The sequence below is a fragment of the Schistocerca serialis genome, chromosome 9 (assembly GCF_023864345.2).
Source record: "Schistocerca serialis cubense isolate TAMUIC-IGC-003099 chromosome 9, iqSchSeri2.2, whole genome shotgun sequence".
NCBI classification, from domain to species: Eukaryota; Metazoa; Arthropoda; class Insecta; order Orthoptera; family Acrididae; genus Schistocerca; species Schistocerca serialis.
The window spans coordinates 390,709,862-390,781,950 of record NC_064646.1 but is presented as its reverse complement, the minus strand read 5'-3'; the positions used below and the strand labels follow the sequence as shown (position 1 = coordinate 390,781,950).

Sequence of the window (72,089 nt, the reverse complement as noted above, 5' to 3'; positions counted from 1 at the left end):
ATGTGTTCATCAACTCAGCACCTATACAGTGACGTATTACTGACTAGCATCAAGTAGTGAAGGTGTGGACAAAAGCACTAGTGATTATTTGTGAAATCTGCGTAAATAATTCCAAGTTTCTCTTACATCAGAGTGTAATAGGGAGGTCAAATACAGAGAGCCTCCATTTATGCGCACAAATGTTTTGATTGTTAGTTATAGACACGCGCGCTGCAGTTGACAGCGTTGAAGACCACTGGTCTGGTAAACAGAGTCCAGCACTGAGGTAGTAGTTAGGAGACTAAGCTGGGATTGTTGTCGTTCCTTGTTGGAGTCTGGGAAGACAACTTACCGGCTAACGGAAAATTGTTCCAGAACTTACAGCAGGCCATGACACACCTGAGCATTCTCTGAAACGTATGTAGAACGTGACACATGGGAGCGTTCTTGTTGAAACAGCTAGATTACACATAAACCAAACAGAATATTACATAGTAACTCTTCTGCCGGTGAGGTGGTGGGGGTGAGAGCGGCATGAAATGCTTGTCCCAAGAGCACAGTATATTCCAATACATTGGGAATGTCAGTTAAGGAAAAGATGTGTCTTTAATTTATGGTGTGGCTAAATTTGGAATTTAGCGAACGGGACACTTTCAGAAAGGCACATGTTCCAAGTATCGGTGGACATGCAGGCAGGAATGTAAGAGAGCACGTGATAGATTCGGTGAGTCTTGTGATTGGTTCAAAACGACTCCTGGAGTAAGACGTTTTTAGGATATAGGTGATGTCCATAAGCCGATGCGAGCCAGGAGTTGTCCAGCAAAAGCACCAGGAAAGCAAAAAAATTGTTCAAATGGCTCTGAGCACTATGGGACTTAACATCTGTGGTCATCAGTCCCCTAGAACTTAGAACTAATTAAACCTAACTAACCTAAGGACATCACACACATCCATGCCCGAGGCAGGATGCGAACCTGCGACCGTAGCCCAGGAAAGCAGAATTGCGGCGAGGCAGAGGCTTTTACCAGGGAACAATTCTTTAATTCGATTATCTTCCGACGCCGTCTTTATCATATCGTTGAAAATTTCAAGAATGATCGTTCAGATGATTTCACTTCTATAGCTCTGATCCAGTTTGTTGATTCAGTAATTATAACGTCACTGTGTTGTGATTACACCATTGTACTTAGTGTCCGTCATTACTCTAACGGTATTATAAGGTTTGATATGGCAATTTATCTATTAGTAATATAATTATAATTTGCACGCACATTGTAGACTCAGCAATTACGGTAGATATAACAGCATATCTTATAATTTTTGTGCTGTCTGCTGTGTGATCCCTATTGTCACAAGACAGCTGTCTTCGAACAAAGCTCGGCCTGCGAATTAGTTAATCTTCCGGTATGTGGAGATATGATTGAACTGATGTACACATATGCCGTCCTCGACTATAAGTATATGACGCAATTATCGACTATGAAGTTGTCTTAAACTCCAATGACTATTAAGTTTTCGATGAAGTTGTTGTCCAAGTTGTTGTCCTTCCAGACTTGAGACTGATAGAATACTTTCCCCACGTGATCCATAGACTGTATTCTTGTTATGTATATTTCGTGAGATAATCTACATAAATTTTATTTCTTCACTTATGAAGGAATGAAAAAGACACAACTACTTTTCGTGAAATGAGCAGACTATCTAAAAGAAGAAAACTTTCTACTACGAAGTATTGTTAGTATATATTTATGGCCATAAAGTACGGACTTTTCATGCGGAAACCATCATCAAACTAAAGTCTCATCACTGAGAAATGGAGATATGTGTGTAGGGATCAATAGGAACGACACCAAAACTAAAAAATTTTCTAACGGGCATATTGTATAGGTGTGGAGGGCGTGCTTAACATGCATAAGAAACATGAATCTTGGAAGCTGCAGCTAATGTTTCGAGGTGAAATGTTTCGAGCAGTAAATGTTACATGGCTTATAATGATCTAAGGCAATTGTTTTTAACTATCGTAGCATTTATTGCTGAAATCAAGGTTTTTATCATGTTAACGTGTACAACATCTCGAAACTTCAGACCTTCCTATGATGTCGAGGGGACTGTTTGATGAATTACGACACACATCGACCGATGTCGGTGACTGTCCTGCACAGTTTTATATTTCAGAGGTTTTACACAGCTTCAGGAAGAAATGTTATCGGGTATTCCATTTGACTCTCCAATCTCGGCAGCTGTCTTAAAATAAGAGCACGGTATTCTTAATAATGTTATCCTACTATAAGACAGATTTCATTATCGTAATATCGGAAATTGTTGTCCACGCTGACGATCCAGTTGCTGGTGGTATGTGAGTCTTCTGTGTCCCCTCTTCCCTTATTTACCACCTCAATTGCAGCTTCGAATTATCGTAGCTGTTACTGTGTAGTAAATAATTACGGTAAGAAGCTAAGCCTTGTTTGACGAAGTAATTCGCACGAACGGCGGTACTTAGGGACTGGGGTTGGGGATATAGTCTCAAAGAATAAATGCACACAAAATTCAGTGGAAGGAGTTTTCAAGAAGTCTCCCAAGAGGTTAGGTGAGTTTTGTGGAATTATTCTGGGAAAATAATGCAAATTGTTTCTTTTCAGTTTCATTCATAGCGGAATAGCGTTGATATTTATAGCGATTGATTTACATTACTTGTTTAGTTTCTATGATGGCTGTTTCGAAGGACTTAGTATGTGGGGAGAAGAAAAAGGTTAATTCTGGAGGAACCAAAACCAATCATTGGAAATCATTCTCTTGATAAACATTTAATAGGTGGAAATATTAGTGGAGTGGAATAAAATGTATGGGTGTTGTGCTTGCTAGAAAAGTGTGCATCCAATCAAAGTGTATGGAAAACTTAAGAAAACTGTATCATACAGAAAACGTTGTTCCACTCCCATATGCTTCCTATGAAGACATGGTTATTTTTATCTGTGACAATTTCCGTTCATATGACCACACGGGATACATAAATTACATGCAGTCTATACTTACTATTCTTTATCGTCATATGGGCAGTACAATGCAAGTTATACTTGCACAAAGAATGAAAAGCACATTAAAAGCACTCTTAGTGAGATACTGAAAATTTCATCACATCTAACATACAAGACCCACTGTTTGGAATTGTCCGCACAATTTGCTGTATGTGTCGACATTGAAGTATGTGAGAATAGCCTATGGCGCAATTTGGGAACAAAACGACATGTTTCTTGTTAATATAGCAATATATTCACTACTATAAAGTCAACAATGTACTTCTGCTATTAGTAGGTAGTACGTCTAACTACAGAAAATTATAATAAATCCTAAAGTAATATTTTCGGCATCGACTTCAGTACGTCTACAAAGCAGAATCCATTTACACGTTGATGTACTTCTTACATGTAAAAGTACAATGATGGTATTATTCCCTTCGTTTCAGCGTGGTGCGCGTCTTCTATATTACATTACGTAAGTTATTGTTTACGAGAAAGAGGCGCCTAGAGCATGTTGCTTTGTTATACTTATGTTTATGCGCTTATTTTACGAGCAACATCTTTATCTATTTTAACCTAATGCTTTGGAATTAATTTATTTTCTTTCGAAAACTATGTACGAAAAGTACGAAAATAAGCGTCATTTGTTGTAAGCACATGTGATTTTAGGAGAATGCATGGTCTGTCATTGCTTACAGCATCAAATTCCATGTTTAACATGGTATTGTCCACGCAGTGGATAGACAGGAGAGAGAGGTAAAATAATGATTAACAGAGGATTCTAAGAAGGTAATCGGTGAGGATTAAAAGCAACTGTGATTTGCCTAATGAAGTCACCAGCGTCCCTGGTTCCACTGCTAACTAGCGTATCTTTCGTTTACAACCGAGTCCCATTCATAAAAGCGTCTCCGGCATATGAGGTTCTCTAAGCTCTAAGACATTTAGTGGTAGCTAACCACGTCTTCTTTTGTTCTACTGCATATTTATTTATTTACACGTCAAGTTACTTAGAACAATATTGAGGTGAAAATGTCCAAGATCATGGAACATGATAGTACATGAAATTACAACATAAAAGTAATAACAGATAAAAATAAAATGTTTACGAACCCGAAAAACGTCAATCATTAAGATTAAGTAAAAGCGATCAACAATACAACAACTATAAGCTTACTTTTTCAAGGAACTCCTACACACAATAGAAGGAGTGACCCACGAGCAAACTCTTCAGTTTAGATTACAAAGCTTGTGGATTACTGCCAAGAATTTTGCATTAGAGAGGTAGCTTACAGAAAAGGGATACAGCAAAATATTGCACACCTCTCTGCACAAGAGTTACGTAAGTGCGATCCAAACGCAGATTTGACTTCTGCCGAGTATTAATTAAGTAAAAGCTGCTTATTTTTGGAAATTATCTAATATTGTTAACAAGAAATGACAGTAAGAAATTTGTGTACTGGGACGCCAATGTCAAAATAAGCAGTCTCAAGAACAAGGGTCGACAGGAGGTTCGTAGACTTACACCACTTACTGCACGCACCGACAGTTTCTGAGCAAAAACATATCCTTTTAGAATGGGAAGAGTTACCCCCGAATATAATACCATACGACAGAAGCGAGTAAATTAAGCAAAGTAGATTAATTTTCGTGTCGAACGATGATTCACTTCAGATACCGTTAGAATATTAAAAATGGAAGCATTAAGACTTTGAACAAGATCCTGAACGTGGATTTCCACGACAGTTTTCTATCTATCTGAAGACCTAGAAATTTTAACTGTTCAGTTTCACTAATCATATGCCCATTCTGTGAAATTAAAACGTCAGGTTTTGTCGAATTGTGTGTTACAAACTGTAAAAACAGAGTCTTACTGTGATGTAGCGCTAGTATATTTTGTACAAACCATGAACTTAGGTTCTGAACTCCACTATTTGAAACCGAGCCAAAACGTGTGTACAAAGTAATCGATTACCCTTATATACACAGCGTTTCCAGTTACTTTAATAAACACTGATGGGATAGAAATAGGTCAAAAATTGTCTACATTATTCATTTCTCTGTTTTTATAAAGCGGCTTTACTACTGATTGCTGAAATCGTTTACAAAACTGACCATTCCTGAAAGAAAAATTACAAATATGGGTATATACAGTAATAACATGTGCAACAAAGTACTTTAATATTCTGCTAAGCGCTTTATCATAACCATGAGAGTCCTTAGTCTTTAGTGATTTAATTATTGACTCTTTCTCACACTTGTCTGTATCACAGAGGAGCGTTTCATGCATCAATGTCGAAAACGCATTTGCCAAGATAGTGATACGATCCATTTTAGAGGCTAAATTTTAATTTAATTCAAAAGAAACGCTCAGAAAATGATTGTTAAATACTGTACATATATCTGATTTATCAGTAATAGACATATTTTTACTGTAAACTGACTTTATATCGTCGATCTTGTTCTGCTGACCAGATACTTCCTTCACAACTGTACATATGGTTTTAAATTTAACCTATGAATTAGCTATTCTATTTCTATACCACATACTCCTTGTCTTCCTAATAACATTTTTAAGCACCTTACAATACTGTTAGTAATGGGCTAGTGCAGCTTGATTGTGACTGCTTCTAACATTTGATGTAATCATCACTTTTTTCTACGAGATATCCTTATCCTACTAGTCAGCCACCTGGCCTGCCTAATACTACTAGTACCCGTTTAGAGCGTTATAATGGAAAGCAACCCTCAAAGGGCATGAGAAATGTGTTAAGGAAAGCATTATACTTATCATCTATGTTATCAGCACTGTAAACATCTTGAAACCGTTGTTCCTTGACAAGGATTAACAAACTCTGTATTGCTCTTGGCTGAAGTTTCCTACATATTTTGCAATTATATGCGACATTTGTTTGAGTACAAAAGACTTTATAGGTTAAATTTTGTGCATCGTGGTCTGAAAGGCCTCTCACTCTTTTAATAACAGAATACCCATCTAATAATAAAGAATGAACAAAAATATTGTCTGTGGCTGTGCTAATTTTCCCCTACACGGTAGGAAAAAAAAACAGTCTGCATCAGATCATATGAATTTAGGAGATATACCAACATAATTTTTCTTGCACAACATTCAAATATCTGTTTAGTGGAGTGTAATGATGTTTCTATGTACTAAATTGGAATACTGTTATTTCATGCATACCCACACCCCCACTCTGCAAGGAAGACCTTTAATAATACCCAAATTATCTGTATCCTTGTAAAGGAATCATCTCAACTCTCAAATTAATTAACGGGTGCTCCAACATACCGATAATTACAGAGTAAACTTCTGTAAGCAATTTTCTAACTTTATCTCTAATACTTCTTATATTTTGATGACATTTGCTAATTCCTATTCTGCTTGGAAATATGACATCCTCTGAGGGTGAGCCCTGAGACAGAGGGACTTCCATTAAGCAGGTATACCGATCATCTGACTTCAATCTGAAAAAGGTGCACTTCTAACACCAACTACTACAGGAATTTTTCCATGAGTGATCCGACCACCATACACTACACTGTCACCTATGAGTTTTGCCGTCCTCACCTTGCCATACCTACTCAGGTGCAGGTCATGCCTAGTGAGACCTGATCTGCCGATAGACCGAACTGGCACCACTGAAATGTGACCCACGCCCTCTGCCATCAGCACCCTCTCCAGCACCATGTTAACGCACCTAACAGCCGCATTAAGATGAGGCCGATCATGAAGCTGAAACACTTCCACGAAATGCACATTAGTGCCAGCAGATTGAGTAGCCATCTTTATCATCTTTACCTACATCATATTCCCCGCCTCTGTCAAGACCGTTTCATGCTCCACCCACTATCGCTACCTGATCCTCCTTTGTAAAATTCCTACGTAACTCCCCTATGCTGTCAGTCACCTGAACCAACCTTGTACTAGGCTTCACAACGCTTGTGACCTGCTACTCACTCCCCAACACTTCCTGCAACTTCTAGCCCACCTATCTAACGTGCGAACAACCTAACAGGAGAACCTTCTTCCTTCTTTTTAACTTTACAGTTAACCTAGGCCCTTTAACTGCTGAGGACTGCTGCATGTTCCCTACATCTAAAACTACAAGAGCCTCCTTTCCACTCTACTCTGACAGTGGGTCAAATCTATTGCATATACGCAAAGAATAACTGACTGAATACCTCCTCCTCCTAGCTGCCTTCTTGCCAACTGCCAATTGCCATTCCCCACAACCCCTCACCCTCGTCAACCTATCTAGTTCCTCCTTTGCGTGTTGTAACTGCACCTGAAGGGCATAGATCTTATGCTCCTGCTTCTCTATCAACTTATTTCTACTACAGATTCTACACTCCCAGGACAGGATCTCGCTAGAATTCCCGCTAGCTTCCCCACTGCATTCCCCCCAGTGAAAATACTTTGAACACACCGTAATCCACTACTCACAAACCTATGACAGAGCCCACACTTCTCATTCATGGTAAAACTTTACACTTATTGAAAAAAACTAAGTTCATTTACACCAGTAGAACTATTTAAATTACTAACTATAGCAGTCTCGAAAGTCTGTGTCTGCTAAGAAAGAAGTTACTTGTATTAATACTACTACACCACAGATAATACCAATACCATCAAAACTTCACAATATTTTTAGCTGAAACCAAAAGTTCAAACGGCCACTGGAACACTCAACGAAGTTAAGAAACTGAATGAAAATTTTACTTAAATATTTCACTAGAAGCAATAAGAAAGTTCAGCTAAAAACTAAAGAATGAGGTTTACGAAGAGAAAACTCAAAACACAGCGAGCAAACGTGACCTAGAAATGTATTAAATTGTTATTTCACCACAAACAGTACGAAACATCGTAGAAAACTATTAAATTTAATAAATGTATAACAGTGCACAAATAACTTTGTCCATTCTTAGCTTTATACCCGCTACAGCTGCAACTGCACGCCGCAGAATGTAAACACTGCATTAGGTATGGATGTTCTAAACTTTGTTGTATGCTAATTGTTTCACCACAGTTCATTCAAGTCTGACGATGATCGGATGTTGTATCAGAAGTTTCACTCGCTTTCTATACAATTGCTTCCATATGTCTAATTGTCCAAACCGAAGTGGATAGAAAAATTTGTCTGTGTCATTTGTTTTGCTTCTCATGTGTACTATGTAAGATGTCAGGTGTCGCTAATATATAATTGTCTAATGTATTACATTATATGTTTTATTATATATTATATACTATATATCATATGGTGTAAGAGAGTTTTGAACGCCAGATAGAATCACAACATGAAACTTTTGTGCTGCTGATTAAAAGATGTGATTTCACTTTTTGCAAAATGTTGCAATTATTTTAATCATTGAGCAGACATTTGGAATTACTTGACGGCAAGTATTTGAACCTGTGACATATAAGAGTATCAGACCATCACAACATCACACATTCCCTCCTACACTTAACCTTTTCCCCTTCTCCCTCGCCGCCATCACCCCATACATTGCCTTCCATTTCTTGTAAACTGTGATACTTGACTCTATCTGAATGTGCTTCTCTGCTTTATGTAAGCCCCCTTCGTCAATAGATTTAGCAAAAAATCTTACCACGGCAAGAGAACTGTAAGACACCAACCATTGGAGTGTTCCTTGTGTTCCAAAACATTCACAAAGGCTTGAGGCTGGTCTCGGACACGTCCACTTTTCTCCCGACATTGTTTCACTGCAGCACTTGTTTAAATGAAATATTTGTTGCCGGACAAACAGAGAGCAAGAAATAAAAAAGAAGAAAAGCGATCTTTCTTCGCATAAGTTTTCCCACCTGTCTGGTGCCTAGATTTCACACTTACCGCTACAGCGTGTCACTGACGTCCTCGTCGATATTTACTTTAGTAGCTCAGTGTCCCGGCACAAGCGCCAGTTTCGGTCTTGTGCATAACAGTGTGATACCTCACAACACGATGCACAGATGGCGAAGATTTAGACGGGGACGAGGTGTTGGAGAGTGTGGACAGTATCCAAGTGTCCCTTATTTGTGCAGTCAAAGTACCACAATTTTTAACAGGCATACGTACTGATATGTCTCAGCTGACCTTTCGGTTGAAATAATTATTTATTGTATAGTATACTTAAGAATTACAGGTTTATGAGTGCCTTCTTGTCGCTTATTGCCATTATTTTCTTCAGTTCAGTAGGAATGGTAAAAGCTTCACTTGTTCTTCTTATCCAGTATCCGCATTTATCTTAGCTGCTAAGTTGATCGCCAGAACAAAAGCGAACATCAAGTCAGAGTAGCTGGTACAGGAAACTGAGAGTGCAGTTCTCAGTCAAAAACCAGTTCAGACAATTAATCGCAATGACAGCATATCAGATTCCTTTGCTGCACTTAATCCAGCTACTGAATGTGTAGTAGACACTACAGCTACCAGAAAACAATGACTGCACCGTCTTGAAGGGTCTAGAATGGTTTACTGAATTAACTGAAAATGGTGGACAACGCTTCATGACTCTCGGAATTTGCTGCTTTTCGAGAAGAAAAGAAATGATCTAGCCAGAAGTAGCGGGAGGCGAAACTTCTTATTAGGCTCTGGGAGACAACACTACACTTCAGGTCTGTGGTGCCACTCTCACACATGATGAGACACGACCAGATTTTCAACACCACAGTCATACTCTGTCTAAGATTGTGCAAAGTGTGGTAAGTACGTGTGGTAAGTATGTGTATCATTGGAAAACGATATTTCCTGGGGAACGCCAATTCCATTGGTTAGAGATAGGTGTTCGAGTTCTAAATTCATTCACGCACTCGGGAAGTTTAACTCAGTATGCGCTTAAGCAAGGGAACTAATGGATGCATGTTCTTTTCTAGGTTTGATCCTTCTCGCATGCCGCTATTTATTTGACAGATTTCGTGCCCAAATACTGTCACCTGTTGACTGTCACAGAGTTCTTGAGAATATGGAAATTGATCAGGAAAAACCAATATTTCAGACACACTGAAGATATTTCAGTGTTTTCTCCTTCGATATATATATATATATATACATATATATATATATATATATATATATATATATATATATATATATATATATATATATATATCCCTGAGTAATACATGTGTTTTAGATGAGAAAGCATTCTCATCTGATATGGAACAATTTTTGTTAGAACATGTGTAGGACAACACTGCAACGAATGGAGTGGGAGGTGTTCACAAGTGTGTTGTTTGTAGAGCCCTGCATGAACACTAGGTCTGTCCCTAACATTCGGAGCGTGAGCAAGCTCCGCTGCCAAACGAGCGGCATGCCAGATAGGAGGTGAGCCAGTCATTTCTCCAAAGGAATGGTGATGATCTGTAGTTCACAGCGCAAGAGATGTCTGCTGATCAGGTGAGCTTCCAGAGAGACAGTATCCTATTTACCGCAATATGCATATATGGGCCGACGGTTCTACATCGATGGAGATAATACTAGCACACATGTAGCATTAATATTTGAACAGGTGCCAAAAGGGAAAAGTCATGTTCTACAGAACAGTTTGAATGATGCTGAATCTCGTCACTTCCATCAAATCCTGTTACCTGTGTTCCTGCTGAATTTACCATTGATTGAAACACTGAGAGCGAACTATATCCATGACAGGGCAGCTGCCTATTTGCAACTTTGAGTGAGGTGACACATAGTCCTTTAGGAGTAATGCACTGGTCTGCGGTAGCCAATATCTTGGCTGGCCCATTCTCCTGAACTTAACTCTGTGGACATTGGCTTTAGAGACAAGTAAAGACCTTGGTGTATACAATCTTCATAATGATGTGTGTACACTATGACAATGCGTGTTTACTGCCTGTGTTATAATACCAGAACAACTAGGGGTGTTGCAACCAATGCGTTATTCCATGATACATACGCCGGAGGGCAGCGTATCAGTGGCTACCAGTAGTGTTGGGCACATGTTGTGAAGACTAGCACATGAACATGATGATCATTGACAGTAGTAGTAGTAAACCATAAATCCAAAGATTTGAGGAATTACGAGGATTGTTTATAGGAAGTCTTTTTCTTCCCTTGCTGTATACTACATCCTCTATAACTATAGAAACCTTTTAGCAGACACTGTGTAGATTGAAGTCGTTTGCCAGTACGATTTTTCCAGCGACAGGAGATTTGTTTATAGGAAATACTGCAGAGGCATCCAACTGTAAATGTGAAAAACGTATGGTAAGAAATTCACTCAGAGGTGCTGTGTAATGCATTCAAATACATGAAATTTCAAGTCATCCACTTCCTCCTGATTGCACTTTTCAGAAAACAGCAAGGATGCGAAAACTTCTCCACAAAAAATGAAACATGGAATTTCAAGCATTAGTGAAGGACTCATCTGCACGACTAAACTACACAACAGGTGGCTCTGAAGTGGGTTGAAGTTTTATTTGCTATTTACTCATTGTTAATCTATTCAGTTTCCTACTCACGTCGTCTGCATAAACAGCATTCATTGACCCATAGACTCACAGTAAGGGAGAAAACGTATATGCAGCGAGGTTGCATCTCACCATACACAGAAGCACTGCAGGAGGGAGTGGGGAGGAAGAAAGGGAAAACAGCCACGCAGAAAAGAATCCCTGAACAGTGGTCTATCTTAAGTTCAGTGCTTCCTTCTTTCTCCGTCCAAATTTTCGTAACAGTGATTATAATAAGATGGGGCAGTATTAAAATTACGTGTTGTCTTATTTGATTTAAGTAACGGATTCAAATGTTGTGGACTGACAAACTACAATACATTTTTCTGTCCAAGATAGAAATAAGAGGGAACACAGAAAGCGATCAGATATTTGTAGAAATGAGGATGTACATTACACTATTTAAACGAATATTTCAGAAAGCATTTCATGAAATAGTGTGTCAGACGTTCTGGGTGTGGTGTGACTAGACAACTCCTAATTATCCAGCGATCTTTCTTAAGTATTAGTAAGCGGGTGAGTGAAGTAAAATGTGATACTTCTATTTGTTATCAATACACATCACTGCCACTACCTGCAAAGTTAAGGTTTAATGAGTTTCACAAAGAAAAAGCACATACAGATCTTTACACGTATGAGTTAATTAAGAGTGTGTAATATTATCCAAAAGGATACTCGTGACATGAAACCAAAGATTGCTGAAAAAGATCAGGAAGAAATATGGTGTAACACTTAATCCTCAGAACTAAGCGTAATATGTAAACAAATCTTTTACGAATGCTAAAATTTATCCGTCACACTATTTCACAAAGGTACAAAGTTAGTACCGCAGGCCACTGTATGCTGTGTAACTGTGTGCTAGCACTTGTGCCTATGCTACTTACTAATAGCAGTAGGAAGCCAGAGATATAGACGAGGGATTTTTGTTAAAGAAACTTGATGTGCATTGAATAGTGTATATGTTGTTGTTGTTGTGGTCTTCAGTCCTTAGACTGGTTTGATGCAGCTCTCCATGCTACTCTATCCTGTGCAAGCTTTTTCATCTCCCTGTACCTACTGCAACCTACATCCTTCTGAATCTGCTTAGTGTATTCATCTCTTGGTCTCCCTCTACGATTTTTACCCTCCACGCTGCCCTCCAATACTAAATTGGTGATCCCTTGATGCCTCAGAACATGTCCTACCAACCGATCCCTTCTTCTGGTCAAGTTGTGCCACAAACTTCTCTTCTCCCCAATCCTATTCAATACTTCCTCATTAGTTATGTGATCTACCCATCTAATCTTCAGCACTCTTCTGTAGCACCACATTTCGAAAGCTTCTATTCTCTTCTTGTCCAAACTATTTATCGTCCATGTTTCACTTCCATACATGGCAACACTCCATACGAATACTTTCAGAAATGACTTCCTGACACCTAAATCAATACTGGATGTTAACAAATTTCTCTTCTTCAGAAACGCTTTCCTTGCCATTGCCAGCCTACATTTTATATCCTCTCTACTTCGACCATCATAAGTTATTTTGCTCCCCAAATAGCAAAACTCCTTTACTACTTTAAGTGCCTCATTTCCTAATCTAATTCCCTCAGCATCACCCGACTTAATTAGACTACAATCCATTATCCTTGTTTTGCTTTTGTTGATGTTCATCTTATATCCTCCTTTCAAGACACTGTCCATTCCATTCAACTGCTCTTCCAAGTCCTTTGCTGTCTCTGACAGAATTACAATGTCATCGGCGAACCTCAAAGTTTTTATTTCTTCTCCATGAATTTTAATACCTACTCCGAATTTTTCTTTTGTTTCCTTTACTGCTTGCTCAATATACAGATTGAACAACATCGGGGACAGGCTACAACCCTGTCTTACTCCCTTCCCAACCACCGCTTCCCTTTCATGTCCCTCGACTCTTATAACTGCCATCTGGTTACTGTACAAATTGTAAATAGCCTTTCGCTCCCTATATTTTACCCCTGCCACCTTTAGAATTTGAAAGAGAGTATTCCAGTCTCTAAGTCTACAAATGCTAGAAACGTAGGTTTGCCTTTCCTTAATCTTTCTTCTAAGATAAGTCGGAAGGTCAGTATTGCCTCACGTGTTCCAGTGTTTCTACGGAATCCAAACTGATCTTCCCCGAGGTTGGCGTCTACTAGTTTTTCCATTCGTCTGTAAAGAACTCGCGTTAGTATTTTGCAGCTGTGACTTATTAAGCTGATAGTTCGGTAATTTTCACATCTGTCAACACCTGCTTTCTTTGGGATTGGAATTATTATATTCTTCTTGAAGTCCGAGGGTATTTCGCCTGTTTCATACATCTTGCTCACCAGATGGAAGAGTTTCGTCAGGACTGGCTCTCCCACGGCCGTCAGTAGTTCCAATGGAATATTGTCTACTCCGGGGGCCTTGGTTCGACTCAGGTCTTTCAGTGCTCTGTCAAACTCTTCACGCAGTATCGTATCTCCCATTTCATCTTCATCTACATCCTCTTCCATTTCCATAATATTGTCCTCAAGTACATCGCCCTTGTATAGACCCTCTATATACTCCTTCCACCTTTCTGCTTTCCCTTCTTTGCTTAGAATTGGGTTTCCATCTGAGCTCTTGATATTCATACAAGTGGTTCTCTTATCTCCAAAGGTCTCTTTAATTTTCCTGTAGGCGGTATCTATCTTACCCCTAGCGAGATAGGCCTCTACATCCTCACATTTGTCCTGTAGCCATCCCTGCTTAGCCATTTTGCACTTCCTGTCGATCTCATTTTTGAGACGTTTGTATTCCTTTTTGCCTGTTTCACTTACTGCATTTTTATATTTTCTCCTTTCATCAATTAAATTCAATATTTCTTCTGTTACCCAAGGATTTCTACTAGCCCTCGTCTTTTTACCTACTTGATCCTCTGCTGCCTTCACTACCTCATCCCTCAAAGCTACCCATTCTTCTTCTACTGTATTTATTTCCCCCATTCCTGTCAATTGCTCCCTTATGCTCTCCCTGAATCTCTGTACAACCTCTGGTTCCTTTAGTTTATCCAGGTCCCATCTCCTTAAATTCCCGCCTTTTTGCAGTTTCTTCAGTTTTAATCTACAGGTCATAACCAATAGATTGTGGTCAGAGTCCACATCTGCCCCTGGAAATGTCTTACAATTTAAAACCTGGTTCCTAAATCTCTGTCTTACCATTATATAATCTATCTGATACCTTTTAGTATCTCCAGGGTTCTTCCATGTATACAACCTTCTATCATGATTCTTAAACCAAGTGTTAGTTATGATTATGTTGTGCTCTGTGCAAAATTCTACCAGGCGGCTTCCTCTTTCATTTCTGTCCCCCAATCCATATTCACCTACTATGTTTCCTTCTCTCCCTTTTCCTACACTCGAATTCCAGTCACCCATGACTATTAAATTTTCGTCTCCCTTCACAATCTGAATAATTTCTTTTATTTCATCATACATTTCTTCAATTTCTTCGTCATCTGCAGAGCTAGTTGGCATATAAACTTGTACTACTGTAGTAGGTGTGGACTTCGTATCTATCTTGGCCACAATAATGCGTTCACTATGCTGTTTGTAGTAGCTTACCCGCATTCCTATTTTCCTATTCATTATTAAACCTACTCCTGCATTACCCCTATTTGATTTTGTGTTTATAACCCTGTAGTCACCTGACCAGAAGTCTTGTTCCTCCTGCCACCGAACTTCACTAATTCCGACTAAATCTCACTTCAACCTATCCATTTACCTTTTTAAATTTTCTAACCTACCTGCCCGATTAAGGGATCTGACATTCCACGCTCCGATCCGTAGAACGCCAGTTTTCTTTCTCCTGATAACGACATCCTCTTGAGTAGTCCCCGCCCGGAGATCCGAATGGGGGACTATTTTACCTCCGGAATATTTTACCCAAGAGGACGCCATCATCATGTAATCATATAGTAAAGCTGCATGCCCTCGGGAAAAATTACGGCTGTAGTTTCCCCTTGCTTTCAGCCGTTCGCAGTACCAGCACAGCAAGGCCGTTTTGGTTATTGTTACAAGGCCAGATCAGTCAATCATCCAGACTGTTGCCCTTGCAACTACTGAAAAGGCTGCTGCCCCTCTTCAGGAACCACACGTTTGTCTGGCCTCTCAACAGATACCCCTCCATTGTGGTTGCACCTACGGTACGGCTATCTGTATCGCTGAGGCACGCAAGCCTCCCCACCAACGGCAAGGTCCATGGTTCATGGGGGGGATAGTGTATATAGTATAAAGAAATATTTATATCCTGTCTAGAAAACTGAATGGGGAGCATTGAGGAACATATAGCTAGTAGAGAAACCCCTGTCAGATGTAGAAACTGTGAACACTGCAGTTGCAAAGCACTGTATAACATACTGTTACATGGTTACATTAACAATAGCACAGAATATAACACGTAAGTTAATACAAATATGTTCACAAAAGACAGCTACATTTTTGTTCCTGCTGATTCGCCAGATACAGAGATATAATACTTGTGTGTATGGTAGTACAAACATTGGCAACTATTAGCACAGCTACATAGAGGAATGGAGATATATCAACTTCTGCATAACAACGAAACATAAATTTTGAAACTCTACACAATTCAGACTTTCGTAAAATATGTTCCAAATATAAGTTTTTCTGCTGTGTATGTTGATGCAATTCATCAGTCTACAAAAGTATAAAACATACAAGCACTGGAAAAAATTATGTCACATAATATAACACTAATTCACATTAATGCTAAAAATTTTGAGACAGTGCATGCAAAGCAGAAGTTTACTGGCTATAATCTGGCCAAATACAAAACATATTCTCAGACAGAAACTCCATATTCTCCATACTGCTGTTTTCTGCAGCTGTCTCTGCGCTGAGGTGTTACTGCATTCAGTTTCTTTTGCCCTTGTAGCTAATTGAAAAATATTACTGGTGTAGCACTGGGCTTCAGTTCCATCTTTAAGTCGACCCTCACCTTCTCCACCTGGTTATCAGCGAAATCATTATACAATAAAGAAGTGAAAGAAAAGTTTTGTAACATAATATCATAACAACATGTATAGGCACAACAACACTGAAGACAGAAAGAAAGAGCAAGACAAAATCTGTAAATACAGTAATGATAAACTGATGAATGCCATGTCAAATCAACTGTGATCACTAACTCCATGTCAGTCAAGGAGGTTTGCAGCTGACAAGAGTCTGTCCACATTTGATACATTGGCCTATTTTTATTCTATGTTTACAAGAACGTGCTGTGCTGTAAAACATTGCACATAGTCAATATACATGCCAAATGTCGTATCTCACAGTGACACATATAATGAAATTTGTGTTATAAGCTCTTGGAAAACAAAAATCACTTACTTCGCATATATAGGATTACCTCGTCCGTTTCATAAGGCTGCTCAGTGTCTTATATCACCTCTGTTCAATGAAATCATCAACTGCTTTCTTCTTTCCTCATTCCGCAAATATATGAGCATACAAACTCCACCTTTCTACAAGTGGAAAATACGAAAGCAGCACTAAATGGCGCAGTTTCAGCATGTCTGCAGAATGAATTACAAATCGTCAGATACATATGGCACAACTAGTAAATGCGGTTACTTCAAAACAGTACCGAATTCATAACAAAATTCGTTCATGTTTGCCGTGTTGAAGCTCGCAGATGTAACATCTGTGCGAAAAGGCGTCTGAACTAAGTTCAAACAAATACACAGAGAATAACAACGTTTATAATTCTGATCGTTTCCGTTAGTCTCCAAAACAATAATCCAGCTTCGGAAAGCGAAATGACTTGAGAGAGAGACCGGTGGCAGAAAAAGGTGTCGCAGCTGATCAGCCAATCACACGCGATTTCACCTATGACCACTCTGTCTCTGCATACAGACTCTCTAGGCCACCTCTGTTGAAATTCAGATGGCTCACATAATTACGCTATACGCACGTTCCCTTCAGTAGTTCATATGAGCTTGTGGGGCTACAGCGATATGCTCCAAGCTCACCTGTAACCTGACGCATAACAGCGATCTTCTCAACAGTAACTGTTATTTACGTATTCAGATTTATCTCCATGAGCATTCTTCTTAAACAGCTTCAGTATTAAGGAATGCACATGAAGCACTTTTGCAAGATAACAGCTCCCACCAACAACTCTCACTGGCCAGAATGTTTCTGGCTGACCAGTAGAGGTTACCTCGTGAAGTGACTAGATGATAGAGTTACAAGCGCGAAGACACAAAATACCAAAAGAAGTGTACTGTTTTTTATGGAGACTATTTAATTCCTTAAATTTCCAAATGACTCGAGGTAAATCTGTCAGGAAGGTTCATATGCTACTGCACATGGCTGGACCTTCTTTCTTCTGATAAACTTTCCCATTAAAAGTAAGCTGATTGTGCTACTACATCATTTGAAAATGCCGGTAACTTCTAATTTTCTGAGACAGATACCCTTTTATATTTTACTAAATTTTTGAAAAAGATAGCAGAGTCTCCTAGTATTTCTCCGTTTTCATTACAGGCGTTTATACATATATGCCTGCTACTATTGGGGTTGGTACATTTTCTGTTCTAACACTTAGGTCTCCTATAAAGAACATGTGGTTTTTATTCAAACTATTAATCATCACATGTAATCTTTTGTAAAAAGACCTAGAGGAGTCAATATTTCCTTATTGTGGAGCATTAGTTCCTATTGTTATTTGGATTTCACTTGTACCTATAATTCGTATTAGTACAATACGTTCATTTGCATTTCATTGCAAAGTATTTTATTATAATAGTTTCTAGGATGTAGATCGCAACATTTTCACAGCCTCTTTGTTCCTGTTTTCCCCGTTGCAGATCAAAGTATAGTTTTCAACGTATTCATTTCTAGATGTTTTGTTCCTTGTTTCTGTAACTGATGGAAAATCTGTTTTACATTCTTTCAAATGTTTCAACCACCCCTTCGTACACCCTACTGTCCACTGTCTATTCTGTGTATCGCTCATTTTCACAAAGAATGTTCTTAACTTATAATTGTTTCTGTTTTACGATGAAGTCATTGTTCACTCCTTCATAATACCTGAAACAAGTAAAGTTTCCTGTCACCAGAAGACAATTAGAGACCACTCGTACATTCTAAATGTGGTCCATCGCAAAAGACCACTCATGGTGGGAACGTCGCTTTTGAGAACTGCACATAATACTTTGAAGGTCGTGTCCACGCTAACATACGTGTCAGAGCGGGGTTTTCCCGAATTGATCGTAATTACCTTAGCCCATAGGTAAAATACGCACTTCTGATGCCAATTAGTGGATGATTCTCCATTGTTTTGGGTAAGAAGGCAATCTTGCGTACTTGGAAACAGATTTGGAAACTTTGGCCTGAGTGGGCGGTAAAGTGGAGCTTGATAGCTTATAAATCTCCATGTTGAATTTTAGGGAATCTGTCTTTGTGCTATGGGCTAATAGGTACCGTAACTCAATCACAGTGGAGAAGTAAAACGTTATTTTTTAAAAATAGCATGGCAATTATTAGTGATATTTGACCCAGATATCTGATGCCTGATTCAGTGAAAGCCTTCTCATTTCGTTTCTTTTTTTTCTTACCTTTGTGGAAAGTATGTTATTTTCTGAGCAAGTCTTCAACTTCGTCTCTTGCGCCACTATGTAGTAGCAAGACCTTCCTTCTTCTGGTAGTCTTTCCCATTGAAAGTAAGGCAATTACGATACAATATTACCTGCATAATGTCGGTAATTTCTGATATTTCGTAGGAACAATCTTTTTAATACTGTTCTAAGTTTTGAAAAAGGCCAACGAAATTGCTGTGTACTTTTACGTTATCATCACATACATTTCTTCAAATGTGCTCATTATTATTGGAATTGGTATTTTTCACTTCTGGCATTTTGATTTCCCATGATGGAACTCTGATTTTTATTCAAGGTGACCAATATGATCAACACTAGGTTGTAAAACGCTTTCTAGTAGTAAACAATTCATTCATCTGGAGCATTAGCTGCTATTATTCTTGGGATTGATCTTGTACCTTTAATCCCTAATAATATAGTGCATCCTTTTTCATTTTATGGTCAGGTGTTTTATCTTACTTTTTTATTGCGACGTGGAGGCAACACCTTCACCTTACTTTTGTTCCTCCTTTACACCGCTGTAAACCATAGTACAGCCGTCAACATATTTAGGTAAGGATGTTTTTTTGGTTTCTCTGTAATTTTTGAAAAATCTATTTCGTTTTCTTTCAAATGTTTAGCTAATTCGAGTTCCTTGAGATCAATTCCCTAACGTACCAGGAGGAAGCTTACCTAGATTCATTAAATCATTGTCTCTTGCTCCTATTTCTCACCCATGCGTATCCCAGTAATCCGTCATGTTCCCGAGACTAGTGCGGATGCTCCAAGTACGTTTATTATGTCTCTGAGTGGGGTACTGGCGCACCGCTACTACGGGAAGTTTCCTATTAACGATAGTATCACCCACTACACTGTCACCTGTCAGCGGATTTAGCGTCTAATTTTATTTTTTTTTGTGGGTAGCAAACAAATTCGTTGTGATATTGTAGCGATCAATGATTAAACTCATAAAATTTCTTCTGCTTCATGGCGAGCCAGTGCGACGAGTTGTCAAACAAATTTATGAACGTATCAGATTTATGAATCGAATATTCTATATATCTATAAATACGGGTAAGCTGTGGAACTAATACTTACGCAAGATTTCCAGAAGTTCATGATTATTGAAATATCAGGATTTAAAGTGGAATTGATCATCTATGGATAACAGGTACAGCAAGAGAAATTTTCATATTGAGATCGGTCGAGAACAGTGTGGAAAGGCCAAAGTAACATGTCTGGTCATTTCATGATACTAATTTAACTAACTGTAAATGCGTATTTACTCTGTGTTACTGGATAATGTGAAGATTAGGTAAAAATTAGTGAATTCATAGATTATTGTGCAAGATTTTTTCCAGAAGTTACTTGTCGCACGTGCAGTCACAAACGACGACAAAGGGGATAGCTGCCTTCTGTCATTCTGTGAAGAACCCTGTCTCTATATCCACACATCTTTCTGCACCGATTCCGACATAAAATACTATAGCTGTAGTGGTACCGCAGTCACAGTTTGTGAATACATTTGATGATCAATAGGAAGTGTTGCATACCACGTGAGCCATAATTGTGCTGCATGTGTTCATCAGTTCGCGGTAAATGTGACGTAGTGTGAACAGAAGGCTGTGATATGGAAGCCACCCATTACTCAAATTTTTAAACCGCATTTCGTCCATCTGCTAAGAGGGCCATTATTATGCAAGTCATAAAACCTTTCCGTGAAATAACTCGCTGCTTCATGCCAACATCAGCCAATCTGTGCTCGAGAATGCCGCCCCAGTGCAGCGGACACTGGCCACCGATTACTGACCGCCCCATCCTGAGCATAACGTGTGCGGTTTTGCACTCAAATTAGCATATAATTACTGAATATCGCATACTATTTAGTACTATAGATATCAGCGTGAAGTATCTTCGATAAAACGAGTGATCACAGTGCCGTTAGGCCTTTGGTCACGTAACATATGACGTGAAGATTGTTGTAGTATGTAATTTATCACCACAGGCGAAATATACGTGAAAAAGTAGGATCATGGGTGTGTTCGCGTCAATTTGTCTGCGTGTGTTGCCACTCAGTTGCTCCTGTTGCGACAAGTGTACATATTTATTGCGTTTTTTTGACGTTTTCTCATTGCTTTTCGCATGACAAAAAATTCGGTATTCGAAGCTTATGTGCTGCTTTGCTTAAGCGACAGAAGACGGTGTGGAGAACGGAAAAAAAAACTGACGTGGAAACTTTGCTTATTTTAGACAGACTTTCGTCGTGAGCTTAGCAGGATACATTGAGACTTTACTGAGTTTATTGCTCATGGAAACCTACTGGTTCCCTGTTAGCAATGTCATAAAGTCAGTTATACAAGCCGTTTTCATCAGTAAAGAATTTTGCTTAATGGTTGTTGCAGAAGAAGGGTTGAGGTAAAAGCTCGGGTATTTCTTCTGAAAGCGAAGAGCCTACTTCATTGCCTATCCGTCACGTTTTGATCAGTAACCAGCTACTTTGTAATGTTGCGTGGGTGTGGTGGAAAAGAAAAGTTGTGGAAATAGGAGTAAGTTTCACTGGAAAGTTAATGTAAGTGATATCAGAGGTTTTCTTTATTTTAAAATACGTCCTTAGCAACGTGTTCATTTAAAAATAGATGTGTGCGGTTGCAAACCATAAGCACATGTGAATAATTGCTTCATTATAAGCACCCCACAAATGCTAACTTGCTAAACCACTATTGAATGTATTAATGTTATGGCCAATGTATGGCTACTGAAAGAACTAATAAAATACACATTACTGAGAACAGAGCTAACTTCCACGTAAAGGGATATGAAATAAATTTTCCTTGGATAAACTACTTTCTGAGGATATTAGTTCAAAGTGTTGCGTACACAAGCAGTAATGCAGCCCTCATTACAAGAAATCTCTTGAATGAATGTAATGGAGTGAGATCCAACTGTGATTTCAAAATCGCTAAGGTGTAGGTAGTTCGGAGCCTAGTGTAATATTACTTTCTCATTGTCTGTGACGTAAGAAATACTGAACTGAACAAAACGCCAATGTGAAATATAACGCTACAAGCTGCAGTAAGTTAATTATTGATGAAGGTATTTGTTGGCAAAAAAACTGAGACAAGCGTTAGTATAACAGTTCAGCTTTCGTGTGAGTATGAAATTGCAAGTTTTGTTAAGTAGTGGAGAAGGAGTTGACACTAAAGTTGGAAATAATAAACGTGAAGGTGTGATACTCGTAGGAACGTCAACTCAGCTTATTTCAGCAAAAAAGCGGCTAGTCAAACTTTCAATAGGATCTTGCATATTTTACGATGCTTCGTAAACGATTTCACGGTAAAGCTATGTACATTATGCTTCCCTGAGTAAGAAAGGTATAAAGAAGTCTGTGGGATGGCTGACAAACAATACTGTTTTGCCGAAATCCGGAAGAGCTTGTAAAATGTGTTGGGGAACACTAGTGGGTTTGCTTCAGTGATCAAAAAATTCCGGACACCCCCAAAAATATATGTTTTTCGTATTAGGTGAATTGTGATGCCACCTACTGCCAGGTACTCCTTATCAGATACCTCAGTAGTCGTTAGACATAATGAGAGAGCAGAATGGGGCGCTCTGTGGAACTCATGGACTTCGAAGGTGGTCAGGTGATTGGGATTGGGTGTCACTTGTGTCGTACGTCTGTACGCGTGCTTTCCACACTCCTAAACATCCCTAGGTCCACTGTTTCCAGTGTGATGGTGAACTGGAAACATGAAGGGACACGCACGGCACAAAAGAGTGCAGGTCGATCTCGTCTGCTGACTGACAAAGACCGCCGACAGTTAAACAGGTTCGTAAAGTGTAATAGGCAGACATATACACAGACCATCAAACAGGAATTCCATATTGCATCAGGATGCACTGAAAGTACGAGTACTATTTGTTTGGCGAGGGTTGAGAAAAACGTGGATTCCATGGTCGAGCGGCTGCTCATAAGCCACACGTCACGCTGATAAATGCAAACGAACCTCGCTTGATGTAACGAGCGTAAACACTCGACGATTGAACAGTGGAAAAATGTTGTGTGGGGTGACGAATCACGGTACACAATGTGGCTCTCTGATGGCACGGTGTGAGTATGGCGAATGCCCGGTGAACGTCATTTGCCAGTGTGTGTAGCGTCAACAGTAAAGTTCGTAGGCGGTGAGGTTATGACGTGGTCGTGTATTTCATGGAGGGCGCTTGCAGCCCTTTGTTGTTTTGCATGGCACTATGACAACACAGGCCTACATTGATTCGTTAAGCATCTTCTTCCTTTTCCCTGTTGAAGAACAATTCGGGGATGGCGATTGCATCTTTCAACACGATCGAGTACCCGTTCATAAGGAACTACCTGTGGCGGAGTAGTTACACCACAATAGCATCCCCGTAGAGAAGTGGCCTGTACAGAATCCTGACCTGAATTCTAGAGAACAACTTTGGGATGTTTTAGAACACCAACTTCGAGACAGGCCTCACCGATCCGATCCCGTGGCGAAGCGTGCCACTCTTCGTTGGGTCATCTCTGTCTCCTCTATTCGTCCTACGTCATAGGAATCCCAGATAGATGAGCAATACTCAAGAATCAACAAGCGCCTTTTAAACCACTTGTTTTGTGGATGATTTAGATTTGCTTAAGATTCTTCCGATAAATCAGAGTTTGCTATCTGCTTTTAGAACTGTCTGTTTTACATGGTCATTCCACGTAAGGTGGCTCTGGATAGTTACGCCTAGATACTTTACGGCAGACGCTGTTTCCAGCTGTTGGTCAATAATAGTGTAGCTGTTAATTACGTATAAAGACAGTTTGTCCACTGGGGGAATAGCGAATGTCGAAGATTTTTGGCTGTTACCGACACTGATACTGGCACAATATCAGCTCCTGGGATTCCAAGGTCTTTGAGATTGTTTTAAGTGTCAAGTCAGAGAGCAAATGACAAAGAACTATTTTTCTCATGCAACTTAATTACAAACTAACAGTCGTCGCATTTTTTCCTTTAATTTTACATACAAGTGTTTCTTCTTGTCAAATTTCATGATTCTATGTGGAGGGGAATCACCCGATAAGTTTTAATGAGTGAATTTGCATGTATCAAAGTATTTAACATAAATGGCCGTACTTTTTTATTGCACTGACCAAGAAGCTAAATATGTTTGCGCCTCAAAAGGACTGTAGACCTCAGTCCGTGACACAAATTTTTACTTGAGACGTCAAACGTTCCTCAGAAAAGAAGGACTTAACCGACCGACGGACTGTTAACAAACAACTCTGTTTCGCGTGATGTGTTGCAAATTAACAATTTATGAGTTATTTCTATCGTTATAGTGGGAGAGCTTGATACTTCGAAAAAGCATGATTATTTGTCAATAAGGAGTATCAAGGAGGCTGGGTTGTGTCAGTTTGCGAGTATCAAAATACGTGAGGTAAATGACAGTATGTTGTGACTGCATTCACTTTGAAGCTAATGTCTACTACAGCGCAGGAAGCACAGACAGTAATATGTAACATAAACTTACTCTTGATGTATCTACCTGATCCTGAGAAAAAGGGGACTTCACAGGCAGAGGGGCAGCCAGACAGTCTGATAACAAATGAATAATATTTTTCTTTGTATAATATATATACAAAACAAATATTTTGGGACTTTTTACATTGGCTGTAGTATCTAACGTTGCTTCTTGCCGAATTACATACTATATGTTAGGTCAACGGGAGATACTCTGTGCGTTTTGGTTAGTAAGTTTACCAGTAAGAAAATATATTGCATAAATGTCGATGCTTCTCGTTGTCATTGACTTTAGATGCCTCACGATTCTACATACACAGGGGAACGTAGATCTTAATATGTTAATATGTGACACCCGTTTCAACATCACAGCTCTACACATTGCAGACAAAAAGGATCATGAACAGGCAGACAAACAGGAAGGGAGCAGCAGGACAACAGAGCGATGCTATAAGGGTTCCGTTTTTACCGACTGAAGTAGGGAACCATAAAAGCAACACTGATGGATGGCTGCTCCTGTTCATCGATGTCATGAGTTTCCTTGGGGGTCTGTAATGGTTCGAACTACGACGACAACGAGTTCTTCAATATAATGAAAATATTGAAATCTTGTTTCTTGCGCTAGTGGCTTTGAGACCCATATTACACGAGATACAACTTCCGGAAGACGAAAACTGAATTTCGAAAACCAGACATTGCTGACGTGTTTTCATGTTAACGTGGGCAGGGTGTTTGCTCAACTAGCCGAACATCGGTTTACAGATCATTAGATGTTTCATGCTAATAGCCTCAGGAAATTATGTGTTTCAGGTAATGATTTAATCGTCACAATGGCTATTTCCCTTCACGTATATGTAGTAAAACATTTTTACTTCTCCTTTTCTGTACAAACGCTACACCGAAAATTTTTAAAAAGCTGTGGTAACCTGACAACCCAAATGAGTTTCATAAATGGTTAGTGCATTTATACGGGAGCGACAATCGACTGTGGAAAAGGAAATCAGGCAAAAGAACCCCATTTCCAGAATCGGTATTGATGTGTTTACGTAGTCAAACATAAGCGGTATTGGAAAACCGGTGTACGAAATCCGGTTTAGAATGCCTCATGGAAATGGTGTGCCTGCCATACTCAGCTGACTAATAAACAAGCATCAGTAGTTTGAGTGTCGGTGACCTGACTCCTGCTGGAACGACCGACATTTCTCACCTCAATTGAGGACCGCTGACGTCACTATATCCACCAACTGGCTGCCGCATCGTGAGCGTGTGGAAGAGGAATGAGCGCAGCAGGTGATGTGCTGCACCCCCAGCTGCGCTGGTCCTCCCTTCGGCAGACAGTTGGCGACCGTCGTTGGCCGCTGCCCTGAAACATTGAGAGAAGTTAACACCAAGTGTCCTTTCTCCTACATGACGCTTTGGGAAAGTCACTCCTTACAGAAAGCCACTTTGACTAACTTGGTTTCAGATGATGACGAAAAACGATAGAACGCTTGTGAAAAATGACAGTCAACTAACTGCAGTTTAACTTGCATTGCCTCTCATCAGTTGAAGCTAATAGCCAACTACTGTCTGAGAGGTAACTTTCCCAGTGATACCAGTGCACACTTTTCTTAAACTAAACAGGCAAAGTTACATAACGAGAAATTTAACAAGCCTATCACACTCGGCAAGGATATACATACAGCTCGGAAACCAGTAACATTTACAGCACTTGGGGCTGAAAGCATTCTCCTCCAAGTTTCATTTTGTAATTGAGGATGAAATTTGCAGCCGTAGGTGACGTAAATTTTTTTCATTTATTTACAGTTCTAGAGTATGAAATTCAAATTTTACTGACAGCCAATATCGAGTATGAAATTCAAATTTTAGAGTCAGTCATATGTTACGGATCAACTTTGCCCACAATCCATTCCGTACCCTAATTTATAAGCCATTTATTCCCATAGGACGACCAAAATGAAGCTAACCACTAGTGCCGCAAAAAAATATGAAGATAATTCAAGCAAATACGAGTTATATCCAAAACTTAGTAGTTCTTGTTAACTTTTATTATATTTAGATGGTGAATTTGTAGTTTTTGAGTCGTCCGTCACAGCCTGCGAGAGACCAGACATTCATAATGGCAGCGGAAGGAATGCTTTCCGCATAATAATATCTGCTTTGGGCAGACGCGACGCGTCATGCTCCGAGGAGCTCACTTGTGCCTCAAATTCCCTCCAAGCATTTAATTAATGCCTAACAATTTGTAAGAGGAGAGACGATTTGTCCACAAAATCAGAAAATAGTCTGAGAACGAGATTCCTATTTAGCTGCCTGCACAAGTACTCATTGATAGACACACAAGAAGAGATAAAGAGTGGAAGTAATTTTCTTGCTGTTTCTCAACTGCAGCGGTCAATTGTTTAGCAATCAATAAGTAGTGTAGAGAATGCTGGTTCGCTACGAGACATCGACTTGGTCGGTGCACGCAAGATCTACTGTCATTTGGCATTCTAAATCATACACAGCTAAACGTGACATAATGAGGACAAAAGAGATGTTCAAGCGAAGAGCGGTTACAGGGAAGGTTTGTTTATACCTTTCGCGAGAGTCCACTTCGTTCCAGCTGCACAACCCTGTTGTCACATTTGATACGTAACACACACGTATTAAAACTGCAGTCATTATCTGCCTCTAATTGTGAAAAGTATTGTAGGCAAATGTAGCATCGGTGAGCGATGTTTCGATGTCGCTGATAGGTCTATGGGTTCGAGTTAGGTTTTAGTATTCTAATTTCAGTCATAATCTCAGCACGTTCAACTTAATGTGCACTTATTCAAGCAAACTGATGGATGTGTGCCCTTCTGTGCGTCAGAATCCTTATTCTTATTGTCAGCTCAGCAGTCACTTGGTTTATGTGGACGTTATTAATTTCCTCATCACCACTTCCATTCGGGGTCTATGCACCTTTGCCAAAATATTGTTATGTATATTAACATAATTCACTTGTATCGTCATAAACGCAACCGTAACTTCCTTTACACATTTCTCGATTAAAAGCGATCTCCGTGCACATTTTCAATATATGTGACTTTATTCTGTCCTCTTGTTTCTCTCCATAACTAAATGAAACCCTACTCAGTCTATCGTTGTAAGGTACAGGGCCCTTATTTCGCATACGACTTGGTCACCCCAGCTTGAATATAGACGTCCCATATAAATATCCGTTTCGCAAATGTTTGTTGAATACTTCACATGATTTTATGAGGAGGTATCTGTTCACCGTAAACGTCTCCGGGTTCAGGACATAACAGCATTACTATGACATTCTTAAAACTCGGCCGTAACCTCACACACAGCAGCGCTCCTCTCAACAGTAAGCTGTCATACGCTTATTCAGAATCCTTTCCCTTACAATTCATCTTCAACACCTTCGAAATTAAGAAATAGAGACGAAACACTTAATCTCCTTCAGCTCGCACCAGCTACACGCAACGAGCAAAGTGTTTCGGGCTCAATAGTGGGTCGCGGAGAGAGAAAGGAGCGTGCTGGAGTAGAACAGCTCGACAGTGAGGTTGTAGGTGGCAGGTCACACGTTTACCATCTTAGATGCACCCCACATATACAACTGTTTTAAAGAATCGCACCTCTTAGAAATGTGCAGTCCATAGTTTATATAGGAAGTTAATTTTACTATGTGTTATTGTAATTTATGTATATTATTCTATTAAAGAACCTTCTGATTCTTACGATATTAAATTCTGTAATGAGTGTTGTTTTAGATGTAATTTTATTGTATCTTTATATGTGGAAATTATAAAACATGCCCGATTTTGTTGCGTTGAGAGCTGTAAATTAGAGTGTTTCCTACAGTCTCACCTCAAGAAATACTAATCTACCATCGTAGCGCTACTTCTTTGCACGGTCATCTATAGACCACATCAGGTGGGTGGAAAATTAGAGACTGTGTACTCAGTCTAGATGCAGCACAGGACAACGAGGCTTCTACCACGTTCAGATTTCGCATTACAATTATGGAGGCGTACGCTTAATCTGCAGTAATACAGATCTGTAGTACACAGGACGCTTGTTGCTCCGCAAGTTGGATCATACTTCTTCTCAGTTGCAAAGGTAATTTATTTCTAAACTGCGTGTACTGTTGGTATTCTACTGCCGTAGACTCACAAGTACGTTTACACAAAACTATCACAAATACATGAAAAGAAAACCATGAAAACATACAATTCAACTACTGTTTTCGAGGAAACTGAAGAGGTTCATAACTTACCTCCCTTACAAAAGAGTATGACTTTAGGCCCTTTATATATTGGAACCTTCTCAGTGTCTGAACATTCTGTGTCGCAGAAAGACTAAAATTTTTCCTCACATTAACCTTTTATCGAGAAGAGCGTAATTGACACTCCTGTGCATTCTGAGACGCCGTTAACAAAGAGAGAGACGCAAAAATCATTGCATGTTCCGGACACTTTTCTAACGACTACCTAATTACTTGCAAAGTTTCAGGAAATGCCTTTAAGTGATGATTCTGGGAATATACTGGAATCCTCTCCGTATCGTTTCCATAGGAATCGTGAATACGCCGTCACATCAATCACAATTCGAAGAAAGGTATTGAAACAGACATTCCTCCTGCACTCCACGTTTGAATTCAGTAAGAAGAAGTACTAATAACGGGTCCAATCAGATGTATCTTTGGTGTGCACTTCACTGTTATTTGCAGGGTAGACATGTAGATGTGAGCTGGTGTATTTGTTATCACTTTATCACTTTTAATACTAAAAACAAATTTATAGTGAAAATAGATCGTAACGTGGATGTATGACATATCGAGGAACACAATGAGGAGACTACAAATTCAGCTGAGATCAGTCTGAGGTGATCTGTGTACTCTGCAGGATACGGAACACCAAGAATCAAATGGTGGTGCTTCAAGGAGGAGAAGGCTGACATAGAACAACATATTACAGTGCATCAATTCAGACAGACAAAGACAGCTGGAATAAATTGATGATCTCTGTTCATGAAACGACACGCTTTACTGTCGGATCTACGAAACAAGGACGACGAAAGTGCAACACAGACACATGGTTTTGAAATGTGGATGTTAAAGATACCTACGCAAGAAAAAAAATGTTGTACCATGACTTTCTTTCAGATAAAACACTATTCTGTAGGACTGTCTACAAGGAAGCACGTACAGAGGTGAAGAATGGCATAGTAACCAAAACTTGTGATTATTCATATCTCTACTTTCTTTCAATTTCACATCAATTATTGATTTTCCTACTCGGGAGGTACAGGAAAGCAGCACACTGATCGACAACGTTTTGATAGACCAAGATAAATTTAGTCAAATAAAAACGTTTCCTGTTAAAGAGTGGTTTGTCTGATCATAACTACTTACAGTATATGATATAGCTCCATATACTGATGCAAAACAGTCCTCCATAAACAGTGCGTTCCATTATCGATTTAACAATTCAAAATCTTAGGGAAAGTTTGCAACAGTTAGACTGGAATGAGGTGTACAGGGAACATGACGCTAATTTAAAATTTTACCTATTCCATGATACCTTTGTATGTATATTTGAAAACAGTTTCCCTAAGAAAACAGTGAAATATAAATTTAAGAAACCTTGTAAAAAGCCATGGCTTACTAAAGGGATAAAAACTATTGTAAATTGGAAAGGGAAAGGTATCTTATAGCTAGGAGGTGTTATGATTCTGAAATAGTGAAATATTATAAAAACTACTGCACTCTTTTAAGAAAAGTTATTAAAAATCGAAAAGTATGTGTATTATGTCTGAGATTAGCACATCTGACGATAAAATTAAAACAATTTGGAATATTATCAAAAGAGCCACAGGGTAACCGAGAGCCCAGGGAGACTGTATTTCTATGAAACACAATGAAAATTTTACTAACAAGAAGTCAGAAGTAGAAAACATTTTTAATAATCGTTACTTAAGTGTTGTAGAGAAAATAGGATCCAGCTATTCATTAGAAAATGCAAGGCAGTATATGGAAGATGCAGTACCTATGCAATTTGATAAAACTGAAATTCAACCCACCTCTCCAACTGAAATTAGGAAAATAATAAATTTACACAAAAGTTACAGCTCACATGGAATTGATGGGATTTCCAACAGAGTACTAAAAGCTTTTTCCCAATAAATAAGTTGGATTCTCAGCCACGTATGTAGTATCTCACTGAAACAGGGCATTTTTCCAGATAGACTAAAATACGCTATTGTTTAGCCATTGCAAAAAAAGCGGGATAGATCTACTGATAACAATTCCTCCCAATCTGACTTCTCATAGCCTTATCCAAAATTCTTGAAAAAGTATTGTATTCAAGAGTAGCACCACATATTTGTAAAAATGAAGTACTAACAAAATTTCAGTTTGGTTTTCAGAAACGCTTTTCAATAGAAAATGCTATATACGCTTTCACTGATCTACCGAACACCACCCTTCGAGATATTTTGTGATCTCTCATAGGTTTTTGATTGTGTGAATCATGAAATTCCTCTAGATAAGCTAAAGTATTGTGGTATGAGTGGGACAACACACAAATGTTTTAATTCATACTTAACTGGAAGAATGCAGAAGGTTGAAATTAACAGTACAGATAGTGTGCAAAAACCAGCAGAGTATTTTAACTGGGGACGTACCAATAATGGTGTCCCACATGGTTCAGTATTGGGTCTGTAATTGTTCTTAATATATATTAACGACTTACCGTATTCATGAACATGCAAAGTTTGATCTTTTTGCTGATGATACAATTATAGTAATCACACCCAAGAAGCAAGTATCACCTGAGGAAATTGCAAACAATGTCTTCCAGAAAATTATTAAGTGGTCACTGCAAATGGACTGTCACTAAATTTTGAGAAAACACAGTTTATGCAAATCTGTACACTAAATGGAATAACAGCATTAATAAATATAGACTATGAGTGGAAGTCTGTTTCTAAGGCAGGATACTCTAGATTTATGGCTGTGTGCATTGATGAGAAATTGAATTGGAAGAAACACATCGATGATCTGCTGAAACATTTAGGTACAGCTACTTATGCTGTTAAGGTTATTACAAATTTTTGTGATAAACATATCAGTAAATTTGCCTACTATGCCTATTTTTATTCATTGCTATCATATGGTATCATATTTTGGGGTAATTCGTCAATAAGTGAGACAGTATTCATTGCACAAAAGCGAGTAATCAGGATAATAGGTGGAGCCCACCGAAGATCACCTTGCACACATTTATTTAAGGAACTCGCAATATTCACAGTACCTTTGCAATACATATATTCACTTATGAAATTTGTGGTTAATAACCCATCCCAATTCAAGTATAACAGCGAAGTCCATAGCTACAACGATGGAAGAAGAGATGATATTCACTATTCTGGATTAAATCATAGTTTGGCACAGATAGGGGTTAATTATAGTGCCACAAAAATCTTTTGTCATTTGCCAAATAGTATTAAAAGTCTGACAGATAGCCAACATACAGTTAAAAGCAATTTAAACGGATTTATGAATGACGACTCCTTCTACTCAATAGATGAATTCTTTGATATGAAGTAGTAACTCTAAATAAAATTATTAATTATTTAGCGCAAAGAAAACTTGTGTTAAATTGACACATTCCACATCATTACGAAATGTCATATTGATTATCTATGGAACAAGCATTAATGTATGTATGTATGTATGTATGTATGTACACGAAGCTTCAAGTACACGAAAGAGGAAGTTACATATATCGACTAATCAAATCAAAACAACGAAAAACTGAAATCTTCAAACAGTTTTACGGCATTAGTGACGAACTGGGTGAACTTCTGATCGACCATAAGACACAAAGGGAACTCTCACGTAGCTAATTTGTAACAATTTCGACCAAGGAACTTACCCATTCTCCAGTATTAACAATGTGAGATGTTGAGGGACCAGTCAACGAAATTTATATCGCAGAAGTCGCTGCTGTTCTGAAAGGAATGAAAAGAAGAAAAGCCAGTGCCCCCGAAAACATTCCATCACATTTATGGTGTTCTTAACACTGGAGTGCAGTATTCACAAATCTTTTCAACCAAATCACCAAAGAAGGTAATATACTAACGAATTTCCAGCAAAGAGTCAGTATTCCAAAACGAAGCCCTCCTGAGGGTTCATAACACAAAATAATATTATTTAGCGACGCTCTTTCAAACTCATTCTCGACAAAGGGATTCAAGAGGTAGCCAAATCGCATTTAATATAACCAGATTTGTGAAAAATTGCAGAGCAACTGACGTAATAGGTTCTGCATGGCTGCTGACTCAAAAATACTGCGGAAAGAACGAAAGATACCGATATCACTTTTCCACATTTAGAAAAGCCTTTCCATCGGGTAGTGCATTACATAATCTGCCTAGTGATTAGAGAACGTGAAATTTTGGAGTAACGTGTTAGCTGGATACGGCTTCTGGATGCTGAAACGAGGATCTGCATCCAAGCTGCCACAGCAGCAACCTAAAACTTTCATATCACAAAAAGGAATTCCACCAAGGCTTGGCCTCATCACCACTGCTGTTCGTCCTTGTGATCGGGACCATCACATCAGACTTGCCCATGTCACTACCACGGTCACTTCTCCATGCTCATGATGCCACGTTGCATGCGGAGAACACGTTTCATTTCCAGCGCCAAGCAAATGAGTGGAAAGACACAATCTGGCGGCATGCCTAACGATCCAACTAAAGACTAAATGAGTGACATCAGGCAAACGAGAATTTGGGACAATAAACGTTCGTAGAGAAGATCTACATAAGTAATAAAATTTAAGGATCTCGGTTGTGTAATGTTTGCTGATGGCCATAGACCATCAACCGTCACGGTGATCTCTACAGCACCGAGTGTTGTCCAGCTATAAAAGAGGCAGAACGACGAAAGAGATTTTTGGAGACTAAGGTATTTATATGGACAAGTGGCATCACTCGACTGGATCAAGTTTCGAACGAGACTATCAAGAAACGTAATGGGGTCGCAGCCGCCCAGAAAGAAATGTGAAAAAGCCCTTAGCGATTGTCTGGATATTTGCCCTGCACAGAGAACGATACTAGTGTCAACGAAGCATACATAGTGCAAATCATGGGAAAGAACCGAATGTACAACCAAGTCAGGAATGGGGCGAAACTCTGCACAACGACCTGAAGGTTGAAACCTGTATCCAGACGTACCGCACGATCGAACAAAATGGAGACGTCAAATCCTCTCAGTGGGAGTAATGCTGAAGAAAACAAGAGGAAACGTTTGGAGATGATTTGGTTATCTGTTCAAGACTGGCGCACGATTAATTCAGACAAAAATTCAAATGGCTCTTCATCTTAATAAAGGGTTCACAGTAGTAAAAAGCCGCCTTTGTTTCAACGGTAAAGTTCAAAGCAGGATTGGAAACAACATTGTACAAAAGACTCAGTCTGTTCATCTAGTCCCTGACCACTGTTGCTTGCAGCATTTTTTACTCCCGCCATTATTGTGGCCGGAGGAAACCTATTGTGCGGAGGTTGATAATTCATGACAGTACAAAGACCATCAGAGTTTTGCTTCGATTTCTGTGTAGTGGTTACTCTTGATGTGTTTTAGCCAAAGGATGGAACTTCAGATTACAGCTGCCCCCGTCTGTTTGCCAGCTTTTCCGACCAACGGCGGCAGCGAAACGACTGTTATGTGTACGTGATATAGTCCTGCCACTTGTCGCATTGAATCGGGGTAATGTTTGCATGTTCAATACGTTAGGAACGTAGACCGCGTTTACGTGCCACTGTCTACAGTCGGTGAGCATGAATATGTCACGCTCTTGCAGTGAGACGACAAACTCCGCCATGTGATAAGCCGTCATCGCAACCATGATTCTTCAGTCACCGCAAACCTCTCTCTAATATGTTAGATGTTCATATGCATTCGGTTCTCTTCCGCACTTTAAACGGCAGGGTTCGTTTAAGCTTCTTGATAAGGACGTAATTGATTATTATTTCTATATGTCATTAGTTTATCTGGCCTTTGAAGCCAGCAATCGGCTATATTCTTGGCAATACTGTAAGAATATACAAACATCAAAACAAGTTTTGCATCACCCCGGTTCACAGAACTCCTGAGGATAGACATTGACTGTGGATATTGTATCACAGACACAGTCACTTTGACTGTTCAGAGATGTCACTAAACCCGTCCAAAGATGTAAACAACCATGCATGATCAGCGCCTATTAGACGGAGGGGGTCCGACAGCCGGCCACTTTCAGTCATTCCGCCAGGAAGAACGTACGCGGATCGCGGTGTCTGTAGTTCAAACATGCCTAGACGGTCAATACCGTGGTTCGATCGGGTCCGCATTTTTATTTTGCGCCAGGAAGGGCTGTCAACAAATGTAGTGTCCAGGCGTCTCGGAGTGAACGAAAGCGATTTTGTTCGGACATGGAGGAGATAAAGAGAAACAGGAACTGTCGATGACATGCCTAGGTCAGGCCGCCCAATGGCTACTACTGCAGTGGATGACCGCTACCTACGGATTATGGCTCGGAGGAACCCTGACAGCAACGCTTATTGTGCAGCCACAGGACGTCGTGTTACGACTCAAACTGTGCGCAGTGGGCGGCATGGTGCGCAACTTCACTCCCGACGTCCATGGCGAGGTCTATCTTTGCAATCACAACACCATGCAGCGCCGTACAGATGGGCCCAACAACATGCCGAATGGATCACTCAGTATTGGCATCACGTACTCTTCACCGAAGTGTGTGACATATGCCGTCAACCAGACAATCGTGTCAGAAGTGTTTGGAGGAAACCCGGTCATGCTGAACGCCTCAGACACACTGTCCATCGACTGCAGCAAGGTGGAGGTTCCCTGATATTTTGGGGCGGCATTATGTGGGGCTGACGTACGCCGCTGGTGGTCGTGGAAGGCGCTGTAACGGTTTTACGATACGTGAATGCCATCCTCCGACCGATAGTGCAATCTTATGGGCAACCCCGTCTCATTTAATTTAGACCTAGTGATAGCAGCGCCCCAAGCGGTCATCAAGTGACATTTCAGAAAACGAGACGGGATGAGTGCGAGTACTAACCTTCATATTGGTTTCTAACATCCTTTTGCAATATGTCATGTATGAAGTGACATAAACGTCGTCAGTAACTAAAAAAATTGTAGCTCATTTGTAATCCCTTAACGTCCTAAGCACAATGGGAGATACGAAACGCTGCATCAGTGGACAGTTTACTGATGGTTCTCTGGTAGCATACATACGTTTGCTGAGTAATATCATTTTCCTTTAATGACAGAAAATTTGTGAATTCGTGAAACAGCATCCCGTGCAGTACAGCGCTAAGACAACAGTGAAGCGAAATCCTTTGATTTCCAATTGATGGACAGGTCCATATTTCCGAAATGCGGAGTTATGCAAAATAGAGTGTCCAAAGCCGTAATATTTGGAAAATTAGCAGACATCATTAAATATTCGTAAAATGATTGTTTCAAGGGTAAATACACATTGCAAGTAGGCTGTTCAGGTTTTTATGTTGGTGACGCCACGTAGCGCTCTGTATGAAAATCGCTGACTGCACTGTGTGGACTCATTGTTGGAATATTCGCTTGTGTAGTGTTGGGCAGTTGGATGTGAATAGCGCGTAACTTTGGGCAGTTGGAGGTGAATCGCCAGCAGTGGTGGATGTGAGGAGAGAGATGCTAGAGCTATGATATGTGAATATGAGCGGACGATCAGCACGTGTGTCCGTCAGAGAAATGGAATTTGTCAAAATAGATATTATAACTTTTGAACACTATTAAGGTAAATGCATTGTTTGTTTTGTATCAAAATCTTTCAAGCCTATCAGTAGTTAGTGCCTTAAGTAGTTACAATCTTTCATTTAGCTGGCTGTATTGGCGTTTGGAGTATTACTATAGTTCGAGTAACGAAGATTTTTGTGAGGCGAGAGATTCATTAACGGTATAGGTTATTATTAGTCAGGGCTACTCTTTCTTAGGGATTATTAAAAGTCAGACTGCATTGTGCTAAATTATTGTTTGTCAGTTTAGTGATGATCAGAATAAATAAAGAGAAAACTGTCTGGGTACGTTCAGGTTTACTCAGCTGCTTCAGTATCAAATAACGTAGAAGTTTACCAGCACAGTCATTCGTTACATCCCAAAGGGAAGTTTCACGTTCTTTACATTCAAATGGGAAGTTTCATATGTCGACCCTTAGTCCAGGATGCCTCACTGGAATCTTCTGATTTTTTCTTGTAGTTTGAGTAATTAGAGTAGTTATTGTTTATTGCTAGAGCATAATTGTAGAGAGAATCTCCTTTGTAGTTGTAGTTTTTCATCGATGTGCAGTAAAGCAGTTGTGACATGTATGTAGATTTGCACCAAAAAATTCGCAGCCGCCCTTGCAATTAATTAGATATTATGTTCAGTGCCATTTTATGGTGTTTTCTTATATTGCTCTTCAGATTGTGGTTTTCGGTGTTATCGTGTGAAATACGTGACAATTATGGCGTGTGAAAAACGTAACGCTAGGCTCCAAAATAAACTGAGAAGTGACGCTGAGCGTATTATCAGCACTACCGTGTAATTAATTAACAGACATTCAGAGTAGTAATTTGGTAATTGTGCAGAGGGAATACGACCAGGCGATAAATAATGGTGTAGACTGTGAAACAATTAGTGAACAGTGAAGTATTGTCGATCGAGCGGTTGGCAAAACTCGCCTCAATAACCTGAAATGAAAGGACAAACTCTGGCGAATACTGTAGATTCAGGTTTCGCATCATTACTTTTTTCTCAATCAAGTCAAGATACCTTTTCCGCTTTTAAAAATCGAATGTTGCCCATTCAAATGTAATGCCGAATGGCACTGAGGAACATGTTTCGGACATCACTGCGTTGCTATTACAATTAATGCAACGAATGGGACAAAGGCCTCAAAAGGTAGACAAAACGCTTGAACAAAATCAGAAACAAATTGGACAAAAGCTTCAAACGTTAGACATGGTGGGACAAAATCTTCAAAAGTTAGACATAACGCTTGATCAAACACGCGAAGATTTAACCACTGTGTTACATAAAATGGAATCTAAAAGTCCAAAAGTCTGTGATGACGTAAAAACACTAATTTGTGAGCATTTTCACCCTCTTTTTTAGCGGCATGAAAATGCATTACAGAATCACGAAGCAGCCATAAAAGTACTACAAACTCTTGTTCACGAAAATCACGAGACCTTGCAAGCTAAAATTAAGTCATTTACATTACCGATTCGGTTACGCAAGTTACAAAAATTCAGGAAAACTTAAATTACACAGTAGATACTCTTTCGACACAAACAGATACTCTAAAACTTGGTTCAGAAAAACACACGGAGGAAATCAGTTCATTATCGGAGAGAGGAGCCGAGCTTTCGGATCAGTTCACTAACTTGTCTACAAAGGTAGATGATGATCTGAATGACACAAGACCCATAGTCTTCACTGACAGAGAAGAGTATGAACAAATTAAGAAATTTAAACAAAATCAAAATCAAATTAATAAGCAACACAAAAGGGAAATCAGGGAATAACAATATCAGTTGGCACAAGTAATACAAGAATTACATATTTCAGAGGACACTCGCGCTCCAATACAGGAAGAGGGACATAGAAATACGGAAAAGCCACAAAATCATAACACAGGGCATTTCAGAAATTATGAAAAAAATTGGCAAGGTGCACAGAATTTTGAGATGGAACCTCCGACACGACGTAACAAAGACCGATATGCGACTGGCCGCCATGATGACTTTCACTATAAGCTGTTTAATTACTACACGTAAATTCAAAACATTTAAGAATTCCGGCAACGACATTCACCCACAAGTATGGTTTCATCAATTCTCTAATTGTTTACCTCCCAACTGGTCATTAGAGCGCAGATTAAAATTTATGTGCGGCTACTTACGAAATGAACCGACTGTAGTAATGCGATTGGTCATTCGCGATTGTCACAATGAAGGAGAATTTTATCATGCCTTCCTCTCAGCACATTGGTCTGAAGCTACTCAAGATCGAGTAAAACATAGCATCATAATAATGAAACATTTCGAGCAATCTGAATTTTCCAGTCTTGTAAAGTATTTTGGAGACATGCTGCACAGGAATCAGTACCTGTCAAACCCATACAGCCCCTCAGAACTCATCCGCATTTGCTTAATCAAATTGCATGAACATTTGAGACATGTTATTTTGGCAGGACATTGTAAAGACGACATTGAAGATTTTCAGCCACTGTTACAAGAACTGGAAATTGACACTGACAAGAGTGGGATGCGAAACCAGGAAATCAACAATTACAGGTCACATCCGTCACAATTCCGTAATGACAGAAATACTAACTGGACACGACAAGGCTATTCTTAGAATGCAAATCGTGACCAAAACAGACACCACCTGTATGAGAACCATTGTTAGAATAATAATAATTACAGCGAAAGATCACCTCTCTGAGGAAATGACTATGATATAGACAATCATAGAAACAGACAAAATGGAAACCAAAATAATTGTTATCAAGGGAGACAGAATAACTTCAGATGCAACAGTTCACCGATCAGTTACGATTCTGAGAGAGATTGTCAACCACTTAACCGACAAGAAAAAAACTACAGAAACTACCGATATAACAGATGATATAATCATGAAGACAGACCAGAATTCAACCAAAATTGGCGTGATTCAAAAGGGCTGGGGCCTCTCGACGAGGTGAATTTGTAGAAGTTAGATCTCCAAATCCCACTAACGATGCGCGACGACAAAGAGGTAACAGATAATGACTTGCACCACATGCGGCTACGTGCGCGAGCTGGGCTTGAGGAAAATAACACAACCTAACCTTGAGAAAAAATTCAGTATTCTTCACTGACGTATACTGCATGATAAGTGTGCTCAAGTTGAAACTCTACATACTAGGAAAGTAAAGGATTAGACCACATTTCACATGTATAACCTGTTATTTTTAACTTAGTCTTTGCCATAAAATTTTTCACTTCACATTACCAGTATGCTTTGTCAGATTTAGAAACTGTTAACATGCAACAATGTTTTGAAGTTAACTATCCAGTCAAGAACCTAGGAAACTTATTCAGACAGTAATTACGAATGCATTTTTATAGTGAACATACGAGACAGTGCTTTTGTGTGTACATTCTTGCTTGTTAGATTACTTGAAAAGACATTCTGGATTTAAAGTACTATCTGAGAGATTACAGATGACTTAGTATTTTGTTTGTTTGACAGCTACACGATTATATCACAACATTACTAATGGATAACATAATTTACATTATTTCTTTTACGCTGTATCTGTTTTATGTCTGCACAGTTTTTCTACAATCTTCTGTAAAGTAAACATGTTTTATTAGTAACTTTTTTGGTACGGCTACAATGAGACAGTCTTTTCCATAACACAACAATACATTACAGTATAGTACTTCCTTTATCACGGCAATGAGCATTATAACTACGACATTTATCGCTTAGCATTTCACTTTTGTTTATAATGAGGTAAGTACATTGACTTCTATAGAACTTTGTTTACAGATTACGATAACTACGACATCTGGCACATTTTTACCCTTAAGTAATGACAGAAATTATCATACAGCAAAACACACAGTTTAGCGATGCAGAACACGGATTTCAGTGATTAATTTTTGAACTTAACATTTTTTTTCTGAAAGATTCTTGGATTATAAAGATACAAGGAAGGTTTTCGATGATACATGTCATTCCAGTGCTGTAAACTGTAACACCTGAGGGTATAATTACATTGACCCTCAGGGGGTTACACTTTTATTTTGTGTACTAAGCATGTGGCAAGCACAAGGAGCCGGAGCTAATATGGTATTTGCTTATTCAATTTTACACTTCAGTACCATATTTCTCTAACAGAGAATTACACAGCTATATGATTATTTAACAGAGAGACAAATATTTGCTTTACTATGTCTGTGACACATGTTTACACCGTTGGATAACTTCATACTTATGCAATTGTATTTTGTCTGTTCTTTGTGAACTGTTCATATTTTTTCAGAACCATTGTGATACTATGAGAGCCTTGAATGAAGTATTTTGTATAGGATCATTATCTTTGAAGTACGTTTGAGGCAGATGACACTATTGAAATGACAAAAGAACTTTTTTTATGTTTTGAAATTATTGAAACAAGCTACGACGATTTTGAGATGTGATTGATACCTTATGATGATGTTATTACGATCATGATGTATATTACGCTGTTGAGGTATGTTTACAATCAATGATATGATGCTACATGGGGAGTTTTATTATGCTATGTATTTATTATGATGAAATATTGAAGAAGTGTCGACGAATATGTAAGGTAAGGAATGATGAATAGAGGTTAGGGACTCTGGTTTGTTAAAAGGATGCTGGAAACCAAAATTCGTACTTTAAGATTTATGAAATGTATGTACATGTTGATGTGAATACAACAATGCTGACAAAACTTTTTGGACTCTGCTATATATGAAATTTTGTTTCTACACATTTCTACTATGATGTTTCGACCTGCGAAATGTTTATTCGTATCAAACTGCCATTCTAGCGGAAACTGCTGTCGTAAATATTTCGGTAAAGAAGGTAAGTGACCTTGTAATGTGCTGTAGGTGCCCAGCTGTGTGACAGTCACCTGAAATAAAAATCATTTTTGAGTGCCTTTCAGAGACACTACATCTGTAGAACAAGAGGCTATTAACCTCACTATTGACATTTCTTTGTAGAAAGTATTGCAAATATGACACGCACATACTTGAAAACAAATGATTACACTTTGGAGTTTGTACTTTCTGATATTTACTGAAATGCCTATAAAATGAAGAGAAATATTTTATGCCTACACACCTGATTATGAATACTGTCTTTCTAGTGGAGTGCCTTATGAAATGCAATATGGCTAGTGAGTGACATTTTTATGCTTTGTCTTGAATATATTTGCTTAATTTGTTTGATATCAAGTTTCTAGCTGCGCTGCAGCATTGTTTAAATAAAAATTTAATAGATGTACTAATGTAAATACTTTCTGTCTACAGATTTATAAAATAGAAATTTTATGATCTACTTTCTTTAAAAAAGGGAGCACTATGAAACAAAAGAAATACAGGAAGGAGAACTGATACAGACATTAAGATGTAAATAGACATTCCCCTTCACAGGAATTGTATACATTTTTTTTTCAACGACTTAGTAACTTGTTTGGTAGAGTAACTTATTGTGATGCATCACTCTAGTGTTAGGATGTGACATAGGTATTAAGGTGTAAATGGACATTTTCTTTATCTGTATTGGTATCTTTATTGTCACATTTTTCCTGCTTGAGCTTTGCCATGTTTAGATATAGCTTATTGCTTTCGCTGCTGCTACTTGTCAGGCATTCTCCTACTGAATTTTAGATTGAATTAAGCCAGTTTTACTACTGATTTATTTTACTTGTTGCTGCACATTGGCTGATATTAGTTGTAATGTTGCATTTGCTATGTTAATTTGTATTTATTGCTGCTTGCTTTGCCAATTGCATTTTTTCTCGTTCTTGTTTGTGTTAATGTTCGTGCTGCTGCATTGTCTCATTCTCTAGTATATATATCTGAGCTAAGTAGATTGAAGTTAGTTTAAGAGGGGGTATGCTACATAAGGAAATGAGGAATTGGGAAAGAATGCATTGGAAAGCTATAAGGAAAAGGATTGGGCAAAGAGCATTGTACAATGAGGAGTAATTATTTTGAAAAGGGAGATGAACAAAAATGAGTAGGGTTTAGGGACAACAGGTTTAGGTAGTATTTTCTTGAATACAAATGATGAGATAAGATATTGAAAAATATATGATGAGGTAAGATAGTGGAAAATAGAGAAAGCTTGCTTAGATAGGACCTTTTTGCAAAAAAATGTTGCAATAAGAGGAAAGATCTATGGAATGACATTTTGGGTTGGACTGCAGTACAAAATGTTACAATGAGAATAGACCTTGTTCTGCACTACCAAATGTTACAATGAGAATTGACCTTGTTCTTTCCTTTCATGTTGTTCCGCTATGTGTTTGTGCACCCTTGTGTATTTGTCGTCTTCCTGCCTCTGTGTGCTTTTTCATAGATTTTTTTTCTCTTATAATACTAAACTACATTCACTATGATGAGGAATACTTTCATCCTCAAATATAATTTGCATTAATTATATGTTCTTTCCTTTCTAAATATTTCCAGACATTACTTATTTTGTTCCATTCATTAAGCTTATTTGTGAAGTTGATGTTTCGAAAGATATTTTCATTTCTTTATTATTTACTTATGTCATAATTCCTGTAATACTGTTTTAGATGTTTATGTCTATCATTTTGTAAAACCTGTATTACTACCAATGTTATCGGTATCATTATGTTCTTTAATGATGTTTTCTGTATCTTTGTAATTGTATTCTCACCTTATAAAATTGTAATTGACACCAGTTCATAAAATTAAGTAACTAGTAGGGATTCATTTCACTGCACACATTTCCGTTGGTCACACTATATGCCCAATATGTGAGAAATAAAAAAAAGGAATATTAGTGCTTGCACGTGTGTTGATAATTCAGCAAGGAACTGGTAAACAGCATTGCTGGTTCTAAGGACATTTCAAAAAACATTTTGGGAGTGCACAAGTGTTGGTTCATGGACTTGCTATATTATCTGCAAGACTCTTTGATGGTGATTGTGCAACTGCAGAGTCACGACAGATGGCTGCTGGCCAACTCTACAAGGACTACAGTGGGTCTGCACCTTTGGTGACCCACCAATACCATAATCTCTACCAGAACTACAGTGGGTTTGCTCTGTGATGACCTACTTACCAATGTTCTTCAAAACTTCGACTGACTCTGCTGTGGGTTTGCTCTGTTGTGGCCCATTACCTATCTGTATGTCACGAGTCAGCACTGTCTTTCCGTTGGAAGGAAAACACTACTTCTTCAAAACTGCATGGAAATCCACTACTTGCTTGTGCATTTTCCTTTCCTGTGTAGACTTTGTGTATAAAACTGTAATTACTACTGTGATGAATGATCAGGACTGTCTTTATGGACTGTGAGGACAATTTTTGCTTTTGACCAACAGTGTATCCATAAGAGTATGCATTTGATATATTTCTTATTGTTAACATGAAAAATGTTAGCAAATAAGTATTGGCCACTGCCCAAAACTATTTATAAGACTTTTTGTGGGGAGCATGGGGGCTATGTAAGTAGGCTGTATAGAATTTGATGTTGATGACGCCACGTAGCGCTCTCTATGAAAATCTCTGATTGCACTGTGTGCAGTCTGTGGCTGGTTGGACTCATTGTTGGAATATTCGCTTGTGTAGTGTTGGGCAGTTAGATGTGAACAGCGCGTGGCTTTGGGCAATTTCAGATGAGCCGCTAGCAGTGGTGGTGGGGGAATGAGATGCCAGCATTCAGAAATGTTAATATGAGCAGACGATCTGGATGTGTGTCCGTCAGAAAAAGGAAGTTTGTCAAAATAGATGTAAAGAATTTGTGTATATATATATAATGACTTTTGAACGCTATTAAGGTAAATACATTGTTCAGATTGCGTTGTGCTAAAATATTGTGTGTCAGTTTAGAAATGATCAGAATAAATAAAGGTAAAACTGTCTGAGGACGTTCAGTTTTACTCATCGGTTTCAGTATCGAATAACGTAGATGTTTACCAGCACAGTCATTCTTTATATTCAAAGGGAAAGTTGCACTTTCTGTACATTCAAAGGGGAAGTTTCATACCATTTATCACTTGCTTTAGTAGTGAAGCTTTTCAGATTGTGTTAAATAAAACAAGTGGAGTGTATGGCATAACGGATGGTATAAAACCATTTCATAAAGAGCTGGCTGCCCTTTGTTCAGAGGAAATTGTGATGGAGTTCGTCTGAATAAAGATCATGTCGCCACTTTCAGTCAGACACATGTTGTGTAGTGCTTGTACTTTCTAGATTAAGTGTTGGTATATTGGGCTAGGCTGCTGCACGACTTTTTCAGTCTTATATTGCTTTTCACTTAAGATCGTCCAGTCGCGAATGCGTATGTATGAAGCGACAAAAGAGGTATGATGACGAAAGAATGATCAAAATGTCCTGCCATTTTAGCACCCAAATGTTTCATGTCAAAAAGATTGCGAAAAGTATGTAAAAGCTACTATTCGTCATTAGCTTGAGTCGTAAATTTGAACTGTATTTCGCGAGCTAATAGAGTTTATGCTGGGTAGATGTATTCTGGTTTGATGGTCCCTATAAAGTTTTGTGGGATACTTGTGTTGAATACAAGTTATTTTTATCAAGATGTGAGACCTACGTTAGTGTTTTAAAGGGAAATCTTATAGCCCTAACAAATATAGTCTGTTTATATTTGACACGTTGCGTACTTAATTATTGTCTTCCCTGTGCAGTATCCTCTGAAAACGGGTTAAGTGCAATAGAAAAATACTGTCAACTAAAGAAGCTCTTCAGGTGTTAGGTCCTAGCAATAAAAAGTCAAAGGGCACCCAGCGATCCTGCCAGGTGCCAGCATATTGGGTGACCACGTATATTGTTATCACTATAAGCCATTAACATGGTGCATTCAGTGCACATATCGACAATAACACTGAAGCCAGCATTTCCTGGCTAGACAGAAAGAGTGTGGTGGGAGGGCTAAAGAGGGAGAACCACTGGTAGGTACACTGATACATCATGAAAAGCCAATGGCCGGATTAAGACGCAAAGTTTCGCCACACAGAGAGAGACACCTCTCCTTCCCTTTGCCGAGCCCCTAGAAAGATACTGAAGGGCAGTGCGCAGTTTGGGTCAATAAGGGGACATTGGTGTGACGTCATAAGCGAGTGGCTGCGTGTGAGATCGCTCTCTAAGTTTTTATATATTTTTAGGTTTCAGATACATATTTTAACGGTTTTTGTGATAATATTTACTATATAAGTGACTTTTACTGGTTTCTTCATTCACCTCTAGCTTTCTTGTGTTGTGACCCGATATTTGTCAGTGTTTCGTATTGAGCAACTTAACCTCTTACCTGTGTTTACATTCCGCGCTCACCAGTTCCAGCTGTAGCGGCGCATCTAAAGCTAAGTACTAATTAATTGTTTGTGTATAGTGGTTTATTTAGGAACTTTAGTAATCTTCACCGGTGTCTTGGTGTTTTCTGGTGAAATAATTTCAGAAGAACTTTTTGGGAACTGATTTCAGTTTCGTTACTGTGTCATTAGACGTTAGATTTTCTTTCTGTGTTAGTCTTTTCTTATATTCTCATTTGTTGTTGATTAAAACTGTTAATAATAGTAGTTAGTTCCCTTGAAGAGTAAGTTTGTGATTATTGTAGTCAGTCTTTTAACATCTTCTTATTGTCGTAGCGGAACTTAGATAAAGTAGTTTCTTGTTTCAATAACTCTAAAATTTTACCATGAGTGAGAAGTGTGGGCTTTGCCATAGGTTCGTGAGTAGTGGGTTGCGATGTGAGACTTGTTCGAAGTATTTTCACTGGGGGGGATGCAGTGGGGAAGCCAGTGGGCATTCTGGTGAGATCCTCTCCTGGAACTGCAGGTTATGTAGCAAGAGTAAGTTGATACAGGAGCAGGAGAGTAAGATCTATACCCTTCAGGTGCAGTTGAAAAACGCACAGGAGGAGCTAGATAGGATGAAGAGGGAGAAGGGGGTTGGGGAATGGGAACTGGCTGTTGGCAAGAGATCTGCTAGGAGAAGGAGATTTTCAGACAGTTTTACGATTGGTGTTTGCAATAGATATGACCAACTCAGAGTCTAGTGGAGAGGTATCTCTAGTAGCTGTAGATGCAGCAGACCTCAGCAGTTATTGTGGCTAGGACAGTTGCAAAGTCGAAGAGAAAGAAGAAGGTACTGCTGTTAGGTAGTTCTCATGGCAAAGTTGTAGGCCAGCAATTGCAGGAAGTGTTGGGGTGTGAGTACCAGGTCACCAGCAATGTGAAGCCTAATGCACAATTGGCTCAGGTGACTGTTAACGTAGGGGGGCTATGTAGGGATTTTACTAAAGAGGATCAGGTACTGATTGTGGGTGGGGCTGCTAATAGTATTGATAGGGATGGGGAGTAAGACATAGATGGTGACCTGGAAAAGATAGCCACTCAGACTGGCAATACGAATGTGCATTTCGTGGAACTGTTTCAGCGTCATGATCGGCCTCATCTTAATACAGCCGTCAGGTGTAATAACACGAGACTTGGGGGTGTGCTGATGACAGAAAGCATGGGTCACGTATCAGTAGTGTCGGTGGAGACTATCAGCAGGACAGGTTTCACTAGACATGGCCTGCACCCCAACAGGTATGGGAAGGGGTGGTTGGCAAAGCTTATAGGTGACAGCATAGGTGGGGGTGGTGGGATCACTTATGGGAAGATTCCTGCAGTAGTGGGTGTTAGAGCTGCAGTTTTTTTAGATTGAAGTCAGCTGATAAGTACTCCTGCTTAAGGGAAGTCTCTATAACAAAGTAACCGCTTTTGACAAAGCTTAGGAATCCGAGTAATGAGGGAATTAGTATATTTCAACAAAATGTACAAAGTATTAGAGATACGGTTAGTGAACTGCTTATAGATATTGACTCTGAAATTATTGGTATATCTGAAAACTTCTTAAATAAGAAGATAATTCAGAAGCTTCCTTTACCAGGACACAGGTTGGCTGGCATCTTTTCTAGGAGCTCTTTGCGGTGTGGGTGAGTACCCATGTATGTGGAAAACGGTATCCCATTTGAATTAATGATGTTTCGAAGCACTGCACTGAAAAGGTGTTTGAATGTTGTGCAGGTGTGGTCAAATTTAGTGGAGCTAAACGTCTAACTGTTGTTATTTGTAGATCCCCTGACTCCGATTTCACAACATTTTTGTTAAAGCTAGAGGAGGTTTTTAGTTCACTTTATAGGAAATACAAAAAGTGAGTTATAAGTGGTGACTTCAATATTAATTGCATAAGTGATTGTGCAAGAAAAAGGATGCTGGTAGACCTCCTTAATTCATATAATCTTATGCAAACAGTATTCTTTCCAATGAGAGTGCAAGGGAACAGTAGAACAACCATAGACAAAATTTTTGTTCATTCCTCATTACTAGAAGGGCAATCTGTTAGCAAAAAGGTGAATGGCCTTTCAGATCATGATGCATAAATTTTAACTCTAAAAGATTTTTCTGCTGCGACACATGTTAAATATAGCTATCAACTGTTTAGGAAAGCTGATCCAGTTGCTGTAGAGACCTTCGTAAACCTTATCAAGGAACAAGGGTGGCAAGATATTTATAGTGCTGATAGAATAGATGATAAATATAATTCTTTCCTCAAGTATTTTCTCGTGCTCTTTGAAAGTTGCTTTCCGTTAGAACGTTCAAAACACGGTACTAGCACAAACAGGCAGCCTGGGTGGCTGACTAGATGGATAAGAATATCTAGTAGAAGAAAGTTGCAATTATATCAAAACGTTAGAAACAGTCAAAATCTAAATGCAGCAGCCCATTACAAACAGTAAGGTTCTTAAAAATGTTATTAGGAAGGCAAAAAGTGTGTGGTATGCAGATAGAATAGCTAAGTCTAAGGATAAAATTAAAACCGTACTGTCAGTCATAAAGAAAGTGGCTGGTCTGCAGAGACATGTCGAGGATATAGAATCAGTGCATAGTGGGTATTTCTCTGTTACTGATAAGTCGCATATATGTACAGTATTTAATAATCACTTTCTGAATATAGCAGGTGAACTAAATAGAAACCTAGTCCCAACAGGGAATCATATAGCACTCTTAGAAAAAAGTGTTCCGAGACTGTTACCTGAAATGCTCCTCCATGATACTGACAAGAGGGAGATTGAGTTAATAATTGAATCAATAAAGACCAAGAACTCTCGTGGATATGATGGGGTATCTAGCAGAATACTGAAGTATTGTTCTATGTATGTTAGCCCAGTACTTAGCCATATCTGTAACTTTTCCTTTAGGAGTGGTCAGTTTCCTGACCAATTAAAGTACTCGGTAGTGAAGCCACTTTATAAAAAGGGAGACAGGGATAATGTTGACAATTTTAGACCTGTTTCTATGCCATCGGTGTTTGCTAAAGTTATCGAGAAGGTTGTATATACAAGGTTACTGGAGCATTTAAATTAACATAACTTGCTGTTGAATGTACAGTTTGGTTTTAGAAATGATTTAACAACTGAAAATGCTATATTCTCTTTTATCAGGTAGGTTTTTGACGGATTAAATAAAAGTTTGCGAACGCTAGGTGTTTTCTTTGATTTAACGAAGGCTTTTGACTGTGTCGACCACAAAATATTACTGCAGAAGTTGGACCATTATGGGGTAAGGAGGGTAGCTTACAATTGGTTCGCCTCTTACTTTAAGAACAGAAAGCACAAGGTAATTCTCCGCAATATTGAGAGTGGTAGTGATGTTCAGTCCTAATGGGGCAGTATTAAGTGGGGCGTTCCCCAAGGGTCGGCGCTGGGGAAACTGCTGTTTCTTATTTATATAAATGATATGCCTTCTAGTATTACAGGTGATTCAAAAATATTTCTGTTTGCTGACGGCACCAGCTTGATAGTGAAGGATCTTGTGTGTAACATTGAAACAGTGTCAAGTAATGTAGTTCATGAAATAAGTTTGCGGCTTGTGGAAAAAAATCTGATGCTAAAACACAGTAAGACTCAGTTTTTACAGTTTCTAACTCACAATTCAACAAGAACCGATATTTTGATCAGACAGAATGGGCATATTATAAGCGAGACGGAACAGTTCAAGTTCCTAGGCGTTAGGATAGATAGTAAGCTGTCGTGGAAAGCCCATGTTCAGGATCTTGTTCAGAAACTAAATGCTGCTTTATTTACCATTAGAACAGTATCTGAAATAAGTGACAGTTCAACACGAAAAGTAGTCTACTTCACATACTTTCATACGCTCATGTCGTATGGTATTGTCTTTTGGGGTAATTCTTCTGATTCCAAAAGTATATATTATGCTCAAAAACGGGCTGTTCAAGCTATATGTGGTGCAAGTTCGAGGATCTCTTGTCGACCCCTATTCAATACTCTGGGAATACTGACATTGCACTCACAGTATGTATTTTATATTATGTCGTTTGTTGTTAGCAATATTAGCTTATTCCCAATAGTTAGCAGCTTTCGCTCAGTTACTACTAGGCAGAAATCAAATCTGCATGTGAGTAGATAGTATATGGGGCTTCTGGAACACTTTGAGGACGTATACGTACCGTCCTTAGCACCGTACCCATACGTGACGTCACTACTGCTCGCTGCTTGCTCTGGCAACTCTCCAGTGCAGATGTTACGCACGTGCACACACACACACACACACACACACACACACACACACATTCACACACACACACACACACACACATTCACACACACACACACACACACACACACACACACATACACACAGTTTACAATTACAGTTTTCTCTGTAATCAAATATACATAGATTTGTTTCTTTGTGAAGGATATGAGAAATAAAAGAGGAAACCACAAAAAAAAAGTTTGAAGTGAAAATGTTTATTTATTCAGTTGATATGAATATACAAAGTTTTAAGCACTGCTAGATTAGATTTTTTTATTCTTTTATGTTAAGCAATAATTGAAGCTTCTCGGAGTTCTTCCTCTATTGAAATAATTTCATTGTCGTGTGAGTTGTTGCCGGCTGTTTTTGATGCAAGGAGAAAAACTAGACGTTCAACAAGTTCGTTTGGGTTATTCCAGTGAATGTAGTCAACATGTGATTTGTTTGAATAGTCTTTCCAGTCAATTTTTACTTCTTGTTCTTCATCTTCTCTGTTTACTCCACGTACAGAGGTAATTCCCTTTCCTGTACGTATTTTACTTTTTATTTTCGCTGCTTTACCAATTTTGAATTCCTCAACAATGTCATCATCAGTATCGTCATCCTCGCTTCTATTATTATCCTCTTCACGGTCTTTTTCTGCAGATGTTTGGGAAACCGTTGCAGTTGCTGCCGCTGCTGCTGCAGTACGACGTTTTGGACCCTCAAGTATTCCAATTAATGGCTTTATGATGCGTGTATACTTATATCCTTTGTTTGCATTTACAGGCTTGAAGGCGAGGTATTGTTGTCTGAAGGCATTGGTTGCCTTCAGAATTTTTGCATAATTTTGAAGATCACGGCTCGTGTAATTCTTAGGCTTGATTTTGAACAATAAACTGTATAGCCCTCTAGTTCCAGGATATCTTACGTTGTGTATTATTAAGTCATTTTCATCAACTTCCACTGGTGAGTTTACAATCATCCATTCACTTTATAATGGATCAAATCTTACGCCGTACACGGTGTCGCGCGTTTTGTCTATCGGTTTATTAAAGTACGAAGCCGCCAGTTGACCAGCTGCATTTTCTGCTATACACAACTCTTGTATTTTTCTGCTACTTTTCATTTTTTTCTTTTTCTCCACATCATCATCATCGTCATCATATTTTTCATTAATGTCACAGCCGTTGATTTTGTCTTGACATCTAGCTGCAGAATTGCTATTGTTTTCTCTCGCCGGAAATCGGTGAATCAGTTCCTTTAGTGGTTGTGAAATGGGCTTAAATGTCTTTTCCAGCACAGATTTTGTTTCAGTTTCTCTTTTATGTAGGGATAGCATCTTTCTTCGGATATTCTGTCTAGCTTTAGCGATCTGTTTTTTAATATTAATGTTTGGTTTAATCGAATCGTGCAGCATGTTTATAGCTCAAAACTGCGCACTCGCTATCTGAACTAAATTTACGTAGACATCTCAATTTATAACAGTAATTTCTTCACTTAGAGGTTTCAAAGTATGTGTTTATCACACGCTGCCTATGCGCATCGTCGAGGATTGGTGATATAATTTTACACATTTGTTCTATACGTTGCTTGAATCGAAGACTGTCAATGGCGGCACGTTGCCAGCAAAGTCCTATGCGAGCCTCTCTGTATACCGAAAAATCCCAGTCATTTAAAATGTGCACTGAGGTACATGCTTCATTTGGAAAGTGCACTTCCTTTTTTCTCACCTTCTCCATTTCCTATATAGGTCTTTAATGTTGGCGTGAAAGATGTGCACTCATTGACGTCTGTTAGGAAATTGAGGAACATGATGATAATTGCTAGTGCTTTGTAGTACGCAACTGCTCAGATAAATTACACTTTAATTTACAACCCGATATTCAAATTCAGCATGAAGTGGACGATTTCCAAGTGTTAAATGCGAGGCTTTATGAAACTTGAATCTGTCTCCTTTACGTACGTCAATCTCCGTATTCATGAAAAGTTGGTAACTGTTTTCATTCAATTCAAAGGTAATTGTTTCAATATCAGGCATAATAGAGCGTAAAATAACTTTACCAGTGTAAGGTAATACATACTCATACTGACCATTGTGTAAAAGGTAAGCTGATTCATTGGGATCTCCTGAAGGGATGCTGTCAATTCTAAAAATGATGGAACACATTCGATTTTTTTCAATGTAACCTTTTGTTGCAACATCCGAGTCTAAAATTGGCTCGCGCACATTCGTGATGCGTTTATTTTGCACGTCTAAAACTCGTTCTGTTACACTCATTAAGTCTAAAAAGTTTTCAACTCCTGCATTCATAGATGTACGTAAAGAGTTTTTTAGCTCTCTGAAGTCGTTAAGCTGATTTTGCAGCTTTTGGAACAACAGATCGACATACGATTTACTTACTACATCACTTGCCCTCGGCTTTGTCTTCTCAGCAGAATCAACTCTGTCTTTCACACGTTTCACAGAATTTTCGATTCTTCTACGGATGTCGTCTACGTATTTTTTCGTTGCTGCATCATCATCAGTTCGCGGATCAGCTAAGTTAGTGATGGTTTTGCGGTGCTTGACCGTAAGTGAGCTCTCACTTACATCGAATGCGTTCAGTTTTTCCACCGCATTATCCACATAAACTTTCGTGCATGCATCATGATCTTCAGCAGGATCATGTAATCCACTTAAACGCTTATTATTAAAATAAATTGCTGCACTTGTAGTGTATATGGAGGAAAAGAAAGCTGTTATCTGCGGCAAAAATTTCGTTATTAAAGAGCTCGAGGAGGCAGCATCAGTATTAGAGTTTGTTGCATCATTTACTCTTTTTCGCGGTGTCGAGTCTCCGGCAGAAGAAGAAGAAGAAGAAGAAGAAGAAGAGGTGATACTCACTTGTTTCTCAAATAGCTGATTTACTTTATCGATAAGATTTGTAATAATGTTCGAGTATGACTGGAATTTCGAATCCACATATTTTTTATTAGCAACATCGTTATTGTATTGAGGATCTAGTACGAGCCATAGAGTATTGCTACTGCTGTTATTCGAAGATGTTGCCTGTGCAGAAGCCATGATGGTAATAATCTGTATTGGTCAAGCTGTTGCTTTAAATACAGATATAATTATCAAAGTTTATACGATAACGACCATTATTTAATTCATCATCTTTGCTAATAACAAGAAAATCGTAGGCATTCCCATTCCATGCTCGTTTACACATTTCGAGAAATTCATTGAATGTCATGTCAGGATTAACATGATCACTGAAGCCATGTTTTAAATTACGCTCATCTTGCTTAAAGAGAACAATAACGTTAGCATTGTCTCTGATTAACTGTTTAGGAATTTTGCTATATGTCTGACACAAATAGATACTGTCTACACCGTAATGCCGACCCATCGAAAAGTAAGCTTTCATGTGATCTTGTTTGTCGCAGGCAATGTCGTCGAAAATAAAAACTGAAAGTGGTCGGGCTTGATCTGGTGGTATTACATCTTCTTTACCGGAAAATGTAAAGTAGCCAATATCATGCAGGTTTTTAAAAATTTGTTCCAAATATTTATATTTGTATTGTTGCAGCGATTTGGAAAATACGTAGACATTCTTAAATTTGAGACCATTTTCATGAATTAGAAGATTAACAATCAAATTTGTTTTTCCACAATTGGAAGGACCTGCAATAATACACCTAATCATATCAGGAAATAGATCACCATGCCTACGATCTTGCCTTTGCAGTTCATTTCTGTGTTCAGCAATAGGTCTAATAGGAAGTTGAAGTGCATGTTTCCTGAATTGCATCTTTAAGTACACTAAGGACTCTACGTATCTTACAATTAATATTATAATAAAGCACTCTAGGTGGCAAAGTTAGCACTTGGGCAATGATCATGATTATGAAAAAAAAAATTGTCAGATGTGGGATTCGAACCCACACTCCCCCACACGATATTAAATCTAGCGCCTTAACCACTCGGCCAATCTGACAGATTTGTAACAAGCGCCACCATTTTCTTTTTTTTTTTTTTTTTTTTGGAGAAAACAATTCCTATCTTACAAATACTGTTATAATAGAGCATTCTGGGTGTCAAAAAGACCAGTCGTTAGTTAACACTCAAGCTATGAAGAAGCATCGCGACAACAACAACAAGCAAAATAAGTTGAGAAAGGGGAAGAATAAGAGAGGGACAAAAAAAACATGGTGGTTCCCTACTTAACCGCATGATTAATAAACTACCTGTTGAACTTCACATACCTGGCTACTCCTACTGTGGTCCTGGCACAAAGTTAGAGGAAAGACTCAAAAGAGGTGATGTCGGTATCAATCCACTAGATGAGGCCTGTAAAGAACATGACATAGCTTATGCAACTCATCCAGACAGTTTGCCTGACAGACATCAAGCAGATAGAATTCTGGCTAGAAAAGCGTGGAGTAGAGTAAAAGCAAAAGACGCTAATTTGAAGGAAAAGTTAGCTGCGCTGGCAGTAACTGGAGCAATGAAAGCTAAAGTTAAAATGGGTATGGGTTTGAATAAGAAGAAGAAGAAGAAGAAGAAGAAGAAAAGTTCTGGACGAAAGAAAGGTGGTAATATACTGAACAAAGTAATTAAAAAAGTTCGAAGTGGACTTAAGTACTTGAAGCCTGGTGCTAATCTGATGACAGTTGTGAAAGTGGCTCGTAAAATCGCATCACAGGTTGCTCCGACGAAAGCTGTGGGGAAATTATTAGACAGAGAACGTATAATACCTGTGCCCAAAACAGGTGGAATAATACCTCTAATTCCAATATTTGCTGCTTTATCAGCACTTGGAGGATTAGCCGGAGGTGCTGCTGGAATTGCTAAAGCTGTTAATGATGCGAAAAGTGCTCGAAAGGAGTTAGCTGAAATGCAGAGGCATCATCGTGTACTTGAAGCAATTGCTTTGCGTGATGGAAAAGGGCTGTACTTGGGTCCATACAGGAAAAACGGATTCGGTCTGTATCTGGCCGGTATAAATGGAACAAGGAATAATAAAAAAAAAAGTTCTCCATGAACAGTCTTCCTACAAGACCTCTTACCAACATTGACTTAGAACACTATGCTAAAAAGCTGCAGATAGCACACTTTCGAGGTGTCTTTATGAGAGATACTTTACCTTCAAGACCTAACACTTGTGAGTGTGCAATTATTAATCTCAATACTGAAGAGGAACCAGGTTCACACTGGGTAGCTTACAGAAAGGAAGGCAAAATTGTCTACTATTTCGACAGCTTTGGAAATTTACCACCTCCTCCAGAAATAGTAAGGTATCTGAAAAACTGTACGATAAAATATAACTACAATACATTTCAGTCACTTAACAGCCAGAGATGTGGTCATTTATGTTTAATGTTTCTGAATTCAATATAAAACAGACAGTCTTGTAGGGTATAGTTGTAGTCTAACAATGGACATTGAACATGGCATAACGTTAAGTCTGACGGGTAAAGAATCACTTCTAACTGCTGTCTTCAATCCTGCATTGAATTTATCCTCACATGTTTACGAAATTGCTCTGCTAAACCTTTTTACATATAATTCCATTCCCAATATTACATCGTTAAATAATAATCTCTACTTCTACAACTATTTGAATGATGTAGAAATTTTGGATAAAGTTAGTCTGAAACATGGAACATATGAACTGCACGACATTTTTTCAGCATTATTGAAAGAAATTGAAGCATACAACTTGAAGGTTAGCAGTGATAACTCGATAAATAAGAAAAAGCATGACTTGCAATTAAATATTACCTTCAATAAAACACTGAATCGATGTCAGATTAGGAGTAATCTTACTATAGATTTTAATCTCCCAGACAACATAGGTTCAGTTTTAGGGTTTGCAAAAACTGTAGTGGATAAAAAAGTCTTGAAGACTGCCGAATATTCAGTTAACATTCAAAGCGTTAATGTCTTGTGTGTTGACTGTAACATCTCAGGAGGTTCATTTCACAATGGGGAACCTACACATACATTGCATCAGTTCTGGCCTGCTGTACCACCAGGATATAAGATTGTGGAAACACCGAATTCACCCATTTATATGCCAGTAGTTGCAAGATACGTTTCAGAATTAAGTGTGTCAATTAGAGATCAAGAGGGAAATCTTGTTCATTTTGACGGGGAAGAGATAACTGTGCGATTACATTTGAGGAAAATACGGTAATGGGTATCGTATACAAACAGAATGCCTGCATAAGCAAGGACACAAGATACCTTGACAATGAGAGCAATAATGACAAGGAGGAGGAGGAGAAGAAGAAGAAGAAGAGGAAAAGAAAAGCAAAGAAGAGAAAAGTCAAAAATGTTTTAACTCCACACAACAGAGAAATTCTGTCGTCACTGGGATACAGAGTGCTATAAATACTGATACCTTCATCTGCAAACTCTCATTCGAGTCGTCCGACTTTCAGTGATCAAACAGGAGGAGGAGGAGGAGGAGGAAGCTAAGGAAAAAGAAATGTTGAATGTAAGAGAAAAAATTCTCGTCGACGACTCGGTTAGTCGCCTTCAGTATCATAAGTATAAACCTTTTGGTCAACCGGCTTTTGCTCAGAACGATTCCATATCAATTGTTATACAAAATGAAAACACTTACCTGCTTCCTTCCGAGAGTCTGCTGTATATAGAAGGACGACTTGTCAATGCAGAGGGAAAGGAAAAGCTACTGATATTGAGTTAACAAAAAACTGTGCACTTCATCTGTTTTCGGATATTCAGTACCGTCTCAATAACCAAATTATCGATCATGTACGTAATCCAGGAATTGCAACATTAATGAAAGGATATGCTTCTTTTACACCAGGTGACGCAAATGCATTACAAAATGCCGGATGGGGGGCAAGAGGCGAATTGAAAGAGTTAGTCGACGATGATGATGGTCGTTTTAATTTTTGCATTCCGCTTAAAATGATCATAGGATTTGCAGAGGATTACAAAAAGATTATTTTAAATGCTCGCCATGAACTGATACTGATTCGTAGCAGGCAAGATATTAACTGTATTGTCTCAGATAAAGCAGATACTAAAACGCCGCAGTTTTCATGGCACTAGTAGAAAAAAACTGAGCACAACACATACATAGCAATGAAACATTTACAAAACAAACATAAACACAAGATAATGAAACTAACAGTAAAAAAGACGCAAAAATACATTTACATTTTAAATGTGAAACCACATGAACACCAATACTCATTCCATCCACGCTTAGTTAACCTAACAGAGACAGAACTACACGAAAACGAAAAAATGCTCTTGGAAAAAGGTTTGAAACACTGCACCAATAGCAAGGTGAACAATCAATACATAGAAAATCTCATAGTAGAAACCGAACACATCCTTACACGTGAAGAACAACAAAATAATTGTGAAATAAACATAGGACTGACAAGAGAACTAGTAAAAGAAGAAATAAAAGGCATAATAAAACAAACACAGCAGACACACAATAAGAACAACCAAACAGAAGCAGCTACTATGAAAATGTTAAAACAAAAGTTAACAAACAACAACGTATTAATAACAAGAGCAGACAAGGGAAATGTAACAGTACTCATGGATAAAGAGCAATACATCACAAAAACCAAGGAATACATAAACACCAACGCAATACAAAAACTGAAGTCAGATCCAACTACACGATTCCAGGCAAATGTGAAACGAACACTGAAAAACATTGAACACACACTCACAGACAAACAAAAATACTACTTAACACAGAAAAACCCACAAGCACCAACACTCCGCAGTCAACCGAAAGTACATAAAGACGGAATGCCAATGAGACCTGTTATCAACTTCAAGAAAGCCCCAACATACCGCATAGCCAAACACCTCCAAAAGTTAGTTACAAAACACTATAAAGTAGAAAACAACAGAACAGTGATAAACACAGGAAACCTAATAGAAAATATACAGAACATACAGGTACCACACACAGCATCACTGATTTCATTTGATATAGAAAATATGTATACCTCCATCCCTATCACAGAAACAATAGAAATCATAGAACAAAATCTCTCATCCCACAGCAACCTCACCACAGACGCAATAAAAGAAATAACAGATATGCTCAGACTGACAACTGAACAAAACTACTTTCAGTTTGAGGAAGAATATTATCTACAAACTGATGGACTGCCCATGGGATCCCCAATATCAGGAACACTAGCAAACATTTTCATCAGTCACCTTGAAAATCAGATATTTGATAAGATAACCACAAATGAAAGTTTCAAAATCATATATTGGTACAGATACGTGGATGACATTATTTGTTTGGTAGACGAGCCAAGTGAAAAAATAGATGAACTCCATTCAGAAATAAACAAAGCTCATAAGAACATAAAATTCACACTTGAAAAAGAAAAAGAAAATCAAATAAATTTTCTTGACATTACAATTAAAAAAGAAAATGGAAAACATACATTTAACATCTTTAGAAAACCAACAGCCACGGACACAATAATACATTCCACATCCAACCACCCCCAAAACCAGAAATTTGCAGCACTAAGACACATGTTACATAGATTAAACAGAATCCCACTCAGTAAGAGAAACTATGAACAAGAAATGAACACGATCATACAAATAGCTAGGAACAACGGGTATGACACACATGTGGTACACAGGCTAAATCAAAAAATAAAAACACAAATAAAAAACAAACACAACATTTCCACAATACAAAAGAACTCACAAGCTGAAAACTTACAAACACACTCAACAAACACACACAATGACAACACCACACAGAAAAGAACCAGATGGTACACCATGACCTACACACATAAACTAACACACAGAGTTGCAAACATCCTAAAGAGACAGGGCTTCAAAATAGCATATAAGCCTGGGCAAACCCTTCAATCACAACTAAGCCAGCCAGCTACCAAGAGGGACAAATTCCAACAATCAGGAATATATAAACTTGAATGTCAAAGTTGTGATGCAGTATACATAGGCATGACATGCAGGAATTTTGAAACAAGATACAAAGAACATATCAGATGTTGGAAGTATGAAACAAACCATTCCACATTTGCAGAGCATTTAAAACACTACAACCATCATCCTACAAACATGGAACAAGAAATGAAAATAATGAGAATAAGCAACCATGACAAACATCTTATACAAATGCAAGAAAACTTCCACATCCAGAAAGCCATAGCAGAAAACAAACATGTGATAAATGAACAAACACACATCAGCACAGGCTCCTTACTACACTTAATAAAGGAAATGATAACATAAAAAAAGTATATAACACCAAAATACACACACACACACACACACATACACAGCCCCCCCACCCCTCCAAAAAAAAAAAAAAAAAAATGAATAACACCAAAATACAGACAGACGCACATACACAGCACAAAAAAAAAAATATATATATATATATATATCACACCAAATCACACACACACACACACACACACAGGACATAAACAAAAATAAATAATTAAATATAATAAAATAAAATAATATAACATCAAAAAATACACACACACACACACACACACACACACACACACACACACACACACACACACACACACACACACATACACAAGCGCACACACAAATGCATACACGAACAGACCACAGATACTTCGATAGTTACACTCATAAGTTTGGCAGTAATATTCGATCTTTGGCAAAAACATTTGACAGTCGGCAACAGAAACCAAAACATTGCATTAATAAAAGCGTTCAGTGCATAGTGCTGTGGAATGCAGAAAAAACAGCAAATTGGCGCTCATAGGAAGACGAACAAGACCAAAAATGCAACAGGAGCGTAATATGTAGAAACTGTCTACACAAGCTGTAAGTACAGTTCAAAACATTACTAGTTAATAGGAAATACCAACCACCAGAACTGTTTATAACCTATAGGCACAGTATCAAAAATGTAAATAAAATAGCTAACATATGTACATATTACAGGCCACTGATGATGCCTTGCAGAAAATAAAGGCGAAACGCGTATGGCACTAAAATTGTGTTTTATTCAGTTGCTGTCAGACGGTCCATAAGTGAAAATCATCAACATACCGTAGTATTACGCGCAACTGAGGAGGACAGGACCAAAAAATTGAAGTGTTGGAAAAAGTTCACTGGGAAATGCCGCATGTTCAGGTGTCTGAAAAGCAACAAATATCACTGTGGAATATCTTAAAAAATGATATCACTTTGACTCTACCTTTTCGTCACTGGGATTTGGTTGAAAGCATTGCGCCAGAAATTAACTCATGGACATGGCAAATTAAATTTAATACAGCTCTTGAAACAGCAAGGTATGTAATATTGGCTTTTCAGTCAAACAGAAATTTGATTACTGCTGACTCTAGTGTATTCGACAAAATAAACATATCAAACTTGAAGGTGTATTTAAATTCTTCTAAATTCCCAGAGGAGAATTTTGCTGTTGATTTTGACATGAAGAATACTGCACAGGCGTTTGAAATGTATGCCAATTTTCAATCGCTGTATTATGGAGATAGCAGTGTAAGAAGAGGTAACCCGCTCATGAACCGTACTGAATTTCAGAACTGTCCTATATTTTTCATTGATTGTTCTCATCAAGACGAAACACTGAAATCTTCGGTCGTTGACATGAAGATTGAAATAGAAACAAAAGAAGCATTTGCGTAAAATACAATAGCTCACTGCCTGGTCATTCACGATTCAGTGATTGAAATGACTCCATCAACCAATCAAGTCACAAAGTGTACGCGGATATAGAATGGGAGGGGAAAAGACATGGGAAGCTGAAAAGAAAAAAAAAAGAAACAGATGTCGTGTAAGGAGGATTTGTTCCCCGTCCAGCCAATCAGGTCACATAAGGCATACTCAGAGATATATATATAAGAGGGGGGAAAAAAAAGTGCAAGCATCTGATCATTGTCGTCCTGTTTGCTCCCCCCACACCAGTAGCTTGTGAGAAGGAAATATGAACAAAGTTATAATAATTACCGCTAAGTCCGAGAATCATCCAGTGATAGTGTTAGTGACTAATTTAAGTGAAGGTTGTGAATGTGTACTGCAAGTTCATAACATGGAGGCCTCTTTCAGTGCACTGAATTGTTCACTCGATTCATTGCTAAAAGAGAACAGTGACTGTAAAACATTAGTGTATTCAAAAAATCTGCTCTGTCCACTCGTCCTAAATATTCTAGAACAAATTATTATTATTCATAAAGATGTTGAAATGCTACGATTGGAAGATTATGGATTGGACTGTGCTAATAAGAAAGAGAAAGGTGCTGCTGCTGCTGCTGATGCTGCTGCTTCTGTTGCTGATGATGATGATGGTTACTTCTTGTTCGAGTGGATTAAATCGAAAAATGTTTGTAAACTGCCCTCTCGAATTTATAGGAAACTTACTGTGCAACAGTGTCGAAATCTAAATGCAATTGATTATTACTTATTTCCTAAACAGTTGTTACCCTCTTTATGTGATCTTTCTCATATATTTCACAGTTTACCACAAGTGTTTCAAAATGATGCTCTTATTTCTAAGTATCAACATTGTTACAAGCATTATAATGTGAATGCACGTTGTCAAATTGATGGACCACCTCCTATTAAAAAGAATTGTAAAGAGTGCAGAAAGGAAATTTCGGATGAAATAAAATAACAATTATTGTATGTGTTTTTTTTTTTTAATTTCACTCAGTAAATAAAGAAAAAGTTACAATGAATATATAATGTTTTGTTATTTTCTGTATACAAATCAGTTACAAATTCACATGGAAGTTGTCTGAATGACAGTATTGCACACACACACACACACACACACAATAAAATTAGTCAGACGTTTGTCAAGTTTTCTTTGTTTTTCAGTTGGTAGTGACCCCACACTAAAGTATTTACCTTATCTGACAGTATAAAACGTTTATCATCATGTGCAGACAAACCAAGCTTTTGTTGTTTAACAGTTGATACCACATGAGACTTTGATTGAATAATATACTGTACAGAAGTTTTAACATCTAAATTCAACATACATTCTCGATAATCATCGATGCTCAATGCTTTAATAGATGACTGTTTTATACCTTTCGCTCTCTGCATTACACGTAGTGATTCGGTCTCTAGTGCATACATTTTAGCTCTCAGGCCTATGAACTCAGTAATAAGTTCACCGTTTAATTCATCTTTCAATAGTCCAACCTCCTTTTTATTCACAAGTGGAATGTTAAATCTGTTATTAATGGGAAAACCTGAAGTATCAAACCATTTTTGCACATCACTTTTGATATCCTCATAAATATTTTGAGTTTTAATATGGTAAATTAAACTATCGGTATCAGTGTAACACAGTTTTACATCTTTTACAGGGAACTTGTTCAGTATATACCCATAATGAAAGTCAACAAGACGCGTCTTTGAAATGTCTAAAATCGCCATACCTACAGATATAGGCTTGTCAAACACTACATTGAGTTTGTCTAATTCAATACCAACTAAATTCTCCTGAAATATAACGCTCCTTTTGAAATTTGGTTTTGCAATCATTGCAGATGCTCCATATTTACCATCCCATGAAGTTACTAGTTTTATGTCCCTCATCTTTCGTACATTTTGCATTGTCTTACCAAAGACGCTGTTATTCATTAGCTTAAAAAAATTCTTTTCAAAATCGTTATTTGCTGCCATACGTTTCTGTGCGTTAATATCGATGTATGGTTTCATCCATGGAAGTTGTCTGAACGACAGTACTCTGTGAATCTTTCTCAATTTCAAATTATGTTGCAAACACTGTTTGAGATTTCTATAATGAATTACATAATTTTTCTTATCATACAAAGTAGAAATTAATTTTTTGGGAGCACTAGCCTTGCCTACCACACAGCTAGATGGTGGTATCATTTTCTCAGGACATAGTGGTATATCAGAATGCATATCGTGGATGTTTTCAGGATATTCAAGATCTACTTCCAGAATGTAGCCTATATCAGAGTCATCCGGTATGTTGTTTACGTCAAAAGTTTTAACAATTTCAGCGTTGAGCCAAGAAAAATGTGAAACTGGGAGGTACTGCATCATTGCCCAACTGTAAAGGCTATTTACATCAAGGTAAATAATGTAGGATTCATCAGTATTTTCATCATAATTAGACATGAACCTGTTGTTTGCCACAGCATGTCTACACGAGCAGTGAACAATGCCGCCTCTAATACCTCGTTCGACGAATTGAAGTTGCTCAATGTCTGTGATGAGTTCTAATTCTGCTTTGGTGGTTTTCAATAATGCATCCCATGCCAATCCAGGTGAAGTAACATAATGCGCGGGATCTAACTCATAGGTTTTAATGCAGAGATTTCGAAAATTTTCAAAAACATCGCTTAACAATAACACATCAATTTTTAAATAAAGATCTGAGTATTCCCCCAGTGTCTTGCACTTGAACAAATGCCAAGCATTACACGCCCTTTGATAATCACACTCTGAGACAGTTCTTCCACCAGTCAGCAAACTTTTAAATTCCTGAATCGGCGGTAAGTGTTCTTCTGATAAAACACTCTCATCACTCACATACTCATATGGAAATATACCCTTCTGATTGACTAAATAAAATTCACGATCATCAGGAAAGTATTTTCTCATTATCCTGCATTCCTCTGGCTTTAGGTAAGATGCACACTTTTCTAGCGAGCATGATAAAAAATTAAATGAATCTATAAATCGGAAATTTATGTAGCAGTGCCGGTCTTTACGTGTTACTTGAATGCTCTTCGTGAAAGATTTGTATTTCTCCATATTCGATGGTAATATAGAAACGCGGCCTGGATTTAATTTAGTTTTTCTCCTCCCGGTCTCATTCACTAGTTGCTCGCAAATATTTGTAATTACGAAATGACTATCATAATTGGACAGATTGTGGAATACGACAGGCACTGTAAACAGAGGTCTGTAGTTTACATTGCAGCTAGCATGCGCTGCACCGCGGTACTCGCCTGTAAAATGACAATGGTCACGATGCTTCACATCGCCTGCCTCAAAGGCTTCCTTACAAATATGACAGATCTTTGCAGGGTGAAAGGCTGATTCTTCCTCTGGGCTTAATATAATCTCTTTATTTTGTAATAAGAAACCGTTCACATACTCAGCAATTGCATACAGCTGTTTCGTGAACCACTGCATGCAATCACGACCGCGATACAACTGAAATTCCGAATAGTCATCATTATAAGTACAATGTATGTAATATGCAATACTAAATGGTGTATGTAAATGTATTTGACCAGAGTTACTACTTCTACTGCAGCCAGCAACTGGTTGCAGCATGCACTCAGTGTCCGCATATATTATAAAAGGCAGCTTTAGCTTTTTTCTGAAATTGGAAAATTTTATATATTTATTGTGCTCATTTGGCATGATAGTGTTGACTGGCTTAAACTGCGCACAGTCAAGCAAGTGTGCTTCTAACTTCTGTTTTGCATGGAAATAAGACAGACAACGGGGGCATATCATGACAGACTTATGATGAGCAGTAATGCTATAATGTGCTAGCTTTGACAAACTTTTTATATAATAAAAATGATTTATATTTGTATTTTCTAGCTGCAACATTAATAAATTTACAATTTTTTCTCTTTGGTACTTTGTAATATGCAGTGGTATAACTCGGATATCTTTCGACCTTTCCCTCGTCCTCCTTCTTGCCCCCTCTCTCTCCTCATCTGATTCTCCCTCTTCTTCAACAACCATCCACTCATAATCCGAGTACTGTATACCGTACACATTGACAGACACACTTTCATTCTGCTTTTCGAATATATGGACATGCTTTAGCTCTGTAGGAAACGGTATATTAGAAAAGTTCAATTTCTTTGCATGTGCAAAATAGGCAGACACACGGTGCGCATTCTTGCTTACAGGATACAAAGCAGCTAGAATTGCCTATGCGTTCACATAACATCAGCTGTTGCACGAGGACAATGACCGCCAGCCCGAAAGCAAGGGCGATGATGATGTAACTGCTTACGCCAGATGGTTGAGAACAAGAAAAAACGTCCCGCCAGCCACGATCACATGCGCAGATGTTCACTATGCCCTTCCGAAATGAAATTTTTTTTCTTTTCTTTTCTTTTTTTTTTTTTTTGCCAGCGGACTTCGTCTTCTTGTCTTCCTTTTACACAGCTGGGGTTTAAAGCCCCCCTCCTGGAACAGCTGCGAACCTCCTGCTGTTTGCTAACATTGCTATTATTGACATACAGCATCCTCTACATCCATATATATATATATTTTTTTGCTTTGAAAAATAGCAGATAAAATGAGATGCTTTTAGAGAGCTGCTATCAGTCTACGTTTCACCGAGGTGGCTGCTCCTCTTATCATCGCCATTATCGTCTGTAGAGAGAGAGAGAGAGAGACATTATCTGTTTGTCAGGTAAGAGAAGTCGGTGATGGATTGGGATTTACAATGATACTAGCAAAACATTAAACGAAATTAGACGATACCTTCATCAACTTTTTTTTTCTTTTTTCCTTCTCACATCATGACAGAATGAAGATAGCTTTCGTAGACCTGCAAGGATTCAAAGACGATGCAAATAATTTTGTGCCTAAACAAGCTGCTGCTATCCTCGTGGACGGCAATCAAGTTATTGCAGAGCAGTTTGTCACTATCGCACAAGTTTTAGCATTCAGCACCTTATCGGAGAGAACTCAGAGGATAAACTCGTGGGTGACACGCAATCACCTTCATCAGCAGTGGGGAATGGATGGAGTGTCACTACTTACTGCGAGAAATTCGCTCTGGGAGTTGTGCAAATCTTGTGACTACATTATGGTAATGGGTCTGGAAAAAGCAGATTGGACGACGACTTTATTGGGCACAGATCATGGCAGAGTAGTTAACATGCAATCTCTGGACTGTCCATCATTGAAATTGCTCAAAAAATCTTTCAATATTGCTGATGAGGAAAATGATCGATGTTTAGCAAAGACTAATGTACGATTAATTATGCGATGGTATTTTGAAAATAAAACGTCTTCCTAAAATACGTGTTATCTTTCTTTTTTTTCCCCCCTTGCTCCTCTCTCTCCTCCTCGTGTCTCCGCCCCCCTTCCAGCTCCATATAAGCAAACATTTCTATCACAACTGTGTCATTTCGAAAAGCATATTGCCTTCAGTAAGTAGCAAGTTAGAAGAAAGAAAAGAAGAAGATGCAAGCTGCCATTGCTGATGAGCTTCATCGTCCTGCTCGCCGAACATACCCCAGGCGGTCAGTTATCACAAAAGGACTTGATGATCTCCATCAAGCAGACTTAGTCGATATGATTGCATATTCTAAATGGAATTCTGGGTATAAGTATTTGTTAACAGTAATTGACGTTTATTCAAAATATGCATGGGTCGCTGCTCTGAAGACTAAAACTGGAATTGCAGTTGCAAACGCACTTAAAAAAATATATATAAAAAGTAAGCGGGCCCCAGTAAATTTACAAACTGATCAGGGAAAAGAATTCTACAATACTAGTTTTAAAAAGTTAATACAGAAACTCAGAATTAATCACTACTCGACTTTTTCAAATATGAAAGCTTCCGTAGTTGAACGCTTTAACAGAACTCTCAAGAGTCTTATGTTCCGAAAATTTACTGCTCAGGGCTCCTACAAATGGATTAACACTGTGCAAGATCTGGTCCATCAGTATAATCACATGACACACGGAACGATTAAAATGCGACCAGTGGATGTAAATGATAATAGTCTTCTATTTACTGTGTATAACAAAATTAAAATGATTGATCCACGGCTTTCAAAACTCAAAGTTGGTGATTACGTCAGAATTAGTAAACAGAAAACAGTCTTAGACAAAGGGTATATCGCCAACTGGTCCACGGAAATTTTCAAAATACGTAAAGTGCAAGAAACCAATCCGAGAACGTATCTCCTTGAAGGCTACAAATCACAGCCCATAGCTGGAGCTTTCTATGTTGAAGAGTTGCAAAAAACTAAATATCCATCATCATATATTGTGGAGAAAATAATACGGAAGAGAGGAAGAAAAGCTTTGGTAAAGTGGCTTGGATTCAGCAATGCACACAACAGCTGGATAAATTTGTAAAAAGAAAATAAAAAAATTAAATGCATAGTACATGATGAATTTGTGTGTGTGTGTGTGTGTATGTGTGTGTGTGTGTGTGTGTGTGTGTGTGTGTGTGCGCGCGCACGTGCGTAACATCTGCACTGGAGAGCTGCCAGAGCAAGCAGCGAGCAGTTGTGACGTCACGTATGGGTACGGTGCTAAGGACGGTACGTATACGTCCTCAAAGTGTTCCAGAAGCCCCATATACTATCTACTCATGTGGAATGCCCTTCCTTGGCTCCTGTGCAGAAAGAAGTGCAATATTCTGCTGCATCCATTTTCAATAAGCTACCACAAGAACTCAAAGATCTTAGCAGTAGCCCAATCTCTTTTAAGACTAAACTGAAGAGTTTCCTCATGGCTCACTCATTCTATTCTGTTTAGGATCATGGAAGAGCTAAAAAATTAAGCAGATCCCATTGTTTCATTGTTGATTTTCTTTATTTAAACTTACGAATTGTCGCCTTAATATGTTTTTTATATTTCATTTTATCTGTTTCTACAATCGTGTTATAATTTCATGTATTGACTCGTTCCATGGCCATGGAGACTTCTCCTTAATTTGGTCCCACGAAACAGTAAATAAATGAATAAATAAATAAATAAAAAGGTGGCGTCAGGCCGTTGGCGCCGTTTCACGTCATGTTAGGGACAGTTGCAGGGTGCCCCGAGCAGTGAAGCTGGGGAAGTCAGAGATACAGAGAGAAGCATGGGGGAGACAGGCAGGGCTAGGCAGAAGTAGCTGCAGTAGTATCAGCTCTCTTTATGAACTCGTAAGAGAATAGCTGGGGCAGTCTGTGTGTCTTACAATAGGTGTGGGCTCACTTCATACGACTGTCTCATTTCAGTCAAATAGAATAGTTCTAGCCAGTAACTCTCTCTGTACAAAGACTTGGGAAATCCGTGGGAACAGATCCTCCTAAACCAGTAGAGCTAGAATATAAAGTGTTTTCAGAATGAATTTAGACGTCGCAAAAACTTGGAGTTGACAGACAATCGTGTCAGAGGAACATCCGCAACTGAGAATTATAGCAGAGTTTTCAAATGCGTCTTAAGTTGTAAGGTTCTTTTATTTTGAATAAAAATTACTTGAAAACTGAAGCTGTATTTTCAACTTGTGCTACTTGTAGTTGAGGTTATTTCAAGTCAGTTTCCAGTACTTACGTTTTGTAATTCGGGATTTTCCAGTTTATGGAGGTAAAGAATTCCTCCCACAATGGTCAACTCGCGCTTGGGACCTCTTCGACCATGTATCTTAAAGCACGTCGAAGTGATACCAGAAGGAGTGCACCAAAAGGCGGTCAGGGGGTTTTGTAGGTTCAGTGTCACTGAGCCCGTAGGCACTTACACCACCCCAGCTGAACATAAATCAATGTGTTCTTGGTCTTACGTGAACACCAACTTTGCATGAAGTATCGTTTCAAGCAGATGTTGACGATGCATCTGGCCATTGCTTGCAGAGACTGATAGCTGTCACTACACTCTACAAAAATTGTATAAAACGTTGTAAATAAACCTACCACACCTAGGTGGAAAAACGAACACTTTTATATCACTCTTCGTCAACAAATAGATTAAAACACCCAGTCACTGTATGCCGCACAATATAATCTTCATAGCAAGCATCCATAGCTGCCATGTCAGCTTGCTAATGTCCCTGCATTACCACAAGGCCTAGCACTTATCTGAATGGTATGTTCTCCCTTCGTGTTCCAGTATTGAAACCGACCAGTGTGGCCGATCGTTTCCAGGCGCATTAGTCTGGAACCGCGCGACCGCTACGGTTGCAGGTTCGAATCCTGCCTTGGGCTTGGATGAGTGTGTTGTCAGATTAGTTAGGTTTAAGTAGTTCTATGTTCTAGGGGACTGATGACGTCAGATGTTAAGTCACATAGTGCTCAGAACCATTTGAACCTTTTTCCAATATTCATAGACTGTCTCGCATGTTTCCGATCTCGCTGTTTGGCTGATTGGTCTGTATTGCACTTGAGACATTCAGTCGGAAGAGAACATAAGTCTTTCCATTGAACCTGCCATGCAGAGTGGCCTCGTAGTTTCACGCGCCATGTCACGGATTGCGCGTCCTGCCGAAGGTTGGAATCATTCTTAGGCATGGGTGTGTTTGTTGCTCTTAGGATACATTAGTTTAAGTTACTTTAAGTAGTGTGCAAGTCTATGGACCGATGACAGAATCAGCTTGGTCCCTCAGAAATTCACACGCATTTTTTCCCCACTGCACCTGATGTAGAACAGTGAATTCACTCTTACATTTGACAGAATGGCCTCCTGAATACATATACAACAAGCGACAGTCCTCTTGTGATGAAAGGGGCTACCAGCATCCGTTGCTAAGACATTTTGAAAGGATTAAAACCCATAACCTCCAAATCCGTTGCTGAGATATTTAGAAATGATTAAACCCATAACCTCGACATGTAACTAAAATGCTAAAGATTTTGGAAATGTTCGATACTAGAATGTTATGGTAAGCTATGATAGCTTTGCATGGGATGGATAAATTTTGCTACTTATAAACTCCTTGTTATGTAAAAAAATAATGTAACATAAAGTAGTGAGTTAATATCGAAAACATATTTTTACATTGTGGGTAGCACATAACGCTATACATAGACTGTAGAGACCATTGTTAATACGCAAAAATGTCTGTGATGCAGAACCAGTAGCGATGTGTTGCCAAATAAATCTGTATACATGCAGATCTTATCAAATGAATTCTCTGTAAGTATCGGCAAACTGTGAAACTCGTTACCAGGTGCAACATTTACGTAAAAATTTCAGAATTTCAGTAATATAAGACTTCCGTATTATGATGAGAATGACTTAAACATTTGGTATTACTGAAACATCAGAATTTAAAATGTTACTGAACGTGAACAGATAGGAGAAGGAAAGGAGCAATTGTCATACATCAATCAGTCGAAAAGCAGTGTGGGGTTGCAGACGTATCATGTTTGGTCATTTCATGGTACTTTTTAAAGTGATGGTGCATATGGGTTTTCCATGTACTACTTTATACTATGAAGTTGAGGGTGTCCTTCTGTCATTTTTTGGATAATCCTCTCTAAAATTTGGAAATTAAAGTTAATTCTGGAAGATTATCACTTGAGAACATTTCGACCGTTTTGGTTGAATATATTTTGCAGCGTTTGTAAGTGTGAATAGTAATGGTATATTTGGCATAAAAAACAAACGAAAAATAATTCCGATCTGTTTGATGGTTCTAATGTCAGACGCTTTCAGAACAAAGGACGAGCTGTGTATGAAGTTTGATCATAGTTATCACAAGTCTCGGAAAGTTCTCGATTGGTTCATTTAAGATTTTACATAATACTCTAATATTAAGACAGACATAGGCAAATAGGTTGTAGATTTTTCTAATATTGGTAATATATAAAAGGGGAAGGGTTTTCGCCACAAATCTCCAACAATTAAGGACCTACTACTGTGCCTGGGTTGGTTGGAAATTATCTGCAGGTATGAGAAAGAAAACTGTGGGCACAGTCCAGAAAACGACGACATATGCGTGATCTGGAATGGTCAGTGAGGGGCCACTAGCAGTTTGCAGTTGTGTTTTGGGAGCGCTGTGGACTCCAGAGCAGAAAGGGTCTTGACAATGGTCAAGCACAAAAGAATAATGAATGTCGATGAAGTCCTCTCAGGCTGTCAGCCGAGTCAAACAGGGTCCGGAAGGGGGGGGGGGGGGAGGGATGGTTGCGGCCAGCGATCTTGAGGGCTCCCTGCTTACGTTTTTTGTGAAGCACTAAAGCACCTGGTATGAATATGTTGTCTGTAGTGATCAGTTACTTTCGAATTGTTGTGAATTCGTAAGTTACCTGAAAAATAGAAGAATTATGGACACAGTTTGTGATTTCGTAGAGAGATATTTAAATGTAGTAGCTCTCTTATAGCCCTTGCCTCAGTGCAATAGGAAACAGAAACCGCTGCAGACGCGTGGCACAGTATAACAGGACCACAACATAAAAAGAAAACAAGACGGCGACACGGAAATTCAGAGAAGAAGATAACCGTTTACACATGGTAATGGGTAAAAAGTTGCCATTTCGCGAAATGTCGATCACTTAAAGTCGACACCCAACAAGGAGACCCACCTCATGTGGCTATCGTAACTGGAGACAGACGAGAGAATTTAAAATAAGATAGCAATAACAACAATACTTAAATTTTACGGACAAATAAAAGATATACGTGACTTCCTTGAGTAACAGAGGTCAACAAGTGGTCAATAAACACTTTGTTAGCATATACCTCTTAACGGTACAAATAACAGCAACAAATTGTTTCAAATGGCTCTGAGCACTATGGGACTTAACTTCTGAGGTCATCAGTCCCCTAGAACTTAGAAATACTTAAACCTAACTAGCCTAAGGACATCACACACATCCATGCCCAAGGCAGGATTCGAACCTGCGACCGTAGCGGTCGCGCGGTTCCGGACTGTAGCGCCTAGAACCGCTCGGCTACCCTGGCAGGCTAACAGCAACATGTTTGAAGCTAAAGCGATTGTGTCTTTAATTAAGTCCCAACAGTTTAGGCTGTCATGGCCTCTGACCAAAGGAATAACAGTGGGCTATAGCAACCAGATCAACCAACAAATATTATTCATGTGTTTCAGTATGTTGACTGTGAACAACGTTGATTAACATTAGGTGACTGTATAAGTACATTAAGAAGCTACCACAGTTTTTAGCGTGGTGAACACTTTAAGTTGGAAGGTAATTTAGACTGCATGCCACCCACAACCAGAAATAAGGATCCCACGGTTTTAGCGGAAATTCTACATAAATTTAAAACATTATAGAAACTAGAGGAACCATCTCATAATAGTAAAACTAAAGCAGATAAACTAGATAAACTGTCCCAAAAGAAAAAAATATTAGTAAATTTAGC

At 38.6% G+C, this 72,089-nt stretch overlaps 2 protein-coding genes and 1 non-coding gene across 3 annotated transcripts; 1 reads left to right on the top strand and 2 right to left on the bottom strand.

Annotated features, from left to right (window-relative positions):
- Positions 1-51,020: 51,020 nt before the first annotated feature.
- Positions 51,021-51,768, bottom strand: LOC126419640 (uncharacterized). The gene is made up of 2 exons (XM_050086828.1): positions 51,556-51,768; positions 51,021-51,401 (listed from the first exon to the last, which is right to left on the bottom strand). Exons 1-2 carry the CDS (start codon positions 51,766-51,768, stop codon positions 51,021-51,023), a joined length of 594 nt encoding a protein of 197 aa, XP_049942785.1.
- Positions 51,769-53,932: 2,164 nt separating this feature from the next.
- On the bottom strand, positions 53,933-54,009 carry Trnal-uaa (transfer RNA leucine (anticodon UAA)). Its single transcript has one exon. It is a non-coding gene; the product is annotated as a tRNA-Leu (tRNA).
- A 6,173-nt stretch (positions 54,010-60,182) lies between these two features.
- On the top strand, positions 60,183-60,713 carry LOC126419639 (uncharacterized). Its single transcript, XM_050086827.1, has one exon. It carries the CDS (start codon positions 60,183-60,185, stop codon positions 60,711-60,713), a length of 531 nt encoding a protein of 176 aa, XP_049942784.1.
- The last annotated feature ends 11,376 nt before the right edge of the window (positions 60,714-72,089 follow it).

Coding starts and splice junctions, on each gene's coding strand:
- LOC126419640 (XM_050086828.1), bottom strand. CDS start 51,768: ATGGAGAAGGTGAGAAAAAAGGAAGTGCACTTTCCAAATGAAGCATGT. Junction 51,402..51,555: donor ACGATGCGCATAGGCAGCGT/GTGATAAACACA, acceptor ATTAAAAAACAG/ATCGCTAAAGCTAGACAGAA.
- LOC126419639 (XM_050086827.1), top strand. CDS start 60,183: ATGCCGCATGTTCAGGTGTCTGAAAAGCAACAAATATCACTGTGGAAT.